The following is a 72,089-nucleotide window of genomic DNA, read 5'->3' on the forward strand; positions in this document are numbered from 1 at the left end:
TCATGATACCAGTACTTGACACGGTAAAAACATTAGGCGTCTACTTAGACTCTAATCTATCCATGACCAGACAAGTAAACATTAAAACCATTTTTAGCATATTTTTCACTTCATTGCCAGCACATATAAAAGCATTTTGGGCCTGTGTTTCAAACTTCTGTAGTCTAAGCTTGCTGGGGTGAACTGAATCACATTTGATTGCATTTCTGAGAACTGTGTGCCTTCCTTCCATTTCCTTGCATTGCATAAAAGGGGGGGGGGGGTGAATTGTCCAAGAAAGTGATTACATTGTCTTTTGCTGAAATCCTATCAAGTTATTTTCTGTATTGCATTTTCATTCAACATTACATCCATCTGACTTATATAAAGCATTCTCAACCACCTTATTCTTCTGTTCCTATTCACAAGTGTGCTAGTGCCAGATTCTCCGTTGTTAATCTTTATCATATCAGATTAAGTGTGATATCCAATTATTAATTTATTATAAAGCGTGATATATATATATATATATATTGTTTAAATTATCAAATAAACCTTTTAACTTGCAAAACAGAACTACTTCTTGGCTCAGTGGGGTCAGGGGGATTCCAAGGGAGGGGTGTTATATAGGGGTAGTCATCCAGAACGCATGAACTGGACATAAAGATATATCAATAAGGGTTTTCATTCAGTATCCCAGACTAGGCATTGACTTAGCTGTAGTGTTGAATTGAATCCTCTTATAAATTGGGGGCTCGTCCAGGATGTTTGGATTAGATCTATCACTTGTGCAGATTAATACAGCGTGCCAGCTGACCAGATACACATATCCGGTCGGATCACACGCTGTGTTACGCTGTAAAGCACTCCTCAAAGGAACGCTCTAAGAAAAAGGTCTGTTTTGCAAAAATAAAATACAAACTTCTGTAAGTCAGGAAGGAACTCAAATTCCAGAATGACGACCTTAGTAGACATGAAAATAGCCAGAGAGCACTTCTTACATAAGTTATTTGTGAGAGGTGAGTGGACTCGCCAGGACCAGAATGTCTGGTTGCAGGCCATCACGTAACAGGTCACGGAAACAGGGTCAGATATATGGAGAGATCAGGGTCCCTTATATGTGGCCCTGAGTGAACTATACATGGCTCCTAAGGCTAAGGATGAACAAGACAAGATGGTTAGGATAGCAGCATACCTGTACCTATATATGGGAGACATGCAGGATAAATGTACTGAAAGCCAAGATCTGGCGAATAAGCGACAGATGGCGTTAGAGAAGGTCCAATCTGACCTGGTCTCTTCTGAGCAGAGGCTGCCGGGGAGCCAGGAGTCAGAAAATGAGAGTAGACAGCACATCATTAAAATAAAGAGGGATATGGACATCCTGCAACAGGAAAAGGCTGACCAGGATACCAGATTTCTGCCCTTGCAGAAGGAGTACCAAGAAGGTTTGGACTCCCTACTGCAGAGCCAGAAAAAGCTGGAGCAACAGTTAGACTTCAATAGGGCATGTGCTGAGCAGGTAGTCACCCTGCAAAGCCACCTAGATAGGGAGAAGGCAGAGAGCAATAAACTGATTTTGAAAGACCTGGATACCCAGGCAGAATTTGACCAGGAGCGCCAGAAAGCTGGTGCCTTCCAAAGGCAAAGGGACGACCTGGCGGCACAGATGCAGGCTCTTAGTCAGGAAAGGGATACCTTAGGCCAGGAAGTCTGCCACTTAAAAAGGAAATTGGAAGAAAATCACCTGGCCCACCAGGGACTGGGTGACCTTCAAAAAGAACACCAGGACTTGCTAGAGCACACCAGGAGGGTGGAGGATGCTCTGGCAAGACAGGAGCAGGCCAATAGGGACACAGCTCAGGAGGTAACCCTCCTGCAGCAAAGACTGGCCCAGTGCTCCAGGACCAATCAGGAAACGCAGAGAGAGAATGAGGCTCTCTGCCAGCACAATGATAGGCTCCAACAACAGGTAGCGATGCAGGAGAGACTGATAGAGTCTAGTAAGGCCTTAACTGAGGAACTGAAGGCGCAGGCTCTTGCATTGCAACAGGGAGCAGGGGCGGATAGAGATGAGGTTCGCTGGGAAAGAGAAACTCCTGAGCATAACCCCAGGAGCCCTAGTACCAGAGGCCTTTATTTCTCTCAGTCCCTGCACTCTGCCACCCCCATGTCCCCTGGCGCACATGAGCACAGGGACACAGGGATGGCAGATTACTATCCAGCCAGAAGCATGGGGCTCATAGGCCAGTACCACCCAGGAATGGAGGGGCGGGCATCCGGGTATGGGCACCCAAGCACAGCGCAATTTGATGGGGAACCCCACGAGAATAGGCCCATTAAGGGCATCCTGAAAACCTCTGCCCAGTTAGGTCAGTGGGGGGGGTACCCATCAAATCCTGGCAGCAAGGAGGGATCTGAAGACTCCTCTGAGCGGTACAGGACACAGGAATGCAGGAAGGGGAGAGAATTACCAAATTCCTCTCACCTCTCTTCCTGGACAACTCCAGAACTTTGACGGGAAGGAAATTCCCGTCGAGGGGACAGCAGACTTGGACATTAAGATCGGGCGACACAAGGTGAAACACCCGGTCATAGTTGTGACTCCAGAGGGCACCCCTTGTTTACTAGGGAATGACCTCTTGAGAAGGTTGTCACCCCTAATAGATTGTGTAAACAAGGTCCTCTGGACCCAGACTAGCCGACCAATAAAATTAAAACAGAGTGTCAACCATGTTAGTTTAAACGGCACCTGCCACATGGTTGAACAAAAATCTGACCAAGTAGAATTTCACTTCCAGAATAGCCAAATTCCAGACGTGACAGTAATAGCAGTAGGACAACAGACTGGTGATGGAGGGTCCTCTCTATTTCTGAAAATCAACCTTCCTTCCAGTCTAAAGTGGTACTCCACGCTGGAAGGAAACACTCTGAGATTCTATACTAATCCACAATCAGAAACTCCCACTCCTATAGTCCAGAAAGATGTGAAATCAGCTCAGAGCCTGGCTGATATTCAGCAAATAGGAGAGCAGTTGTTCATCCCTGTTCAGTTAAATGATGGGAAGGACTCTGTTCTCGCTCGAGTGTGCGTGAACAATGGTAAGAGCTTCATCAGCGAACCCATGTTTCGCCAACTCCCAAAAGATCCAACCATTCCCACATTCAAACTGATAGACAAATGGGAAATGGACCTGGAAGCGCCTAATTCCAAACATCTCCTGCCAAGCAGGTGTATGCTCAAAATCTCCATTGGCAACAAGAGCATAGTCCACAATTGTTGGGTCGTGCGAGACGTCCCTGCCGCCTTTTACTTAGGCAGTGGCATTCTCAATCGCTTTGCCATTAGTTTGGACCTAATAAACTTCAAAGCGTGGTCCCGATTAGCGGATAATCCCATGGGCTTTGATGATCCAGAAAAAGCATTTAGGTCAGCTCAATTGCTACCTTATGCAGTTGAAATTCAGATCAAAGAGGAAGTTACCATCCCAGAAAGGACCCGACAATTCTCACTGGAAGTGAAGGTTAAAAGAGGACAATATTTGCAAAACCCTGATGCTTACATACTTATAAACGCTTCTCTCCAACAGCAAGGGTTGGGGGTAAACCCAACACCATTAGTCAACATAGAACATGACACCATTCCAATAGAGGTGGATAACAGCGACTTAAAGAGTATTACTCTAGCCGCAGGCACCATTATTGGAATGGCGGTTGATGACCAACATTTTTCCATAGATTTAGGTAATGAACTGTTAGGGCCAATCCCCAAGGACTGCTTTGACAGTGACAGTGATGACAATACAACACCAGACAGGATTTCTACCCGGCATGGGGGGAACTTCCTGGTGTACACTTCTTGCCCTTATGGTAAGGAAGATGTGACTTGTGACTTCAGGAGGGATGCGGTGATTTTCCAAGTCCATGAGGGCTGCCTTTCCCACCTGAAGCCCCCAGTCCAAATCAGCACTCTGACCAGGGACTTCTCCACCCAGCTGGAGGAGGCCGCAGAGATAGCCAAACCAGAAGTCTTTCCAGGCTTCAGGCAGATGGTGGAAGAGAGAGTCAACCTAGCTGATGCCTGTGTGACTCTGGAACAAAAGCAAAAGTTGAAATAAGTTTTCTTGGATTTCCAAGATCTCTTTGCGGTAGACTCATATGACTGTGGTCGCACCGACATCCACACAACAACAATCCCCACGGACCCTGGCATGACTGCAGTGTTTGTGAAGCAATATCGTTTGCCTCTCGCATCCATGGAGTCCCTTACTGAAATAATTAAGAACCTTGAGTCCCGGGGAATAATCCGTCCAGTCCACAGCACCTTCAATAATCCGGTGCTGGGAATATTGAAGCCAAACGGCCAGTGGAGACTCTGTGCCGACCTCAGGGAGCTCAACAAACGGGTCCATACTTCCCGATGGCCTCTTCCCTACATTGACCAAGGGCTGGCCCAGATTCAGGGGTCACAGGTATTCACTGCAATAGACCTGACCAATGGATACTGGACCGTGCCGGTCAGTAGGGAGAACCAATACAAGCTGGCTTTTACCTTTGGGGGCCAGCAGTATACATGGACCCGGACTCCCTTCGGATACCTCAACTCCGGCAATGAATTTAACATTTTCCTACATAAGGCCATGCCCGACCTAGGTGCGAGGGGTAACCTGGCTTATGTAGATGATGTCCTCATCAAAAGTTCATCTGTGGAGGAACACATAGCGGAGATCCATTATGTTCTGACCCAGTTGAGGGCCGCCGGAGCAAAACTTTCCTTTCAGAAAGCACAGTGGTGTAGAACCCGTGTTAATTTCTTGGGGCATGAGATTACTCCTCAGGGTCTCTGTCCCCAGGAAAAGAAAGTGGAAGCACTTCAGAAACTGAAAGACCCCACAACTCTGCGGGAACCAAGGAGCCTCCTTGGACTGACTAATTACAGCAGAAAATTCATTGAGGGCTACGCAGAGATCACCAGACCCCTGATTCATCTCCTGAAGGGGGGGTCAAGTGGGAATGAGGTCCAGAACAAGCCGAGGCAGTAAGACAACTCAAAAGAAGCCTCTCACAAGCGCCTTGCCTAGCTTACCCTGTCAGAAACAAGGAGTTCGTCCTGGAGACGGGGTTCTCTAATACGTGCTTGACGGCAGTATTATACCAAAAGCATGACAAGGTCAATAAAGTAATCTCCTATGCGAGCAAAACTTTATCCTCTGTGGAGGAAAAATTCAATGATTTTGAGAAGGCACTCCTGGCAACGGTGTGGGCATTGAAGAATTACTGCCCGTTTATCCAGGGGGAACACATCATAGTGGATACTCCACACCAGCCTCTGCAATATCTCCAAAGTGACAGAATCCGGGCCGGAAATGTGAGTAATTCCCGAATTACTTCCTGGATTCTGTCAATGCAAGGCTTTCCTGTGGAGGTCAGATATGACCAAAACAAGAAGAGTCCCCTCGCGCAAGGTCTGGCTGACTTGCATGATTGTGCCAGAGAAAACTGTCTCGAGGACGAAAGTCTAAAAATCAAGGACAACACGGAGGCATACCTTAATTCCCCACACAAAGTCTTTGAAGAGGTCAAGTGTGAGGGAATGCCCACTGTCTATGTGGATGGATGCTCTTACCATGTTGACAACGACGGGGAGAAAGAACTGGTGGCTGGCGTAGGGAATGCATGGGTGAATGAGTCCCCAGAACCCTCCGCTGGATACAAAATTGGTCCCCGAAGTAGTCAGGTGGCAGAATTGATGGCTGTGCATCAGGCCATCCTCACTGCTGTCCAGCATCAACTCCACGAACTGGTCATAATCACAGATTCGGATTATGTACGGAACGGGTTCGTGGAGCACCTGGTTAATTGGAAAACCAGAGGCATGTTATGTGCTAACAACAAACCCTTGAAACATGGGAAGTTGATCCAAAACATTGATGATCTGGTCACCTCGAATGAGATGACCATCTATTGGAAGAAGATCAAGGGTCATTCCAAAGTAGAGGGACCAGACAAAACTGGAAATGACTTAGCTGATCAGCTGGCCAAAACTGGGGCCATCCAAGGGGATCTAATTGAGATTCAGTCCCTGTTGGGGGAAATCCAGGTCACTGCTATCACTAGGTCCCAGACAAATGCTCACAACGACCTTTCAATTGCCCAATGGAGTAAGGAGACCCCTGATGCTGATTTGATTACCGCTCAGAAGGGGGATCCAATAATTGGTAAATTTTACCAGCACATTGAGGACCCTGAGAACTTTCCCCTGACGGATACCGATTACACTGGGAAAGAGGACCTAAGAGTGTTGATGAAATGTCCAAAAATGTTCCGGATCCAAGACGGTTTGTTGGTAAGGAAATCCAAAGCTGGCCACGATCAGTGGGTGGTTCCTACCTCATTCCGAAGCCTGATGTTAAGTCACGCCCATGATGCGGCCACCGCCGGTCATAGGGGGCTTCACACAACATTGGAAATCTTAAGAGAGGTTGCATACTGGCCACACATGGGGCAGGACCTCGACCAATACTTGAAGGGGTGTCTTGCACAATTTCAGCCATCATCCCTCACGCACCGCGCGCCTCTCCAAAAGCGGGGGATGACACTGCCATGGTCAGATTTGCAAATCGACTTTGTAGGCCCTGTGATTCGCTCTGCTAGAGGAAACAAGTACATGTTGACTGTGACATGCTTGTTTACCAAGTGGGTGGAATGTCTCCCAGCCCCAAACTGCAAGGCAGAAACGGCAGTTGCCTTGATGATTAACCACATCTTTTCCCGTTTTGGTCTACCTCAAAGGATTGAGTCAGACAGAGGTAGCCACTTCACCAGTGAAGTAATGACAAAGATGTGGGAGATACTGGGGGTCAAAAGGAAGTTGCATATTGCTTACAGGCCAGCTTCTTCTGGGGCAGTAGAGAGATATAACCGAACCATTGTGAGCATATTAAAGAAGTTTGTGGCAGATTCTGGGCCAAGTTGGGATATCCGATTACCTCTGGTCCTAATGGCCATCAGATCTACCCCTTCATCTGCAACCAAAATGTCACCATTTGAGTTGATGACTGGGCGCAAGATGGTGCTTCCTCAGCATTTGCTCTATAGGACCCAAGAGCAGACACTGATAAATGCCTCCACTACTCATGAGTATGTGGAGAATTTAAGGAAACACCTCCAACATGCTTTTGCTTACGCACAGCGGAATCTAGAAAGATCGGCTGATAGCATGAAGACCCACTATGACCTGAAGACTTCCAGGAAGGAATATCAGGTGGGGGACCGGGTCTATCTATACAACTTCCAAAGAAACCAGGCAAAACAACGGAAATTCTTGCCTACATGGAAGGGACCCTTTGAGATTATAGACAAAATCTCCCCTGTGGCCTACAAAATCCACATCCCCAAAGGTCCTTTGGCAGCGGGGGAAGACAAGTGGGTCCACATAAACCAGTTGAAATGTTGCCATCCCAGGCACACTCTGCAACAACTGGAGGAATCCTCTGGAATCCTAGCGGGTACTGTCTCAGACTAATTCAGTTCCAACGATAAAACATACCACATCTAGTCTCTAAAATATTGTGATTTGCATGAAACTGTCTCTTAGTTATACTGTTTGTTTTTTCAAAATAAGAATGTAATGTTTCGTTATGATGAAATACATATGCTGCCCCACTATCTCAACAGTGGTGGAAAAACGTCTATGAGTAGGTATTGCCGCTCTTCCTTTGTCGTCCTAGGAGAAAGAAAAGCTGGAGACGGGCCAAGGAGGACGATCCGGAGACCGGGAGCAGAGACGCAAGGGGCCCAGTGTACCGCCCAATATTCCCATCAGGACCGGCGAGGAGAACCGATCGATCCGACCGGATGGAGAAAAAGATGCTGAACTGTGCCATCTATTGGAAGAAGATGAGGAAACATCCCAGGTCTTGCGAGTCCCATTAGTGAAATAGAATGGCCATCGCAAGAGGGGGGCTTGTGGGATGTTTTTATCCACGCATCCAAGCCCTACCTCAAAACTGTGCAGTACTGACATGGAAAACATCATGATGGCCAGAGCTTCCCAGAAAATGCACAGGGAAATGCATGAAGAATAGGCTGCCACTCATTTTTGCCGATGTTATGGGCACAGAAGGACACTGCCTAAAACCACCAGTGGACTACCCACACAGTAGTCTGAAACCATTGGGAATGGCAATGCTGATTGCCAAAAGCAAACCCATAACTGTTGGGAATTCATTTTCTTAAATCCCAAAAAGGGGTGCAGTACCAGTACTCACCACTATCAAAAAGCCGGCGTTTTAAAACAACACCAGATTTTACTTTTTTGTAGAAAACTGAATAAATGAACCCAAAGCAAGCCAAAGAAAGACTTACTGAGAGGTGGATCCAATGTAAAGTTATATTCTGAAGTGACTGGCTGAGCTGTGGATTTCAGCAGTTTAAGTAAATTTGGACTGAAAGACACTAAAAATCTAAATGTTTAAATTGACTGAGTGACCTACTTTTGAGTGTCACATAGGTTTCAATTGTTTAAATGTCATAGTTTTAAACTTAGAATCAGCATTCTAGCTGCATATGTAAAAATGTTTAGTTTTATTTGAATGCAGAAAACTGGGGAACAGAAATGACATGTAGCTAAAAACTGGCTTAAAGAGATTCCAATGTTGCCTGGCAACTACCCCCATCAGGAGTGAAACTTGAGTTACAGCTGTGTTCCCAGGCCTATCTGCCTTTTGCTGGCCACACTAAGGATATGCCATCTCTCTGATAATTGAATTAAGGGGAGCCCCCACAGAATACAGGAGCTCTGAACAAAGCCCTGTCCTGACTCAGGCAAATGTTTTATTGGCGGGAGTCGTAAATGGAGCTTCCTCCTGGAAGGACAGGGGAGGAGCACTGCCTGTGAGAGCAAGCTGGCTTGGCAGAACTGGAAAAACCAGAAATTCAACCTTGTGCTGGGGGGAAACCACACCCCTTTGGGGCCAGAACATAACTCTAAAAAGATGAATAACTCATAGTACGGACTTGTGAAAATTATTTAAATGACACCATAATTCTTGTGATTTTTCTGCCCACATTTTAAGACGTGTTAGGACCCGGTGGTATGTTCAGGGGGGTTTTAGCGGAAAAGAGGATATTACTCAAAATGTGTGCATGTGAAAAATCTGACACTTCATCAACTAATGTCCATACTCCTTGCGCACATGTGTGTAAATTTGGGTTAATGTCCGATATTGCAAAATCAGTTAAAAAGTGAAATATGTGCCATTTCTGAATGCAAGCCCCCAGGAAGAGCAGAGTTTGAACAGGGGATACCTCCTGTGATATGTGAGGGGTGCATGTAATTTTAAACAAATGTGTACCTGTGCAAATATGTCTTTTTTTATCAAATATAGATTATGTGCAATTTGACAGGGGAGTGTCCTCTCTGCAAGCCATAAAATGACATCGCTCTGACTCACAGTTCCTTCCCCAATCATGGGAGAGGGGAGAATTGGGCCAATGGCAAGTGGAGAGGGGTAGGGTCTAGTGATGCTGCACACACACCCATTTTAAAAACAGATAAAAGCAGACAGACAGGACAGATAGGGACCTTCAAATCCATTTGCTGTGGGACGCTCTGCGGGAAAATCCATACTTTACCTCCATCAATCTCTAGAGAAAGCTGTGCAGAAAGATCCAGACTTCAAATCCATCAATCTCCAGAATCCAGAGAGAGAGAGAGAGCTGACCCAGATCACTGTGAAGTGCAGAGACCAGAGTCCAGTCTAAAACCTGACCAGATCCGTGGCGAGGCCCATTTAATTCAAGAATATAGTGTGAGTACCTAGCAAACTGTGCAGAACCAATCTCTTAGTTAAAATAATATAATTCAAGCTATTTTAATCTAAGTAGAACTGCCTCCTAACTGTCACCTGTCATTTTCTAGTTGCTAGCTGTCACTTGTCTTTTTGAACTTTAAAATTTCAAATCTGAAAAACGACCTTTATTTAATCGCTCATATCTCTGTGACCGTTTGTCCTAGAGACTTGCAGTAACTTTCCTCTGAAAGCTGGGAATCATGGCTTTCCTACGAACTTAGAACCGCATCCCTATAGTTTTGCCGCAATCGCGAAAAACGCACTCGCGAATTTGCCATGATTTGCAAATTTCTCCATGTGTGAAAACAGCAGTTTTCTTGCTTTCATTTGCCAAAAATTCGTTTAACCTGCTAGTTACTCCTAGATCCTTGCTAAAGTGAGCCTGAACTCATCCCAAGTATATTTCACTCACCCTGAACCACCTAAAGGGAATTAAAACCATTTTTAGCATATTTTTCACTTCATTGCCAGCACATATAAAAGCATTTTGGGCCTGTGTTTCAAACTTCTGTAGTCTAAGCTTGCTGGGGTGAACTGAATCACATTTGATTGCATTTCTGAGAACTGTGTGCCTTCCTTCCATTTCCTTGCATTGCATAAAAGGGGGGGGGGGTGAATTGTCCAAGAAAGTGATTACATTGTCTTTTGCTGAAATCCTATCAAGTTATTTTCAGTATTGCATTTTCATTCAAGATTACATCCATCTGACTTATATAAAGCATTCTCTACCACCTTATTCTTCTGTTCCTATTCACAAGTGTGCTAGTGCCAGATTCTCCGTTGTTAATCTTTATCATATCAGATTAAGTGTGATATCCAATTATTAATTTATTATAAAGCGTGATATATATATATATATTGTTTAAATTATCAAATAAACCTTTTAACTTGCAAAACAGAACTACTTCTTGGCTCAGTGGGGTCAGGGGGATTCCAAGGGAGGGGTGTTATATAGGGGTAGTCATCCAGAACGCATGAACTGGACATAAAGATATGTCAATAAGGGTTTTCATTCAGTATCCCAGACTAGGCATTGACTTAGCTGTAGTGTTGAATTGAATCCTCTTACAAACCGGTTCGCGACTTGATTACTGCAATATTCTTTTCCTTGGGACCTCCAACAAAAATCTTGAGAAGCTCCAGGTAATACAGAATAATGCCCTACGCGCTGCACAAGGCATTGCCAAGAGAGAGCACATCACCGCTGCCAGAAAAGCATCCCACTGGCTCCCCATAAAGGAGAGGATCCTATTCAAGGCTCTAAGCATCACCCACAAATGTGTCCATCTTGCCGCCCCAATGTACCTTTCCCAGAGGATCCACCTGGTCTCCTCCACAAGACCCACTAGATCACCCTATGCCAGCATGCTCTCAGTACCTAGGGTAAAAAGGACCAGAGCAGGGGGCTCCAGTTTCCCGTACCTCGCTGCCGTACACTGGAACACCCTCCCTAGCTCCCTGTGCTCTGAACCCTCACTGACCGCCTTTCGGAAAACCCTGAAAACGACCCTGTTCATCTAACAATTACATGGGCCTAGCCCTCATAACTGTATTGTATGATGTATTATGTGGTATATCTGATCACAGGTCACTACCTCACTGTAACCCAAGGCACAACCTGCACACATTGTAACTAAGTCTTCCTTGCAAGTAACAGCGCCACAATGCCCCTGGGCTGCCTGCGCGCTATATAAATTTAATAAATAAATAAATAAATAAAACAGGCTTTTTGCTGAATCCCTCAGCGACTCCTTAGCAGCCATCCTGGTTACTCACCCTTCCCTCACCATGTCAGGGATCTCAGTATATGGTTTGATGTTCTGCATAACCCCATGACATCACCAATCCTGGACAACCTGGAAGTCCTCCACCTGACTCATCTGGTATCAGGCCCCACACACTCCACATGCCACACCCTAGACGCAATCTTCAGTTCTGTTGAACTAATCTCCACACTCTATCTGCTCTTGACAGCAGGCCCTCCTTCCCCCTCGAATAACCCAGGACCATCCACTCACTTCCCACTTTGAAACAAGGTCAAAGTAACCACAGACTTGACCGACTCCCACTCCGGCTGGCTCAGCTCTCCATCAGCCATTTTGAGCAATAGCTCTCCAAAGCTCTTAGCCATCTCACCCCTTTCAGATCCTCCTCCAACAGACACGCCCCCTCCCCCAGATGGTTCACCCCCTACCCTTAAATCCCTCAAAACCTTCAAAACCCCAAACCACATCCTGGAATGCAGATGGGGGGGCTAATCATTCACCTCAGAATAGAAGTTTGTACTCCCATAAAATCAAAGCCTACAGGGCAGAAAGTAATAGGGCTATAAAATCCACAAGATAAACTTAGAGTTCAAGGCCTTTCTTTGCACTTCCTCCGCCCTTCCCCACACCCAAGCACTCTGTGATGTGACGCTTCATCTGACCACTTCTACAGCATAGCTGAGGAAAGGAACCACACTATCCGCTCTGAATTAGAATCACTACTGCCCTCTCCCTTGCCCCCATGTCTGAGCTCACAGACCCACCCACCACCTACCCACTCTTCTCTACCTTCACTCCCATCTCCCATTCTGAATTCCTTATGCTACTAGCCAGCAGCTGTCCCTCAGGATCTGCTGGAGATCCCTGCCCTCCACCTCTCCTAAAAGATATCCTTTTGTCAACCTGTGCCAGCAGCATTTCAAGATGTATCATGAACACAGTTCTCACAATTAATAGCTGCTTGGAAAAAATGTGTGTGCAACTCTTCTGCTAGAAATGAATTGCTTCTATTTATTTGTTCTACCACACACTTTTATTTCGGATCCAACTGCCCTGTGGTCAGTGGGGCACTGTTGCTCCCACCGCAGTTCTATATTTTGGCAGTGTGGCAAGCTGAGCCCTCTCCTGCCACATGCTGTGTCCTTCATGAGCACTGCATATTCATTAGTCTATCATCTGGGAAAGCACCTGCAGTCTGAAGAACAACTTCATGCCCATGAGAACATACTCTCTTGCAACAATTAATTGGACTCTGTTTGGCATCCCTTTCCATCCTCAACTTTGCTCCATGAACGTTTCTGTCCAGCAATAGCAATAAAATTCAGTTAAATGACGACCACAGCCTTTAAGCTAAACCATGATACTCTGCAGCTTTCATCACTGGCTGGCTCCCATATGGCTGCCTGCTTGCTCCGTGCAGAAACTAAGAACTCTACTTAATACAGTTTGACCTAAATAATAAAACACAGCCCCACCTACCAGCCCTTTTCCCTAACAATATAAGTGTGCTAATCCAAGTTCCCTCTGAAATGACCCCTCTGCTCATGAGTTATATATATATATATATATATATATATATATATACATATATATATATATATATATATATATATATATATATATATATATATATATATATATATATAAAACCAACAGAAAACATTGTTAAAGGGACGTTATGGTTAAGTTGCACTACTAAAAAACCTATGAAATTCAATGGAAAAACATTGCTACAGGTACGTTATGGTTACAGGTAAAACTAAAAAAAACAGAAATGTGCCAGTTATGGCAAGGTACGCAACCATAACTTGTGCTACCACTGTGCATTATAAGGACTAACACCCATGACCTCAAAGATGACATCACAAATGTCATTGATGGCATCACTGATGTCATCACATGTTTGGCTTGCTCTTTTTTTGTTCCCTAACATATGTAGGGCAGGTGGTTTTATTCACTGACAGGCAGGAAGTAAACATTAAAAAGGTACTATATTTGTAGACCTTACCCTTCTCATATGTCCTTACACTCGTTTCTTAAGGGTTAAGTCACATCATGTGATACATGTACATATGGGAAGAAGCAGGTCTGAAACACAGCAATAATTTCTGTGCATGAAGATAATCAGTTAGGTCATGAACACTTTCTGGTAACACAGCTGCTTTTTTGCTTCCTTTACTTTCCCGATATGTGGGCATATTTGTGTGCGTTGTGCTCTCTTCATGGTTTGTGTGTAGTAGTACAAATATGTAGTAAGTGAAGGGGTATTAGGTACGTATTACATGTTTCACAGTAGGCGAAACTCTGACAATAATGCATTCAGCATTGTACTATGTAACATGGCAAACATTTGAATATTGGACCTCTATGGTGCATGCTGCAGACAATGCCTACGTTTCTGAATGAGGTAGTTGCTATACTGGAAAGAAGTCTGTAGTAAAATGGTGTTTATAGCAATGGATTGTATATTGAATTATGTACCTCATGATAGTTCTCCCAATGACCTCTGATAGTTTTGTGGCAACATTATATTAACAATCCCTTGTGGAAGCTTGTTATTCAAACTAAAGGCGCATGTGATGGCATCAGTGATGTCAGTAATTACATTTGTGATGTCATCTTTGAGGTCATGTGTGTTAGTTGTTAGTCCTTGCAGTGCAGAGTGGTAGTGCAAGTTATGCTTGCGTACCTTACCATAACTGCCGAATTTCTGTTTTTTTTTTGGTTTTACCTGTAACCATAACATCCCTGTAGCAACGTTTTTCCATTGAATTTCATTGGTTTTTTTAGTAGTACAACTTAACCATAACATCCCTTTAAAAATGTTTTTTATTGGTTTATATGACAGTTTTTTAGTAGGGCAGTGGACCCAGAAAGTTGCTTCAGTATAGATTTTTCAGTCAATGTGATAGCTTTTTAGTAGCGCAACTTAACCATAACGTCCCTTTAACAAAGTTTTTTGTTGGTTTATTTCATAGGTTTTTAGTAGGGCTGTGGATCCAGAAAGTTCCTTCAGTATACATTTTTCAGTGAAGGTGATAGGTTTGTAGTAGTGCAACTTAACCATGACGTCCCTTTAACAAAGTTTTTCAGTGAATTAGCTAGGTTTTTATTAGCGCAACTTAACCATAACGTCCCTTTAACAAGGTTTTATCAATTAATTTCATAGGTTTGTACCAGGAAGCCATTAGTTTGTGTAAATGTACCATAAAGCATACGAAATTGATGTCTCCATACCGATGAGCACAATAACCACAAACTGTACGCCTGTGCGCATATAGCGGCTAGCATTCAAAATGCTGGAAACAGCATGAGTTCTCTTACATACTGCTACCATTCACCAAAGTGAATAAACATGTACAAATAGCACCATGTATGTATATTGCAAGGAGAATGAAGTAAGTTAAGTTTGCAAACTCAGTACTTGTGAAACAAACAGACCAACGGCATACAGTGTGCATCATAATGGATGCACCAGTACACAAAGTGACGTGTGCATTCAACAATATTTCCACACTGCCCCTGTACATGGAAACGAAGAAGCGAATAGCAGAGTAAGGAATGCATAGTATTGAAAGCAGAATGTAACTGCAATGTGGTAACTGCACTGAAGTCTCTCCTATGATTGCAGAATTTCTGCAGTGTACCACAATAGGAAAACATGGTGTTCGTTTATTTTATGCAACAATGCCAAGCACCCTAGAATGGCTGGAAGAGAACGTCCCTCTTCACTAAATGAGCAATGACAGTAACTGCATTGGCAAGCAGCACAGTCTAAAAAGTAATCTACTTAATATGTATTGCTTAAAGTACACTTCACACATATGTTTGTGTGTAACAGGACACACTTTACATTGAAGGAATGCATCAGAAGCAGCACCACTTCCGCTACGGCATAAAGCCACATGAATTCAATGAGACGCTGTAAGGAGCAAGTAACACAGCTGATTGATTAATTAATGCATCAGTCATTGGATATATACATTTGATGTTGTATTGTACTGTTCATAGCAGTCCCTGAAGAGTGGTCCTTTGTTCACAGGCAAGAAGAAAGGAGCACAGTGAGTATTGGGACTGAGTTGCAGTCGACGGCTTTCATTCGCAATGCGTGTCCAAGTCCCTGCCCACCCTTTGCAGTAGCTATTGCAATTACCTGCTAGCAAGATTATTATACAGTGCTATAATATTTAATTGGTGACTATTTTGTAAACGTTATGCTTCCAACACATTCTTGCTCACACCACACCCAGAAGAATTATTGCACAATCTCTTAGCTTCCACAGACCCATTTCCATGCAAGCCATTCTGCAAATGGAACGGATGTGGCATGTGGAATCCCGGAAGTAACACTGTGTCCACATACTTGTCACGCTCACCTGATTCCCACGGAGGCGCAGGTCTGGCTTCGAGTGCTGATGCTTCTTCTATGGTGAAGCGCAGGACTCTGAAGATGGACTCACTGGCTCGCAGGAATATTCCCCTGTGCGTGAAAAGGGAGTATTACCTACTGACGGAATAATGCTCAAGCCTCCCACTCCCTTCCAACCCTCCATGATACCCTTCCTCGATTCCCCGTGAAGTCTCACCTTAGGGTCTGGAAGGATGAGTTCTCGATCCTGCTTCTGATGCAGGGGCACGTTGAAACCCAGTTACTTCACTGGATTGAGGTTTGATGGGAGTTCAAATAAGCTTGACTATTCAGGTAAGGCGCTGTAAGAGTTCTGTAGCAAGTTCAAAAGTTCAAGCTTAATAATAATGTTCATTGTCTGATTGCAGCAAGCGCTAACGCTTATGTCTTTTTTCCCTTAGGGGCCGGGGTTCGGAATGCCGGAGATATGGGGCCGACCCGAAGTGAAACGTGCAGTTCCAGTAAATGACAGGTAAGTTCTGGATGAGCGTTCGGGTAATGTCTTTGCATTCGCTCATTCAATGTCTTTGTCTTCTTTCCCCATAGGGGCCGGGGTCCGGAATGCCAGGAAGCGGCAGGACCCGAAATTAAATGGGAATGACCCAACAGGTAAGTCTTAGAAGGAAACTGAGCTTTTCCTATTCCCTTCCTTCTCTCACCTTGTGTTCTTGTCTTTTCCTCTCTAGGCTCTGGGAAGTGGCTGTGGATCCGGATGATCGCTGCTGAAGATGGAGGTGACCAGGAAAGGTGAGTGAAATGCAGCGCTGCAGCGATCAAAGCGAAATGCTTTTAAAATGATGTCTTCCCTTTCAGGATCGTCGGTGTGAAGTCTCCGTGATGCAGCTTTAGCAGGTAAGGTCTTCTTTCTCTCCAATTCTCTCTTAGCAGGTGACCCAGGATGCTGACAGGTGTGGCTGAAGTCCAGATGCAGGAGCTGACACGGTGAGCGTCCAGCTGCGAGGAGCAGAACAACGCGAAGCGTGAGTTGCTGATCGGGCGTGGTTTAAATAGCTTTGGAAGAAGTTCCAGGTATGTATCCTTCCACCGATCAGGTATGTATCCTTCCCCGACCACACCCAGGGGAAAGTAGTTCCACAGGTAAAGTAGTTCCATTCAGGCCTCAAGAGGGCCTGGATGTAGCAGCATGGTCTGCATCAGGTAAGTGCACCTTAAAACACTTGAACACATATTCTAGCTTTATGAGCCTGGCGCCTAAGGCGCCAGGACAGGAGTCCAACATGAGCCTGGCGCCTAAGGCGCCAGGACTGTGTCCAAAGGGCCCCAGCTTGGGCCCGCTGGCACTTCCCTGGGGGAAATGATGCCTGCCTCTGGGGTTGCTGGGTCGGACCTGGCTCCTTGGAGGTAGGCATCATGACAGTACCCCCCCTCAAGGCCCCTCCCAAGGTTGTTCCCTCCGGGGATTTTGGCTTGTTCGGAAATCTCCGGTGGAACCTTTGTATTAATCGAGGTGCGTGAACATGGTTACTAGGCTCCCACGATCTCTCCTGAGGTCCATACCCCTTCCAGTCAACAAGATAGTAGAGTTTGGACTTTAACAGCTTGGAGTCTAAAATGTCTTTAACTTCGAATTCTAATTCCCCTTCAATTTGAACTGGGTCTGGAGGCTTGGACAGTCGGGTCCCTGGTTGTACTGGCTTCAAAGTGATGCATGAAAAACTGGATGAATACGCATGTTAGACGGTAAATCCAGTTTAAAGGCCACGGGATTGATTATAGCCTTGATGGAATAATGTCCTATGAATCTGGGATTGAAGGTTCGCGGGCCCTTGAGGGGTAAATGTTTTGTTGCTAGCCATACCTGATCTCCTATTTGGTAAGGAGGAGTTTTACTTCGGTGCAAATCAGCGTTTTCTTTATACTTTTTCTTGGCTTGCTGTAAATGAGTTGCAGCTTCTTTGAAGGCTCGGGTTATTGTGGAATGCAGATGATTTACTGCGGGCATTTCCGGGGTCAGAGGTTGATCTAGATCAGAGGTCTGAGGATGGTGACCATACAAAGTATAAAAAGGAGTTTGTCCGGTTCCAGAATGCACTGAATTGTTGTATGCATATTCTGCGATCCAAAGGATGTCTTTCCAATTTAACTCGGATTGGTGTAACATGCACCGAAGATATTGCTCGAGAGTCTGATTGGTTCTCTCGGTTTGTCCGTCGGTCTGGGGGTGGTGGCTGGTGGATAGCCGCACATCTATTTGTGCTAGTTGGCAACACTTCTTCCAAAAATGGGAGATAAATTGACTTCCACGATCCGAGACTAATATGGAAGGGAAACCATGTATGCGAACTATATTCTCCAGAAATTCTGTGGCCAAGGTGGAAGCTGAAGGCAAACCTTTTAAAGGGATAAAGTGGGCCATTTTGGAGAATAGATACACAATTACAAGGATAGTGTTGTAACCAGCACAAGGAGGCAAGTCAGTTATAAAGTCCATTGACAAGGTGTGCCATGGTGCCGGTGGAATATCCAAGGGTTGAAGTAGGCCGGCTGGCCTTTTCTTTTGACCCTTGTTTTGGGCGCAAATTCCGCAAGACAATACAAAAGACTTTATGTCTTTTCTCCAAGAAGGCGAACAGAAGTGGTGTTTGATCTTTTCCTCCTTTTTAGCGATACCAGGGTGTCCTTCCATTAATGTTTCATGATGATGGGCAATAACAAGTTCTTGCAATTCTTTACTAGGCAGAAACAACCACTTCTGGAAGTAGGGTAAGTCATCCTTAACGGTGTAATGAGGACCCTTTTGACTCCATTCCAGTAAGGCTGAAGAGTCTAGAAGTTGTTTTACTTGCGTTTGGATGTCCTCAATAGTTTGCAATGAAGTTAGGCCTAAGATTCTTTGTTCAGGTATGATTGGCACAGGTTCTAAACTCGAATTGGGTTCTTCCATGCCAATCCGGGATAAGGCGTCCGCTTTACCATTCTTGCAGCCAGGGCGATAGGTAATTACAAAATCAAATTCCGCAAAGAATAGAGCCCATCGGAGTTGTCGTGAAGATTGAGCCTTGGCCGTCTTTAAATACTGTAAATTTATGTGGTCCGTAATTATGGTGATGGTGTGTCTTGCCCCGAGAAGGTAGTGACGCCAAGCCTTGAAAGCAGATTTAATAGCCAGTAACTCTTTGTCGGTAATTGCGTAGTTGATTTCAGGAGGAGAACATTTCCTGGACCAAAAGGCCACAGGGTGTAGTTGGTTAGTTTCTGGGTCTCTTTGCGACAGGACAGCTCCCATGGCCGAACTGGATGCGTCGGTTTCCACAATGTAAGGGAGATCTGGGTGCGGGTGCTTCAATATAGGTGCAGAGGTGAATTTGGTTTTCAGGTCCTGAAAGGCTTGTTCGGCCTCAAGAGTCCATTCAAAGCATTAGTTTTTCTTTAGGAGAGCTGTGATGGGTTGGACTGTTCGGGAAAATTCCGGGATGAATCTTCGATAGAAATTGGCGAAGCCGAGCATGCTCTGAACTCCCTTCACCGAGCTAGGAGATGGCCATTTGAGGATGCGTCCACCTTTCGCGAGTCCATTCGGACTCCTTGAGGTGTCAGGATGAATCCGAGAAACTCCACTTCTGTGGTATGAAAAACGCATTTTTCGAGCTTTGCAAATAGTCTGTGCTGGCGCAATTTCTCAAGAACTGCCCTAACATGTTTTCTGTGATCGGATTCTGAAGAGGAGTACACCAGGATGTCGTCAATATAAACAATGACACAGACGTCGATAAGTTCCCGAAGAACATCATTCATAAAGTACTGAAAGGCAGCAGGTGCATTGCCCAAACCGAAGGGCATCACCTGATATTCGAAGAGCCCAAATTTGGTGCGGAATGCAGTCTTCCATTCGTCGCCTTCTTTTATACGCACCAGGTGATAAGCTCCTCGGAGATCTAACTTGGTGTACACACAAGCGTCTTTCACCTGGTCGATAAGCTCAGGGATCAGGGGCAGAGGATAACGATTCTTAATCGTTATTTGATTTAGGGCGCGATAGTCTATACATGTTCTAAGGTCGCCCTCTTTTTTCGGCACGAAGAACAGAGCTGAGGAGACAGGAGACTTGGACGGGCGAATAAAACCATTGGCTAGGTACTGATCTAAATACTGACGCAAATGTAGGTTCTCAGGTTCCGTAAGAGCATAAATCCTACTACAAGGTAGTTGAGCATTGGGTACCAGATCGATTTGGCAATCCTAAAACCGATGGGGAGGTAACGTGTTAGCCTGTTCCTTCTGAAAAACGTCTTGGAATTCTTGGTATTCTGACGGTAGCTGTACAGGGGTGGAAGTTGCCGAGGCTAGACCCATAACTGGATTTCTTGGGTAACAAGTTGGTTCACAATCAGGAAAACTTATCTTCTTTGCTCGCCAGTCAATTCTGGGATTATGTGTTTCTAGCCAAGGAATTCCAAGAATTACTTGAAATTGTGGGGCCTTGATCACATCAAACACGATTGCTTCCCGATGTCCATCCTGACCCACCAGTGTCATTTCAACAGTGGAATGCATTACAGGCCCTGAGGCTATTTCGGTTCCATCTACTGTAGTAATGACATCTTGGGTTACTTTCGGGCGGAGAGGGAGCTTAATCCTGGAAGCCAATTCACGGTCTATGTAATTTCCAATAGCTCCACTGTCAATGTATGTTTTTATAGCATGCAACAACTGAGGCTGTTTTGGGTCCACGAGCACCATTGGCATGACAAAATGCGAGGTCAAAGAGTTTGTTTTCAAGCTCGGCAAGCGGACCCCTACGCTTGTCGGGCTAGGTCGTTTCCCAAATCAGGTGTCAATAAATCGTTATCAGTGGCTCCAACCACCTTCTTAGGTGGTTTAACCGGACAATTTCGAAGAAAGTGACCGGAAGTCCCGCAATACAGGCAAAGTTGCATTTGCCGCCTTCTCTCTTGTTCCTTCTGTGTTAATGGTCCTTTAACACCGCCGATTTGCATAGGTTCGGATACGTCGGTACTCTTGGAGTTAGCGTGGGTTTTGATCGGTACTCGGGTTTCGTACTTGAACCGATCTGCTTTTCTATTTTGAAGTCTGTGATCAAGTTGAACCACCAAGTCTATGTAGTCTGCGCAGACCTGGGGTGGATCTACTATCTGAGCTAGAACATCCTTAAGCTCTCCGCGCAAGTCTCGATGAAACAATGTGATCCTTTTGTTTTCTGGCCATCCAGTTTCCACAACCAGTCTATTAAAGGTGGCAACGTAGGACAGAAGATCCTGATTACCTTGTCGTAAGGATAGCAGTTCGTTATCAAGGGCCTGTCCTTGAGAGTGTCGAGCAAACAATCTTTCCATGCTGGCCTGGAAACCCTGAAAATTCTGGAGAATGGGATCATCCCGATTTACCAATGGAATAGACCAATCGGCAGCACTGCCACTGAGGTAAGATAGTATAAAGGCTACCTTGGTCTGGTCGTTAGGGAAGGCCCCGGGTCTGCATAGAAAGTGTAAACGACATTGGTTCATAAAGACGGCATATTTCTTGGGATCCCCCGCAAAACGTTCAGGCGGGGCCAAAGGCATGTGTCCAGGTAGATTGATTTGTACCAGGTTATTCAAACCCATTGATGTGGAAGTATCTCCGGAATTAGGTAAAGGAGTGTGCCCTGCCTGGGCCTGCAATAACCTTTTGGCCAGGTCATCTGTTCTTTCCTTGGATAGGATCAGTTCTCTTTTGAGAGCGTTAGTCTCCTGGCGGGCTGAGTGCACTTCTGCCCGTAATTCCCCCAAAAGCTGGGCCAGCTGATCTGTCTCGGAAGTCTCCATAGCGCCCGGGTGCGAAATTGTGGGTAGGCTTCGCGTTCTGTCACACTCACCTGATTCCCACGGAGGCGCAGGTCTGGCTTCGAGTGCTGATGGTTCTTCTATGGTGAAGCGCAGGACTCTGAAGATGGATTCACTGGCTCGCAGGAATATTCCCCTGTGCGTGAAAGGGAGTATTACCTACTGACGGAATAATGCTCAAGCCTCCCACTCCCTTCCAAACCTCCACGATACCCTTCCTCGATTCCCCGTGAAGTCTCACCTTAGGGTCTGGAAGGATGAGTTCTCCATCCTGCTTCTGATGCAGGGGCGCGTTGAAACCCAGTTACTTCACTGGATTGAGGTTTGATGGGAGTTCAAATAAGCTTGACTATTCATGTAAGGCGCTGTAAGAGTTCTGTAGCAAGTTCAAAAGTTCAAGCTTAATAATAATGTTCATTGTCTTATTGCAGCAAGCGCTAACGCTTATGTCTTTTTTCCCTTAGGGGCCGGGGTTCGGAATGGCGGAGATATGGCGCCGACCCGAAGTGAAACATGCAGTTCTAGTAAATGACAGGTAAGTTCTGGATGAGCGTTCGGGTAATGTCTTTGCATTCGCTCATTCAATGTCTTTGTCTTTTTTCCCCATAGGGGCTGGGGTCCGGAATGCCAGGAAGCGGCAGGACCCGAAATTAAATGGGAATGACCCAACAGGTAAGTCTTAGAAGGAAACTGAGCTTTTCCTATTCCCTTCCTTCTCTCACCTTGTGTTCTTGTCTTTTTCTCTCTAGGCTCTGGGAAGTGGCTGCGGATCCGGATGATCGCTGCTGAAGATGGAGGTGACCAGGAAAGGTGAGTGAAATGCAGCGCTGCAGCGATCGAAGCGAAATGCTTTTAAAATGATGTCTTCCCTTTCAGGATCGTCAGTGTGAAGTCTCCGTGGTGCAGCTTTAGCAGGTAAGGTCTTCTTTCTCTCCAATTCTCTCTTAGCAGGTGACCCAGGATGCTGACAGGCGTGGCTGAAGTCCAGATGCAGGAGCTGACACGGTGAGCGTCCAGCTGCGAGGAGCAGAACAACGCGAAGCGTGAGTTGCTGATCGGGCGTGGTTTAAATAGCTTTGGAAGAAGTTCCAGGTATGTATCCTTCCACCGATCAGGTATGTATCCTTCCCCGACCACACCCAGGGGAAAGTAGTTCCACAGGTAAAGTAGTTCCATTCAGGCCTCAAGAGGGCCTGGATGTAGCAGCATGGTCTGCATCAGGTAAGTGCACCTTAAAACACTTGAACACATATTCTAGCTTTATGAGCCTGGCGCCTAAGGCGCCAGGACAGGGGTCCAACATGAGCCTGGCGCCTAAGGCGCCAGGACTGTGTCCAAAGGGCCCCAGCTTGGGCCCGCTGGCACTTCCCTGGGGTAAATGATGCCTGCCTCTGGGGTTGCTGGGTCGGACCTGGCTCCTTGGAGGTAGGCATCATGACAGTACTCTTCTTGCAGTGTGGGGGCGTGGCGGAATACATTTCAACCAGGACTCCGGATTTCATAATTTCATATGTAGTGGTGGCTCTAAAAAGAGCCTTTTGTGGTTTTGTTTTTTTAGATGCTTTCAAGGAAACACTCTTTTTGTGGTTTGTATAGAGACTTTTATTTTTCTGCACTCTGCCCATTTTTACAGTAAGCTCTTCACTGCATCCTGTAGATGGAACACAACACACCAGTGCCACTATTGGACAAAGAAATGCCATTGTCATGGAATAAGTCTGCATTTTTGGAATCAATTATGTCATTGTTGCTGAAGAACATTGCAGCATCATACAAAAAAGTACCATTGATGATACACCTTCTGCCCTCTCACTGTGAACAAACTGCATTAGAATCTGTGCATACTCTTCTTAGTGGTATAGATAAGAAAAGGATTTTTGGTTTTTATCCAGATTTTTCTTGCTCTGTGCTCCACGCATTCTTACAGTACGATCTTCAATGCATCTTGTAGATGGAGCAACAAAATACCATTGCCAATGTTGGACAAAGAAATGCCATTGTCATGGAATAAATCCGCATTTTGAGAAGCAATGGTGTCATTGTTGCAGAAGAATATTCCAGAATTGCACAAAACAGTAGCCATTTTTCCATTGATGATACAAATTCCGCCCTTTGGGTGTGAACAAACTGCATTAGAACAGTCCAACCCTCTTCTAGGCGGTATAGATGAGAATAGAATTTATGCAGTGGGAAAAAAAACACTTCACTACTTTCATCAATCTCTTCAGTTGATGCAACACAGATGAACAAGGCACGTAACCCAAATGCTGAGCTCCGTACTGTACCAGGACAACATGAAAAGGCATGAAAGTGACCACTTCAATGCAAAGGTCAATGACAATGCCGAAATTGCAGACATTGGCAGCGCACCACAATGCCTCTGCTCCTTCCAACCCGAAATTGACATACAAGTGTCTTTCCTGGCATACCTGTGCAAATGTACCAAAAAGGAATCACCCAGTAACAGCACTCTGTGTCTCTCCATTTCTACCAGTCTGAGTACAAAAAGTAAAGTGAGAATTTGTTACCGCCCCTTTCTGTAAGGCAGAAACTAAGCATCCAATTGGATAATCCCCACAGTCACATTCCCATTGGCCAGCATGCTTAGAAGAACAGAATGTCGCACATGCGCTTTTCGAACTAGAGCAAGGTCCGTGCCCCAGTGAAGCAGGAGGAGCCCTTCTTCCTATTGGTGCATTTTCCTGTGACGCACACCCTGAGATAGGACAATCCCTACAGTCCCATTTCCATAGGCCAGCATGGCGAGAAGCGCAGAATGTAGCATGTGTGGCAAGAGTCCTTCTTCCTATTGCCGCACACCCTAATCACCTGACTGGACAATCCCCACAGTCTCATGTCAATTGAGCAACATGGTGGGAAGGGGGAAGGGCAGATTGTAGCATGTTTACCTCCCAAAGTACCCCGAGGGCCGCAGCCCTGTCAAACTGGAGCAGTGCTTCTTCTCTTTCCACTATCTTCTCTGCAGCCTCATTGGGTTACGCGTAAATAGGGACACACGTATCCACCAATCACATCGAAGCCACCATCATCCAACACTGTCACTCCTGTACAACACTTCAAATGTACCGTTACACAATTACAGTACAAGTGTCGTGCCATTCCAAAGCATGTCCACTGCAAACTTCAGTAAAAGTATGCATGATTTCTCCATACACCCAGGATGTGGCACGTGTAATCCTGAAAGTACAGCAGAATCCTCTACCTTTTTGTGATAGTGAAGGGTTGCGAGGGTGGCAGGGGAAGCAATATCAAGCCGGGTAGGGAATTGAGTCTTCCATCGTTCTTTTTTTTAATGTGTGTGCAAGCAACTTTTTTGTTTTTTCTCTTTATATGCATTTCTGTTTGCCTCTCCTCACATTTTTAGCACATTCTGGTCAAAACTTCTGACACAATGTAAAAGAAAACAACATTGCCAATGGCGCTCAAATAAATGGCATTTCTACGGAACCACTGCATAATTAGCCACATCATGATCTCATAATGGGTGTAGAACATGCCAGCAGTCTGCATAAATTCACACATGCTTCTGTTTATAACACACCTTCCGACCTCTGGCTGGGGTCAAATTGCACCGGCGTGGGCCCATACTCCTTTTGGTGTTATGCATTTGAAAACGACCTTGGCAGCAGGAACAATCCTAATCACTGCATTCAGCAACCTCTTCAGGTGACGGATTAAACGTCAACACAACATGTAACCCAAATGTAGACTTCCATAGTGCACCACGACAAAGTCTACATTGATGGTGGAGGCCACATATCTGCAAAGCCGAACCATCCCACCAAAACTGCAGTCACCATGACAGTCACCATGACAGCCCCAGAAAGCTTTCACTCCTTCCAACCCGAAATTACCAGCAACGCCTTTTAGCACACAACACCTGTGCAGATGGTGCACAAAGGTCCACCAACCTCATGACACAGTATTGGGAAGAAATGGTTCCGCCCCTTCCTGGCAACCACACCCTAAACACCTAATTGCCTATTTCCCACAATTCCATTTCCATGGGCCGCATGCTCATAATGGCAGGATGTGCCATGTGCGCTTTCCCATCTACAGTGAGGGCCACGGCCCAGTAAAGCAGGCACAATACTTCTTCCTTTTGCAGTGGCTTTTTTCCAGTGTTACCTCATTGAATGCTGTCAAATTAGCAAACACGCATTTATCTATCACATGCAAAACATCTGCATTGCACACTATCATTTCTGAACACCACTCCATATTTACCGTTACACCCTGTCAGTGCATGTTCCGTTTCATTCCAAAACCCCTCCACCAGAAGCTTCTGCTAATGAATGCACGATTGCAGCATCACCAAAGATCCTGTGGCACACGCTGCACACCTTTGGTCATGCACACAACAGTGCAGCCCTTGCCCACACCCACTAAAACACCATGCATACATGCATGCGACCATGTGTGCAGCTAACAATATGCACAAATGTAATATACGTACTGGCACCTTTACCCAACTCCCCCACACCATAGAACATCCATTCATGAAACCGTGTCACAATTAGCAGAATCCACAACATGCCACACCCTGCACCACCCCTAACCACTGCCATTCACAAAGTCTTCTGTCACTGGCAACCTAAGCACAACAGCTTCACAACATTGGGGCTACTTCAATAAATCTGCACACAGCACACTAACCAAGCACATATAAGCTGCACTTCAACAATACCCTCTTTCATACTCACATTATATACACACTGCACCCTGTGGCCACTCTGCACACCTTTTCACTGCACCATCTCCTGTCGCGCACCAAATACTGTAGCATGTTGCAGCTATCACCACAATCATGGAACGCACAATAAAAGCTTTTCAACTCTCTTGTGCTGCTGTAGCACGTCTACAATGTGCTCCACACCATTCTCCAAAGATCACCACCCTGTGACTCATGCACTGTCAAGCCTGCATTGCTGCAGTGGGTGTGCTCCTTGCAAACATTCCCCGCACCATAATGCATCCATGCATGTCAGCATGTCACCAGATACCACTGTTTACATATGCACCACTGGCACCAGCACTGCTACCCAACATCTGCACCTCAATGGAGCTATACAGTGTTACATGCAACAGTCACTATATTCTACAAACATAACACTGTCTCTGGCACCCCTACACCCTTTCATTCACATACTATGGTATTACCCACTTCCACTCAGAAAGTACTGTGCCACTGCCAACCTAACCACAAACTGTTCACAACATTGTCCCTACTCCAAGCAATCAGCACACAGCACACTATCCAAGCACATATAAGATACACTTCAACCATACCCTATTCCATACTGACAATATGCAAACACTGCACCCAGTTCCCACACTGCGTGACATTTCACTGCACCATCTCCAACCACACATGAAAAACTTTATCATTTTCTAACAGTGACCTTACCTGAAAAACCAAACGTACACACATGGCAGCTCACTTCTGATGCTCTATTGCGTCTGAAATGTGCTCCACAACCATTCCGTACAAGTCACCACCCTCTAATTGTTGCAGATTCACAAATGCATCACTGCTCTTGGTGTGCTCAAGCCCTAGGCTTTTGAGTGCATGGCCTACTGCCTTTGGCCTTCAGCCATGTACCCTATAGTGTAGGCCTTAAACACACCCACTGTAACGTAATGCCACCATTCATGTCACCACCTCATCGAATGTGTTACAATTAGCAGAATCCACAAACATACCACAGCCTACACCACCCATACCCTCTGCTATCCACAAAGTATTGTGTCACTGGAAAACTAACCACAACAGCTTCACAACATTGCCACTACTCCAAGCAATCTGCCCACAGCACACTATCCAAGCACATATAAGATACACTTCAACCATTCCCTCTTCCATACTGACAGTATGCAAACACTGCACCGAGTGCCTACACTGCATGACCTTTCACTGAAACATCTCCAACCACACATGAAAAACTTTACCATGCTCTAACAGTGACCTCACCTGCGAAGCCAAAGGTACACGCATGGCAGCTCACTTCTGCTGCTCTATTGCGTCTGAAATGTGCTCCTCACCCATTCCCTGCAAGTCACAACCCTCTAACTGATGCAGAATCACAAATGCATTACTGCCATGAGTGTGCTCAAGCCTTAGGCTCTTGAGTACATGGCCTACACCCTATAGCTTTCTAATGCAGAGTCACACATTCATTATTACAGTGAGTGTGCTCAAGCCCTAGGCTCTTCAGTGCATGGCCTACGGCCTTCGGCCATGGACCCAATAGTCTAGCCCTTGAACACACCCACTGCAACGTAATGCCACCTTGCATGCCACCATGTTACCAAGTACGACAATCCACATATGCACCACTACCACCAGCACTCCTACACAACCTGTGCACCGCCATGGAGCTATGCAGCAAAAAAGTGGAACCGTTACCTCCTGCACCCCTGTGCACTTTCATTTACATACTATGGCCGTACCCACTTCCATTCACAAAGTATTCTCTCAGTGCCACCCTACCTACATACTGTTCGCAACATTGGCCCTACTCTATCTTATCTGCAGACAGCACACTATGGAAGCACCACCCTCTACCGAATGCAGAGTAAGACATGCATTGCTGCGGTGGGTGTGCTGAAGCCCTAGGCTCTTGACTGCATGCCCTACGGCCTTGGAACATACACCCAATAGTCTAACCCTTCAACAGACCCACTGCAACTTCATGCACCCATGCATGCCATTCCACCATGTGCCCAACCACCGCAATCCATCCGCACAGCACAGCCACCCGTGCTCCCACCCAATCTATGTCATGTGCAAATCACTCCCCTTCTGAAAATCACCTACCACCACTCACCACAAAAAGAGGTCGGCACAAACAGGTTGCGCCACAAGCTATCAGGCTGTTATGACAGCTGCCTCCAATCACCACACAAAGTAGTTGCCTGTCTAGGTACCCGGGATTTGGTGCAATACGCACAAATACTGCAGCCACTCTTCCGTCTTCTTCCACCTATTCACATATCTCACATGAATCACTTCTCACTCCCCCCACCTTTTCCCTCCCTTCTTGCCACCAACATATGGCATACGGTATATTTTCCAGACCCTTCCGCGGGCGCACTCTCCTCTGATACACCATGGCAGCATTTTCCAAAATCTTTCACGCACAGCACGCTTCCCTCCAGGGAACCACCGGCGGTGTCCAATGTATGCCGACATCACGGCGTACTGCAGCTCAATGAGACTTCGGTCCACGGAGCGAACAGGGAAATGGGTCCATGGAGCAGACCCAGATATCACACATTTTTTTAGATGTACATTTCAGTCGTTTGCAACAAAAGTACTGATTGGATTACTACCAAACACGTTTTCTGACCCAAGCCCCTGCTCCTGCCACAAATGTGGTGCAAATCCATCTAGCCATTCGAGCTGTTGCCGTGCACAAAGATTTTGCCCACTCAGTCTATGGAAAGAAAAAAGAATTTGGGACCCCCCTATAACCTTGTCCCCTGCACAAAAGCTCACCCAACTTGGCGAAAAAATTCAGAGCTGGCCACATACCAAAGTTTGGTGAGGATTCCTCCAGCTGGAGCAAAGTTTTAAGCCGACACAAAAGTGCTCTTCCTAAGAGGTTAGAAACTTAACCATAACTATACGACCGCTACCGAGGGCAGTGTAATATATATATATATATATATATATATATATATATATATATATATATATATATATATATATATATATATTTATATATATATATAAATATATATATTCAGTAAAACAAACTTTGTTAAAGGGACGTTATGGTTCAAAGTAAAACCGAAAAACCCCTGAAATTCGGCAGTTATGGTAAGATAAGCAACCATAACTCGCGCCACCGTGCACTGCTAACACTAGCACCCAGGACAACAAAGATGAAATCACAAATGTCATTGATGACATCACTGATGACATCACATGGCTGGCTCTCCCTTTTTTCGGTTTTACTTTGAAAGTTTTTTTACTGAATTTGATAGGTTTTTAGTAGCGCAACTTAACCATAACGTCCCTTTTAACAAAGTTTTTTCACTGAATTTCATAGGTTTTTAGTAGCGCAACTTAACCATAACGTCCCTTTTAACAAAGTTATTTCACTGAATTTCATATATTTTTGGTAGCACAACTTAACCATAATATCCCTGACTTTATAAACATGTAACATAGAACATACTGACCCCCTAGCTAGTGATTTCGATGTCCGTGGACTACCACCATGTCCGCGGACAAATCGAAAATCTGAGCGTGGTGAATGTAAATTTAAATAGTGTGCCCCATTTCCCCTTTGAGGTTGGCTCTGAAAAGAGCATTTTTTTGGGGGGTTTTTTGCAGATGCTTTACAGACACCTGTTATTTTGTATTTTTTGTTCTTACTTTACTCCTAAAATCTTCACATAACCTTCTCCAAAGCAACACTTACATTCCAAAACAGAATGGCATTTCCCATAAAAGATAAGGAAATGCCATCTTCTTTAAAATAAACAGCATTACTGGAATCAATATTCTCATTATTACAGAAGAACATACCAGCTCTAAGCCTGAAGGCACACATGCCTCGGTTGATTACACACCTAGCATTGTTTTGCTGAGGACAAAAATCTGAACTATTGTCCCATATTGCCCTAGGTACTAATCCAGAAAAAATGACTTTGGCATTTGGAAGGATGTTCATTACTGCTTGAACCAAGTGTTCCAAATCTGCCAACAAAGTAGGGGTACTGACATAGCCCAAACGCAAAGCACCATAGTGCAAAACTACCACATGGGGACTGTTGATCCTGCCCATATCTTCACAACCTTGTACAATTCCCTGTACATTGCAATCAGGCACAGTGCTCCACACGACCTCCACTCCTTTAACATCCAAATTCTTTGCAACATGCCTGCATTGAACACCCTGACTTTCTCCACTTCTGCCATATTCACTACACACAGTCTTGTTGAACACAAATCCACAACCTCAACATCTGATTGGCTGATCCCTACAGTCTTCTTTCAATGCTGGATTTGCTGGAAAACCCCGTATGTAGCACGCCCTGTCCGCAGACTGCATAACTCTTAGACAGCCCTTCTACCATTTCCACTTCATTCTCTGTGCCATTCCCTTATTGGATACAGCTAAGCAGGCACGCAATACAGAGAACGTCCTCAGAACAGCGCCATTTTGTTTATTTTCGAACATTTCAGGACACCGCAAGTGTTCTCAGAACACATTAAACTTGCCAGCAAACAATACGGACAACGTCCTCAGAACAGCCCCATTTTCTTTATGTACGAACATTTCAGGACACCGCGAGTGTTCTTAGAACACTTTCAGCTTGACAACGAACAATACAGACAACGTCTTCAGGACACCCCCTGCGAACATTCCAGGACCCCACGAGCCTTCTTATAACACTTTCAAGTTGACACCGAATCCATTCTGTTTATTTACGAACATTTCAGAACAGCTGTGTTGTCCGCAGAAAAATCGAACACAACAAAAGTGTCTAACACATAAATAAAACAGAACATTGAACCTATCTCATACTCCCCCACCCTCCCCAAAGCAAACACTCTTACACACCAACACACTCCACTAAATACAATTTTGGATCCAAGTTTCACCGCGCTGTCTGCGGTCGTCCGCGAATGCAAGATGGCGGGCGCCACAGAAAATCTGACACGCTTCACGCAACACGCCGTCCAATCAGCGAACACGTCGGATGTCCGTGGACATCGCGCAAGCCGCTTGGCCAAACAGGGCACTGTCCGCGGAGCAAACCGGGAAGTCCATCTGCGAAGCGAACCGAGATATCACACATTTTTTTGCCTTACATTTTGGTAATTTTAAAAAAAAATACTGGACGGATTTACACCAAATTTGCAAAAGCATGCTTTCGGTCCAAGCCCCCGCTCCTGCTGCAAAATTGGTGTAAATCCATCCAGCGGTTTGGGCTGTAGGCGTGCGCAAAGCTTTTTCCCATTATGTCTATGGGAAAAAAAAAAAAAGTTTTGGGACCCCCCTATAACTTTGCCCCCCCTGGACCAAACCTCTCCAAACTTTGCATAAAAATTCAGAGTGGGCCATATACTTTTTTTTGCAAAGTTTGGTGAGGATTCGTCCAGAGGGAGCGAAGTTATAAGCCACCCAAGAAATGTTCTTCCTATGGAAACACCAACTTAACCATAACTACATGGACGCTACCGCGTACATGTAATATATATATATATATATATATATATATATATATATATATATATATATATAAATTAAAAATAAACAGTAGCCTGATTCGTGATGGGACAAGGAAAAAGTTAACGGGATGCACTCCCAAGAACAGCAGAGAAAGCCAGAATGATCATGTTGGAAGTGCAAACATAGTGAAGGTGACTTTAAAAAAGGCTCATTAGTCTCTATCCCCTTGACTCCAGATAGAGTGTCTTCGTTAGAAGCTCAGTGCTTCTTTAGTTCCACAATGGCAGACATCTTAACACATGCAAAGAACAGCCTTATTACTGAAAGCTATTGAAAAAGTATTCTAATCAAACTGCTTTACATTTAAACACTTTGCATTTTTACAAGCGATATGGAAAATTCGTATTGCAGATTCATTATGAAAATATTAATGCTTAGTGCAAAACATTTCCCAAGATCAGTAGCCACTTTATATTTAACATGCTGTAGCTGTCCGTGCATGACATAGATATCATATTTCCCTAATTTTAGCCAATTGTATATGCACAAGGGAGCGATGTATTGTGCTATCCCTAGTTACTACTGTCACAAGTGGAAAAATACCCACTGTGCAGAAGGGAGCGCTGTGCTGCCCATAGTTACTGCTGGCACAAGTGTGTAATACTCGTTGGGATGACCTATGATTATGTACCTATGGCAAAATTGCTGGCCGTGTTTCTGCGAAGGTGTCCAAGTACTGAGGCAAGCATCAATGTATAATGTGCATAGTGCCGGTACAGAACTGTACTGTAAACAATCTGACTGGTGCAAATATGCAAAGCAGCATCTAACTCGGATATATCACTCCCAGTGAATTATTTACAAATCAATAAAGCGCTTAGTGCAAGTAAACGTCTGTTGTAAACATTATGACTTGTGCAAAACAGCAAAACATTGGTAACTGTATTCATTAGATGCTAATACAGGAGCCAGCGCTTCAGAGACTAAGATGTCAATAATGTGATCTTACTTTTGTCTCTAGTCTACTAGGATCTCATATGCATATATAATCCCTGAAGTACGGCGCCTCGTGCCCAGTCCTTGAAAATGTATACATGTGGCAGCTGGTTAAAATGGACAGCACTAATACACAGCGTTGATATCTGATTGGTACAGAAAGGGTCTGCCAATGGGGTGGAATCTAAAAGAGTAATAATACAAAGGGACAGTAACTAATATAAGTATCCCAATGTGTTAATGGCCTTAATGCACTTCCAAAGGAACAAAATTAGAAAATAAAATCAGACAAAAAGTAATATGTCAACATTCTAAAAAGCTATACATGATAGTATCCTATAATATGACAGGGGTGTGACGTACATGTCAATGTAAAAAATTCACTATAAATCAACCTAAAGTGTAAATCATAAAGGTATCCCCTGTTCATAAAAAAATGCAAGCTCAAGCAAACCCGCAGACCAAAGAAAAGCTATTTAAACCAGGGCAGTAAGAGACTTAGCCATAGAAGGGGAAAACGGAGAGAAGAAATTGATAAAGAAACCTGACAATGCAACAGTAAAAATAACAAAACACAAGCTTCAAGCAGAGTTAATATATACAACCCAACATTAGGCAATACTCTAAACTAAGTAAGCTAGTTATAACCATAACATGGTTGTGAAAAGGCATGGCAAAAAGGCATCAGAAGAATTTTCATCTCATTGAGGTGAAGTAAGTCTATACTAATGAAATGATCATGTTGATAAATGAGTTCATCATAATTAAGTCCCTAAAAAGGTATACAATTCTTCATCTAAATTATGACCTCTTGGTTTCTTCGTGTCTAAGTCCAGGATGCATTTAGTTTCCAATTGTCTAAGTGCCAATTCTCTATTCCCACCCCTAGGGTGTTTGGCTATTGTGTGAATGCCAAAAAATGTAAAGCCATCCAGCTTTACATGATGTACTTCTTTAAAATGCATTCAGTGAATAAACATTGTTAAATGGATGTTATGGTTAAGTTGCACTTATTTCTGTGAAAAAATGTTGTTTAAAGGACGTTATGATTACAAGTAAAACTGAAAAACTCCAGAAATTCACCAGTTATGGTAAGCTAAGCAACCATAACTAACGCCACCACCATGCACTGCTAAGACTAACATGCAGGACATCAAAGATGACATCATAAATATAATTGATGATCCTTAGCCCCCTTAATCTGCTACAAGTCCCTTACATTATACTCACCCCAATGTATCAGCTATAGAGTATGCGAACAGTGCGAATGGCCGCAGACAGAAGGCAGCATTCATAAAGCCCAGAAGCAGAGGGGAGATGGAAAATGATCTACCCATCAACCAACAAACACATATGGATAAAGCAACATTACTTATATTTACTGCACCCAAATATACTTTTTGTACAAATGATTACTTGAAAATGTACACATTATTTTTTCCTTATAACACTCAATATAATGGAATGCACCAAGCATAAACCATAAGTGTACACCTTATATTATCACTTCAATACAACTGTTCATAGAGACTGACATACACCAAGCGCTTATTCCAAATCAATGTCTCACCAAACAGTAAGTGCAATGTATTTTTCTTTATTATTAGCATTTATTATGTAAACATGCATTGTAAAGAAAAAGCACTATTTTTTTCATTTGGACAGAAATGGCAAACACACTTGAGTGGTTAGAGGAGAAATTCCCTAAAGAAGAAATGAGTGACAATAACATCTCTAATAGTATAAAATACATCTTTTAATATAAACAAATATTACAATTTGTAAAGACCTCACTAAAATAATAATTTCCTTTTTTCTTGCAGTACATAGTTTTCATGAAGAAACCACGGCCCAGTATAATCATAAACACAACCCCAGGAATCACATCAGAGAAGCCCTATCCCCAACTGTAGACAATCAAATCCTGAACTTGTCAGCAAAATTGTATCAACTAACTAATGATTTTAATGAAAATTTACAATATGTTAAAAATCATGTAAGTAAACATTTTCCCTATCCTTGTCCTTCTTGCACCTGTTCCCCTTGTCCCAAGCAATCATCCCAATTCTGAAAAGACGCTTTGATATTTGTATTTGTATTTGTATTTATTTATTTATACCATGCACCACCAGGCCCAGGGGCATCAGGGCGCGAAGACTTGAAATTATTTACATACATAGTTGCAAACATATATTTACATCAGCAGTTAGAATGATGTCATATATTGGCAGAAACATGTATATACAAGCTAAGATCAGTGGGATCAAAGTATAGCAGAGTGAGAATGAAACGGTAATCATGGTATTAACAAAAGTTAGGCAGGTATAATATTCCATAAATTAGAAAGTGTCAGGGGCAAAACAGGTGACTGAAAAACGATGGCGCATAAAGCAATCAAGGACTGCTTCAGTTCTGATCAAAGAGCCATGTTTTCTTTTTCATCTTAAAGGTGTTAAATGAGTCTTCAGATATGATGGTGGCAGGGAGAGAGTTCCACAACTTAGAAGCTAGGACAGGAAAGCTTGTGCCCCCAGCTTTTTGAAGTTTGAACCTGGGTATGATAGGCTGTGGGTCTGGGCAATTCTTTGAGGTCAGGTAGAGGTGGGTAGGGATAGATGGTCAGAGAGGTAAGGGGGCCTTGTTTGCCAGGCATTTGTGAGTGAGGGTAAGTGTTTACAATGAGATTTTCTGCTTGACAGGTAGCCAGTGTAGGTTAGTTCTGAATTCAGAAATGTGTTGGTTTCTGGGAATGTTTAGTGCTGCCCAGATGGCATTGTTCTGGGTGATTTGTAGTTTATTCAAGTTCCCTTGGCTTGTCCCGAAGTAGAGGGACCAGCTAAGGGAACTTGATGAAACCTCATTCCCTTCCTCACCTGATCATTATTGCACAGACATTCCTAACTCGCCCATTTATGTTTCCCATTCCGATACACTATCCCTTTCATAAATGAATACATTTTTGTATGCTATAAATGTGTTGTATATTGTTGTGTGATATTTGTATTTATTTTTTTAAAAGCCCAATTATGAGACGGTGAACAGTATGACTGTCTGGGGTGTCTGCACTCCAAATGGGCAGACGCAATGTCCAGAAATGTCTAGTTTTGCATGATGCACTTTTAATTAATCTGTGGATATCGCACCTGTTCTACGGACCCCACCACGTATGCACCATGTGTCTCCCACCCGATGGGTGTCTGCAGACGGCTGTTGTAACCACGGACATCCCCGGACGTCATCATGTGCCTGCACCCGATTGACATGAAAAACTGAATTTTCTGCCAATCTAGGGTTTTTCAAGCTAAAACCTTAGCCTTCTACAGCTCCCAGACTCATTCTTGATTTCTCTGTCAACTTTTTACTACTTTTAAAGGGAGATTTTCGACTCAGTATTCCGCGGACAGCATGACAGTCCATGGACGGTTTCTCTGGAGGGACCCACCCAATTGTTTTCCTCATTCTCATTCTGGCTGTCCAGGAGAGAGCATTTGGGAAAATTCCAGCTCTGCAGATTTTTGAAAACCTGCTGTGTTGGCATCTACTATGGCCATCTCTGCATCCCAACCAGCCCCACCACCACCATCACCACCTCAACAACCTAGAGGTCCTAGACAGGGGAATAGTCGCAGAGATACAGAAGATGAGGATCAAGATAAAGAAGAGGATGAGGTGGAGGAAGACTCTATCTCCAGTACTTGGAGTGATTCCTGGGTGTGTCAATTTTTTACAACCATTGTAAATGTCCCAAAGGCTTGTGCAAGCAAGGTGAAACACACTGAGTGCAAAGTTGTACTCAGTCCTGGGAAACTTGGCTTGTATTCCTACAGGACAACTTCCATGAGGTGCCACCCTGAATCTGACCACCCGAATGCTCTGAGGAAGACGATACCTTTCTCAGGTAAGAATAGGTTGACATCCTCCACCCCATCATATTCAACTGCTCCTGTTACTATAAAGGATACTCCTTTGGGGCAAAGGGTCCCTGCAGCGGCTTCACAGACCATACAGAATGCTGTTGACCCACCTTTCGAGGGTCACAGTCCTATGTTTGTACTGTGAAGAACCTATCTGTAGGAGGGAGCAATTTCTGAGTGCTTTCAAGGCTGAGGTCAAGGAGAATGAGAAACACTGCCACCTAACTTGATTAAGACCCACCCAAAATCTTCCTCTGTCCACCTGCCCATTCATCTCTGTGGTTGGTGCCCCTTCCCTCCCCACCTTACCTCTCCTGTAAAAAAAACACACAAAAAACAAAAAGAATTCAAAAGCAAAAAAACACAAAAAAAGTTCATTTAGGAGCCACCTTTCCCAATTAAAAAATAGAAGTGAGAAAAAGTTACAGGCCCCTTTGCAACCTGCATAGTCTCCTGCCAGCACGGGAGTCAGTGGACACCTACAAAATTCCAGGCGTGAGGTGGGGGCATGGAAATCTTTTTATTGTCTTTCACATGCAAATGGTGGCTCTTAAAATAACCTTTTTGACTGATCTTAAATATATTTGAGATTATTTTATTTTTTAGATTCTAAAATAACAACGATTCTACACAACTTAATTATTATGTCATCACAAAAACTGATTCAATGCATTTTGAATGTTTTGTAGAAAAAGCTGGTTGCCCACATCAGTTAGAGGCACTCCATCTCCCAAAAAATGTTCACAATATCAAACTTAATGTTCTTATTATGAAAAGATGTCATGCCAACATCTCGCAAAAAGCACACACAGCTTTATTCACGTTGTGCCTTGCTTTTTCCATTTGCGGACAAAATACATTTGAGCGCATCCACGTTTGTCACTGAGCAATATGAGAAAACCCAATTATAAAGTTTGGAACCATTTCCATCAACTTTCCAAATGTGTCCTTCATTGCAAACTGCAATGAAATTCCAGTGATGTGCCCCAAACTGTTCCCTCCACAATGAAGAACAATAATGTCTGGATGTTTCAAGTGAACCATAATCTCACAAAACGGAAGCAGGTCCACCCACTTCATTTCTCGCACTCCATACCATGACATTTAAAATTCACAGAATCCAAGATTTTCACCCAATCCAGAGTACTCAACATACACCTTCATTCAATGGATCCAAGAGTCCCCCAAAATCCATACAATCTTCCTCCTCAAAGACATAGCCATTTTCATTACTCTCAAAACTCCTGCAAACAAAACTCCTGCTGCCCTCTCTTCCTGCACACTACACAGAGTAAACCTGAATGGTTAATCCCCACAGTCCCCATTCCATATCAGGCATCCTAAAAGACCCAGATGTGCAGGTGCCGGCTGCAGACTATCGCATTGTATGTGGACACAGCAACCACTTACAGGGGTTGGGGGAAATTTAAACTCATTTGCTGTTTTTATTCATTAGAAGTGGCTCTGAAAAGAACCTTTTTCTTTTTTTGGGGTTAATGAACTAACACCTTTTGTTTCTTTTTTAAAAAAAACGTGTATGTACAGTACAACTATACACTGTGCATCTTCCTCTGCAATGTTCTTATGAGAACTAGTTCAATGCATTACTAACATTGTAAAGAACAATTGCATTTCCAACATCAGTAAAATGAACACCATCTTCACAAAAAAATGACACTATCATATCTTATATTGTCATTCTGAAAAGATGACATTTCTGCAGAATATATAAAAAGCAGATAAAGCTTTATTGACAAGCTGCCTCAATTCTTCCATGTATGGACTGAAACAGTTTGGACATCTCCATGTTTGCCTCTGATTCATTTCAGAAACAATTATATTTGCAGCTGGAAGCAGTTCGATTAGGTTTTTCAAGAAGTCCTTCAGGCCAACCTGCAAATACATTGGAGTAGTATACCCCAAACCGTCCCTTCCACAATGCACAATTACAATGTCTGGACATTTAAAGTAAGCCATACTCTAACAAAATGAGAACAAGCTTGCCCAGTTCAAGCCACAAACTGTGTACAACAAAAAGTCAAATTCTGTCAATCTAATACTTCCAAAGATTCCATGATTTTCAGCATAACCCTTCAATGACTGAATCAGAGAATCTCCCAAAATCCACAAACTATGCTTCCTCAAATCCTCATCTATAGCTGTTTTCACTACACACAATCAAAATACCTACTAACCACTATTCCAGTAAACCACACCCAGAACACCTCTTGGCTAATACCCAGAGTGCCCTTTGCATGCGAGGCATCCTTAAAAGACACAGATAAGGCATGTGCCATCTGTGGCCTACCATAGAGTCTGCAGATCCTGTAGCACAGGGGCAGCTCTTCTACACTTTAACTTACATGTTCTCAACACTCCCTCATTGGCTGCTTTCGAGCCACACATCCATCCGCCAATCACATCCAACAACTCTACACCTAATCCTGTCATCTCAGTTCAACACTTCAGATATATACTTGAACTCTGAGAGTACATATCTACTGTTAATCGCAGCCATCTGCATTAGAAACAACTGTGAAACTCTACATTTCTATTTCCAGATTCAACATCTCTATTTAACAATGCATATTACAGGTATGCTTATATTTTTTAAAGTATTTTCAGCAAATATTTTACATATATATAGAGAGAGGGTTCATGCTACTTACCCTGTAATAAGATTTTCAATAAGCATATTTCCTTTTTTAACCACTCCAGAAAAATCCATGCATTGCAGCATTGAGCATCTGCTGAAATGAAGGAGCAAATGCTTACAATGCTGTGCATTTAAAAATATTTCTTTTTAGGAGCAAATTCATGAAATTAAAAAAACGTGTATGTTATTTATAGCAGTACTGTGTGTAACATTTTTCTAACAGAATGAAAAATCAGATGCAAAACATGTGCAGAGAATTTATAAGTGGCAATAGGTCCCTGAAAGTTTAATATCTTCGCTGTACATGCATATCTGCCAACATAAGCCATTTCAATCTGCAGGTGCTTATCAAGTCTTCAATTTTCCTTTGCATTCTGTGACTTGTAATTCCACTTCTCCAATTAGAAAACGTAGATTACAACACCCACAATGCAAACCAAAAACAGGATTTCGATGGAATCTTCGAAAGTGTGATTTATATTGAATAAAAAATATAAAATGCTGTGCGTTTAAATACATCTTTTTAGAAGCATTTTCATGAAATTAAAAAAATGCATATGTTGATTTATAGCAGCACTGTGTGTAACTGTTTCCTAAAATAAAGAAAAAGCAGATGCAAAACATTTTTACAACATTTTTAACTGCCACTTGGTGTTTGGAAGCATAATATGTTGGTAGTTCATGCATACGTGCTAACATAACCCATTCCAATCTGCAGGTTCTTATCCAGTCCTGTTTTTTTCTGTACAATCTGGAACTTCTAGTTCAAGTTTTATAATACCAAAAGTGGAACTGCATGTCCCACAAGGCAAACAAAATAACTAGGACTACATAATCACCTACAGAATGAAATGGGTTGGTTTGGCAAGTATGCATGTACTGCCAACATATTAAATTGGCACACACCAAGCGCTACACATCTTTTCAATCTGCTTTTCTTTTGTTTTACAAAACAGTTGCACACAGTGCTTCTATGCATGAAAATGCTCCTAAAAAGAAACTTGTGTAAACGCTCAGCATTTTCATTCAATATAATTATCCCACTTTCCAACCTCACTCATTAAATCCCTTACACTACCACCATTCTCCATCTGCTCACACATATGTGTATAGTGCCAAAGTATCTATATACAACACTTCACCTTACATATAATGTACTCTTCTTTTCCAACCTCTACTGCAATGCACCAAACAATGCTGCAACAACAAATCACCACTGCATTACCACTGGGCTACACTTTTCCTATTCTTAGAAAAACACTGCACCACATTAAAAATACATTCCCCACAAACACAGCAATTCTTTCATTGTAATCAGCAGCACTAAAGTAACTTACGCATACACCTTGTTCTTATACGCCTTTCTGTCCTATTCTTTCTAATCCTCCAAACACCACTACTCATATTCCAATTGCTCTAAGAGCATACCTAACATACTTTAGTACACCATCCATAACACAACTGTATTAAATCATTTTTACAACGACTCCTCCTACGTTCATAAACAACAGCCTCCCTTACTAAAAGTACTTCACCATTATCATATATACCTACTAACTTTGTTTTGCAATTACAGGAAAGAAGATCATTTCCAAACACACCTACTGAAAACCTAACACTCTTCACATCTTACAGAATAAGTACTTTAATACAGTATGCATCTCTGTTCAATTGTAACAATGTAGTGTCACTATATATTAGTCTAGAATATTCTTTTCAAATCAACATTTATTTTATTACTACTCATGATACTGTAACATACACACTCTTTCTATTCCCATCTCAACACCACGGTTATAGCATGCACTGTTTTTCTCAAAACATTACAATGTCCCTACTTATTCATTCACACCACCACTCTCTTGCTCACAGACCCAAACCCATCACACTGTACATACTCTTCCAACCTTCCCAAGCACAATTATCATCCCACAACACAATCACACAACACGTTTTCATCTCTACAATCACACCCACACACCCATGCACAATACTTCCATATGCATTACACAACTTTCAAACCCAAACTTTCTTTTTTCTAACAGACACACCACAATGCCTACTAAAAAGCAACTCCATAGAAAAGAAAGAACTAATTGAGCAGATAAAAATGAAAGTAATCCATATACTCATACACCGCTAAAACAATGTATAGACAAAATAGGCATACTCCCTTTATTAACCACTCCAGAAAAATCCATGCATGGCAGCATAGAGCATCTGCTCACATGAAGCAGAAAATGCTTAAAAAATGATGTGCATGTACAAATGATACTTTTTAGGAGCAAATTCATGAACATTAACAAACTCATATGTTCATTTAAAGCAGCACTGTGAGTAACTTTTTTTTAACAGAATGAAAAAGCAGATGCCAAACATGTGCAGAAAATGTATGGGGTAATTCATAGATTTCAGCGCAGTAGCAGCGCATGCGAGCAGCGCAGAGAGGGAGAGTGCGTCAGCGTGCGCCAGCCGTGTGCGCTAAATAGCATTCTGGCGCACCGCGTATTCATGGATTTCCCAAGCCATAATGAGCGCTGGTGCAGAGAACATCCCGCAGCGCCAGTAACACCCCCAAGAATGCCCCATGCACAAGGAAAAGCCATTGAAATCCCCAATGCAGCGTAAAGGGCCGCGCTAACCCTGGACCAGCTTACAGGGCAGCTACACCGCAATCGCTGAGCGGGGAACGTGTATTCCTGGGGTGTGCTGGAATTATCACACGCGATAGGGCTTCAGCGAGCGGGGCACGTGTATTTTGGGGGTGCGCGGGAAGTCTCACACGCGATAGGGCTTGGGCGAGCAGGGTATGTGTATTCCTTGGGTGCGCGGGAAGTTTCACACGCGATAGGCCTTGGGCGAGCGGGGTACGTGTATTCCTGGGGTGCGCAGGAAGATTGACACGCGATAGGCCTTGGGCGAGCGGGGTACGTGTATTTCGGCGGTGCGCGGGAATTCTCACACGCGATAGGCCTTGGGCGAATGGGGTAAGTGTATTCCTGGGGTGTCCCCAATGCAAATTGGCAGTGTGTGTCCACCCAGGTGAGCCTGCACCACCCTCCCCAGGCCTGCAGGCAGCCCACATGACAGGGGACCACCCTGCACCCCTGCCCAGGCCCCCCAGGAAGCCCATCCACCCTGGCCATGCCCCCCAGCCAGCCCACATGTCACCATGCACAAATGAGCACTGACACATGTCCCCCTGCACCCCCCACCCAGCACAGTTATGGGCACCTGCCAGCAGGCCCCGACTCATGTCCCCCTACCCACTCACCCACCCAACAGTGATGGGCACCTGCCAGCAGGCCCTGACTCATGTCCCCCCACCCACTGACCCACCCAGCAGTGATGGGCACCTGCCAGCAGGCCCCGACACATGTCCCCCCACCCACTGACCCACCCAGCAGTGATTGGCATCTGCCAGCAGGCCCCAACACATGTCCCCCCACCCAGCAGTGATGGGCACCTGCCAGCAGGCCCCGACACATGTCCCCCCACCCACTCACTCACCCAGCAGTGATGGGCACCTGCCAGCAGGCCCCGACTCATGTCCCCCCACCCACTCACCCACCCAGCAGTGATGGGCGCCTGCCAGCAGGCCCCGACTCATGTCCCCCCAACACATCATCATGATTGACAATCATGGCCCTTATGGCCACCCAAATACCACGGCATGCCCCCCTGCCCAAAGAACCAACCGAGTATTACATCCACCCCACATTGAAATGCCCATTACATGATGCAATCCAAATTGCAAGTATGTACATCAACACATGTCCGTCTCACACACACACAATGGGTGCAAGTGAATGTGAAAACCCACATCGTGACATGCATGAAACCAATGAGAGAATACCACACATTGAAGTATGAAACAAACATGTATTCCACACAAAATTAAGGTAATGAAATGAAAACACACAATAATGCAAATAAGAAATCAAATCCAGCATGTCCCAAAAAGAAAAAAATATGAAATCAGAATCCAAATGAAAATGTGTCCAAAGTCTCCGTCCAACAATGCAAATCCAAAGTGAAAGAAATTATGAAAATCCATTGCTCCATGGTGATAAAAAAAATAATAATGATGACAAATCCACTGTTCAACTATGTACAAATAAAAAATCCAGGGTCCATGAGCCCAACGAAATAAATGAAACCTATCAAAAAGCCTACCTAATAAATAACTATACACAAAAATGTGAGGCATAGTCCATGCGTCCCAAATGAAAGAAAAAAGAAAGGAAACTTAACACTAATGAACTACATACAATGGCCGCGGGCAAGTCCAACGGCTCACTTCTTGATGTCCCGGGCAAGGGCATCATTGAACTCCTTTTCAATGTCCTGGAGGCGGGCCTGTTCACTGGCCTGAGGTCTTGCAGGAATGATGCCATATTCTCCCCCAAATCCCTGCGAATACCCTCGAGGCACTCAGCTCGCCTCAGTGTCCTCCACGTGGAGTTCTCCACCCTGACCATAGTGAGCCATGCCTCTTCCACCCCCAGCCACACCGCATCTATGGCCTGGCCCAACCGCTGCCACATGGAAGACACTCCAAATCCAGGGTCCTCCTGCCCTTGGGCCGATGCCTGCCCCTCTGATGTTGACGGCCCCGAGCCATCATCGCCCCCACCTTCAGCCTGCTGCTGCTGTGCATGTGCCCTGCCTTGTGGTGCCTGCGCGCCCTCCACCTGCTGCTGTCCAGTTGTTGGGGTTGCCACCCCTGCTGGACCTCCGACTCCCGACTGTGGCAGGGATGTGTCGTCCACCAGCCTGGCCATTGATTTAGGGGCAGCTCAACAGGGTTGTCCGGTGACATTTGGGCCGTAGATGGCACTGAGGATAACTGGCGCATAGAGGGTTCAGTTGAGGAGGGGGTCGGCTGGAAACCCAACATACAGCGGAATCCAGTGGTGGTGACCTGTCCCAGTAGGTTGACGTGGTCAATGAGGCATGCAAAATAACTTGCAGTCTCCTCACGAGAAGCCTGCAAGTCAAACTGCATGCCACGTTGACGCAACGCCATCCCAGATAGGACAGGCTCAACCCATTCACGGATTGCCACATCCGCAGGGAGAGGAAGGCCAGTTGTTGTCTGCGGATCCCCTCCCTGAGAACGGATCTGGACGTAGGCATCCCTGGTGGAGCAGGATGATGCAGTCACAGGATCGGGGGCAGGATTACACACAGGTACCTCCGCGGTGGCCTGTGCTGCCTCCTGTCCGTGCCCCTGGACTGCACCACTGGAATCTCCACCTGCAGGCCCTGTGCATGGGCCTTCCACGGCCTCCTGCTCAACCAATGCCTCCACCAACCTGGATGATTCTGTGCTACCTACCTCCATAGCCTCCTGTGGGGGCTCAGCTGCCCCTTCTGCTGCTGAGGAGTCCACCTCCGACGTCCCCCTCTTGGACCTCCCCTCGGCAGCTGCGGCTCTGGATGTGGCACCAGACTCCTCACTCCCCGATGAGATGGAAACCTGGGAGGGGAGCCGGGCCTTGCGTTTCTGGCTGGCGGTGGGATCCCTGCCGCTTTTCTCCACAGCACAGTCTCCGCCCTTTTCATCAGTTGATGCTGCAGACAGGGAGAGACAGAACACTGGCATCAGGGCACTGTACAATGGTCTGATACACACATGACTGTTGCACATGAGGGCAGTTTCAAACTTCACACATGAGATCACAATACCCAACACACCTATCATCTGAACCCACACACATGCGCAAGTTAGCAGGACTGTTGTATCTGGCAGCAGCATCCATACACATACAACAGCATGAGCATCCGAAGGTTAATCTGACGTCACATGCAACACGGGGAGTGTCACACACATGCACACTCGCTACCAGACATACATGCATCTGTACATCGCCACCACCTGTCGCAGTGAAATCATCCCCATCCATGTCACATCTGCCAATCAGCCTCCTACGTGGCGGTGGCACATGCATCCATGGTGTATTACAGTGGCACACATGTCAAACACACACACACACATGTACATTGCGCACATACATGACGGTGTAACCACCATCCATGTGTCCCACCACAACCATGCCACAGTACATACACAATTCCAAACATGTGTGTGCCCACACATGTATTTGGCCACCATGCATTTTAACACATATACCATTCATGTGCCTCATACATGACTGGACTCACATGCGGCAGGCACATGTCCCTGTACATACACATCCATACATGGGCCTTCCAAGTCATATGTCCAACCTGCGCAATCCTGCCACACCTCTACAAGCACAGCGTACAATCAGTACGCATGTACACTTACCGCTCAACTCCGGACGGGTCTGTCTCTCAAGGATCTCGAGGTGGAGCGCTGGGCGTATGTGTTCCAGGACCCTCTTCTGCATGTTGGTGAGGCCGACCCGGCACCTCTTTGCATCCTCTGCCTTCAAGAGGCGCCGGGCCTTGGTGAGGGTCCTGGACCTGAAGTCCTCCCACCGCTTCCGGACGTGTTTCATGTCACGGGCTGCCACCCCCTCCTCATTGATGGCAGCCACAATGTCCTTCCAGATACCCTTCCGTCCTTCATTGTCAGAGCGTGAACTTCCATAGAGGGCATCATAATGCACCAGACTTGCTCCACCAGGATGCCAAATTCTTTGGCACTGAAGCTGGCAGCCGTCTGCCTCTCTGGGTGGGGGTTGTGCCACTGGTGCCAGATGGTGTTGTGTCAGACATGGCAACCCCCGAGGCAGGTGTGGGTGGGCAACTGGGTCCTGGTGCTGGGCTGTGGAGCGATGGAATACCAGTCGGGAGTCTTCTGTTCCAGCAGAGGTGGTCACTGCAACTGTACCCCTGCAGATGGCTGACGTGCAGGCAACAAAAAGCAGGGCAGGTGTTATGCAGGCAGGCAGGCAGCAGCAGATGGCAGGTGGGAGCGTGCTCAGGCCTCTGGGGGGGACGGAAAATGGCCTTCAGGGCAGGAGCGTGGTCTTCCGTGTTTTGTCGCGTGGCCAGCTTGATATGGAGTCACATGGCACGTGAAAAAAGTGCACGTCGGCGTGTAATTCGAGGAAAGGCCCTTAGCGCGTAAGCGTGTCTGTGACGTGTATGCGCGCGGGCGTTTCACTCGTGACGGGTGCATAGTGATTCAGCATGTGAAAAACAGCACGTCCTGGTGTCACTGCGTGTAATTGGAGGAAAGGCCCTTAGCGCGTAGGCACCTAAGTGACGTCGCACGTGTGGGCTGGCTTAAAAGGTATGTTTAGGATGCCATTTTCTTGGATGCTTTTTGTGGAGAGCGAGCGGGTGATTCTTGTACTTCTTGTCGGTTCACACGCGATTACTTCACAACGGTTCCAGTTCATACTCCCTGTTTCCTCAGACAGCGTTTGATTCTTCTTTTGGCGGGGGTGTTGCCAATGCACACACGCGCATCTTTTTCACGTTCTTTTTCAAGGCAGACGGTGAGTCGCGCACGTATTTTCCAACTGTGTCGCGTACCCCTTCAGAGGTCATTGTAGGCTGCGTGTATCACGCGTACGCTTATTTTTGTGTTTCTGTGTGCCACAGCGTAGTGCCGGTTCATTTTTACATGCACGTGGTCTACCAGGGGTTGCGTTCACGTTTAATATTGTTTTTGGGGTGCCTGTGCGTTGCATGACTCGTCATCTTCCCCCAGGGGTCACAGATAGCCTTGCTAGAGCACTAGGGTACGAATACCATCTAGTACCCTACCCCTTTCACCCCAATTGCCCAGGACAATTGTTTACTGCAACTCCCATATGCACAACGACATCAGTGCCATGGTTGGGAGGGGACCAAGCAGTAAGGGAGGCAAAGGTGGCCGAGCTCAAAGAGGTGGGTGAGGTGGGTGCGGTAGGGGACGTGACCAGGATGTTCAGGGTGGCCCAAGAGGCCAGTGTGTGGAGGACCAATCAGGGACACCTATGCCCCCCAATGGGTCGGGGAGATGCAGCAGACACCATCCAACATCAGGCATTGTTAATTCCCCCCAAATTGTCAACTGGACTGGCACAGGATGACTCCCAGGCTGACTTCCAAGTCACCAAGTCTAAGCCACGTGTGGCGGTGAAAGTTGCTGTCACCAGGCCACGTGGATCTGGCCAGCTATGTCATCTGCTGCCCCAAGTAGCCAGGGTGAGGAGTCTGCAGGGGCAGCTGCAGCTCAATCCACCCCAGCTCCAAGTCTCCCAGCCTGGACAGTGTCGGTCCAAGTCCATCACACCGATGTTGGTCCTGCCAATATCACCCTGCAGCCAATGCCTGCAGCCAGACCTTTGGTCATTGTACCTTTGCAAACTCCCAGTACCCAGTCCACCAGCGCTTCGGCCCCTACCAACCAGAGCAGCGTAAGCCACTCAGGATCCGCACCACCTTCCAAGAAGAAGAAGGGTGCTCTTGAACTACAGGCTGGGACCCCAGACCCGGCTACACACTCTGGCACGTCAAGGAAGCCTAGCATCAATGACACCGAACTAGATGCACTTGTGGCCTATGTGTTGGAACATAGCCTCGAAATGGTGGTGCAAAACTACGCCTGATCACCGTAGGGCCCACTGGCAGACCATCGCCACCCGCATTAGTTCCCTTGGATTTGTGAAGCGCACAGCTGATGGTTGCTATAAGCGGTGGAATGACCTGAAACGCAGAGCAAAGAACAAGCTGGCTTCCAATCATGCCTCTACTCTGGTGACTGGCGGTGTGTCTCCAGCAGAGAACAACCAACTCACTGACCATGAGTCTGTCGCTGGAGCCTTTGTCACAGAGGATCAGATCCGAGGCGTGGGAGACCTACCAGATCTTGAAGCATTGTCCGGTGAGTGACCATGCATGTGTGTGCAATCCATGTGTATGTTGCTTGGGTGATGTGTTCTGATTGAGTGCCAGGTGAGGCTGTGTAGTCATGACTGGCATGGGTCACCCATGTGGTCCCTCCAAACCATTCCTCGGCCTTGGGTTTGGGTATGACAGTATACCTTCAGACCACAGTTGCCAATTTACTCCAGATTACTACAGTTGCCCTTCAACTGTCATCGTGCATCAACATTGGTGAAAATGTTTTCCTGTTCATTCAACCTGATTGTTTCAATCCTTGCCATTTTTACCACATATTTATTTCCCGTACTGCCACTAATGTTACATACTTCTGTCATAGATTACACCCCATAATGGTCCACATTTATTACCTTGTAATGGGAATGATTTAACCAATCAGGCTGATTGCGAAATTACCTGCACACAATCATTTTGGTCCCTGTTTGAATGTAGAACATGTCTGTTGTCTTCTGTCAAGGTTAAGTGACCAACCATTGATGTATCCATCCTCCTGCCATCACTGTATCTGTAGCAGCGTGTGGCACATGCATGTTTTGTCACACTATTTTGCATGTTTTATCTCATGATGTCCATCTCACATGGATGGGTGACAGTACTTATTTCCTACCATATGGCTGTACTTGTGAAATGTACCATGACTATGCTACGTGCCATCTGTGTGCTGGCATGTGTCATGTATGTGTATTGGACATGCCACTCAGGCTAATGTGTGATGCAAGTGCTATCCAGCATGCAGCAAATGTGTTGCTTTTCCATCTTGGAGTCCTCAGTGTCTGCTTTTTGCCTCCCCTTCCAACTCATTGACAGTGCATGCCTGCCAGGGTTATAGTCATGTGGGACATGTGTAATTTATGTACTGCATCTCTGCCTCCTCAGGTCTATATGTGTGCTATGGTGCTCATGCCTGTTTCCATTTGTTATCTTTCATGTTTTTGCAGGTGATGAGGCCCTTGATGCTGTTGAGGTGGAGGAGATGGTACAGACCCAGGAGGAATCACAGCCACAACCAGGCACCAGCGGAGGATGTGGGGTGGTGGAGGGTGAAAACCCAAACCTCCTGCAGACCATACTGTCCACGGGTGTCTCTGGGTACACCTCCCCAGACCTCTATGATTCAGGTGCTGAATCGGACAGTGAGACATATGTGCCGTCGCAGGTGAGTGTTTTGGGCAGGGATGCTGTTCTGTCCAACCCACCTGCACCGGGGGTAGACCCCTCTATGGGGATTTCAGTGTTGGTAAGTCCACCTTTGGCGGTTACAGATGCAGGGTCACACTCCACATCATTTGCTGCTGTTCCTGGGCCAGCAGATGTAAGGGGGAATGCAGTCCTGCAGCCTCAGGCAGTGCCAGCACAGCAAGGTGCAGATTGCCTTGCCCCAAACAGGTGTGGTGCCCGCCAATGCAGTGGCTATGCGCCACCAGGCAATACTTTGTGGGAGAACTCCGTGTACAGTATAGCAGCACAACAGGGAGCATTGTGTGAAAAGATGGCTCAGGCAATGGATAGGGTGGCCACTTCCATTCTCCCCCCTGAAAGGCAGATGGAGCTCCAGCAGCAGGCAACAGACTCCATTTGCCACTCACACAGGGAGGACATGTTGGCGTCCAAAAGGGACCGGCAGGCTGCACTGGAGACTCTGCGGGAAGCCATATCTGTAGAGTCACAGGCCCACAGGGAAGCCCTGAGGTTAGAACACCAGTTCCTCAGGGATACCTGGGTGAACTTGAGGCTTCACGCAATTTTAGGTCAGAACAGCAGCTGGAGCAGCTCACATGTTCACTCTCAGCAGAGCTCCAGGAAACCCGCGTGGACATCCGGGCATCACGCGAGGCCATGCAGGTAGATATGCGGGCTACCCGTGAAGTGCTGCATGGGGATCTCCGTACCATCATCCTGCAGAACGAAACCTTCCACACCCGCATGCTTGCTGCCATGGAGGACCAACCAGGGCTTTGCGTGGGCTGCCTCCCATATCACGGCCGCCTCCTGATGTAGCAGCAGAGGGTGAAGAGAGCGACAGCAGTTCTCCCACTGTAGCGTAGCCGTGTAGGCCATGAGCCATTGGAGGTATTTTTTTTCTCAACATCCACGCATATGGATGTTGGGGTGCACCCTGTCCTCGAACCTCCTGGGTTGCCTCCCTCCCCTGGTCCACACATGGCCATTTTTGATTTTTTTTTTAATATTCTTTTTTTTACAGTGTCTTGCTTTGTGTGGCTCCCCTGGGCATCCACTGTGTATTCCAGCTGGGTACATGCAGGGTTGTCCTGTCTTTGGGTTAGATGTTTGGGTTCCTGACACAGCACCATGGTCTTCCGCCAGGGTCGTAATGAGGCCTAGTGGCTAAAAATGCATGTAGAAACTAGATTGATGAATGGAGGCGTTCACGTCAGATGGCTGAGTGGCAGCGTGTGACAAAAGTACTAGCAGAGAGGGACTCTAGGAGTATTTGGCAGATTCTGGGTGAAGCAAAAGGTAGAAAAACTAAAGGAATGCTTAATCGCATAAAAGAAGAAGTTTGGGTTAACTATCTAGGATTACGTAATAATCAAAAGTTGAACCAGGGATGCCTTGGAACATATGATAAAACAATAGGTTTAAGCCAGCAATCTAATGAATTGGACATTAAACTTGGTTTTCAAAGGTTAAAACCATCACGGGCCCCTGGCCCTGATGGGCTTTCAAATATAGTTATAAAGCAGGATCCAGATTTCTGGGTGGCCTTATTGAAAATCATGTTTAAGAAAATACTAAGTGAAGCCCGTATTCCTAGGTCTTGGCAAACCTCAATTTTCATCCTGGTTCTAAAAAAGGGCTAACCCCGGATCTGTCTAATTATAGACTCCTATCTATGCTAGATTCCGCTGGTAAGATCTTTTCATCTCTTATTCTGAAGGAGCTGCAACTCTGGGCTGATACCCAGGGTTTTCAGGGGGGCTTTTGCCCGGATTACTCAAATATCTAATTTCAAGAGCAAATAAGCAGGGTGCACATGGACTCTATGCCTTGTTTGTTGATTCTACTACTGCTTTCGATTTGGTGAATAGGAACTTACTGTCGGCTAAAATGGAAAACAAGAGTTGTCCTCCCAGGTTACTTCATTTTTTAAAACTATTCCATCTGCAAACCACAACGGTCCTCTGGCAGAATGCTGATGTCATGGTCTCAAACCTATTAAAATAGGTAGAGGAGTTAAACAGGGCTGTGTGTTTGCCACTTTTCTTTTTAGTTGCTACCTATCTGACGTTCCTGATAAATTGTCACCTGCTAACTGCACCCCTCCTTGTCTGGGTAAAGTTCATTGCCAAGTTCTAGAATATGCAGACAGTCTCATTGTGCTGGGCCATTCATTTGCTGGTCTAAAGTGGGCTGCTGACAAACTGTCGCAATAGGTTGATGAAAATGGTTTGTGTATAAATAGTATTAAGACCAAGTTGATTCTATTTACTAGCAAGAATGTCTGCTACCCGGATTTTAAACCTCGTTGCGAGGCGATAGAATATATACCAGCATTCAAATATCTTGGAGTTGAGATCGACAATAAGAAAGGCTATGTACTGTCTAAGAGGCATGCATTAGGAGAACAGTTCAACTTACCCCTTTGATACATCGGTTTGTGGTGAGTACAGGGTTCTTTTTATGGTGGAGGGAGCTAGACATCCCTATACCCAGAGCATGGCTCCATCTATAATATACGGGCTGGAAAGCTTTTCCCTGTGTGACCTTGGCTGGTTACAAATAATCGAGGGTAGATATTGGAGGAAGATTCTAGGGCTCCCTCAGTGCATTCCGATGGAGGTCATTAGGCTTGAGATGGATCTCCTCTCTCTTGAAGGAATGGTACTCAAGAAACGGGTGGCGCTGTACCTCTTTACTGAAAGCTGGAGCAGATCGCATTTCCTATACAACCTGCAATGCCCTCTCTCTGATCTGAAGACCAACCAAGCTTTTGAGCCAAATATTCTGGAATAATTTGAGTTGCTTGGTTGGACACCCGACTGGGGAATGGTCATGCACAAGCTAGTCAAAGAGGTTTAGAAGAAGATTGAGCTTTGGGATTGGGGAGAAATTTTACCCATTTATCTAAGCTGAGGTTCTATGATTATATCGCTGAAAAGTTGTTCTCCAATGGGTGACCCCAAATGTATCTTACTATTTGTCTTTCAAAGCATCTCTGTAGGTTCTTACTTTTACTGCGCCTGAATGGGTTACCAGTTTTAGAGATATAGGGTAGATCTATGAATATACCAAGGGACCTACGTACCTGCCGACTCTGTTAATATCATCTAGCCATAGAAACACAAAATACGTGCTAACTGAATGTTCGGTAATGGGTCCTCACTATGAAAAGCACTTGGGGAGTATGTGTTAGAGCTTCGTACCATTACCACTGACGATTTTTGGAGAAGGTGCTGCAATACACAAAATAAAAAGCTGCAGACTGACCTACACAGACTGTGGTTGATTGTCTCAAAGCTATTAGACAAAGAATTGCTGGTGGAGTCAGCAGATACTAGGTAATCCATTTGAATTAGTACATTGTACTAGGTGTGAAAGACGAGTACTAGTGTTGCTAAATACATTGAACCATGAGGTTGAATTGAACTGGTGTGATGATATAGATGTGAAAGAAGCAAATTAGTGAAGTTGGAATTTAAGATCTGTGTGATCTAGATGTACAATGAATGGTAAAGTAATAACTAACTAAATAAGTAATGTTCAATGCCTGTTAGGATATTTTCTGGTGATCCGCTGTAATTTTATGTATGATTTGTAGATAATGTTATGATATTTTATGTAATTTTATATGATAGTTGATATATTTTGATATGTATTGAATTTTGTGTGTAACGCTTTATCTGAAACACAAATAAATAAATAAATAAAACAATTCAACATTTAAAAATGTCAACATTATTTTTTAATTTAGCACACAATATTATGGAATGCACCAAGCACAAACCATAAATGTACACCTCATATTATCAGTTTGGCACAACTCTTCATACAGACTGAAATACACCAGGAGCTCATTGCAAAACAACCTCTTACCAAATAGTAAGTACACTCTATTTATTTGTCTATTATTACCATTCATTATATAAACATTTTTCATCAACAAATATCCACATTTTTTATTTTGCCAGAAATAGCAAACACCCTTGAGTGTTTAGAAGAGCACTTTACCGAAGAAGAAATTAGTGATAATGAAATCTCCAATGGTAAACAATACATCTTTCAATATAAACAAGTAATGTAATTCATACAGACCTCATTGAAATAATAATGTCTTCTTTTCTTGTAGTACATACATTACATTAATGAACTACACCACAAAATAATTATGGAGAATCTCAACAATCAGAAAGACAATCCCAATCCCCAACTGTACACAATGAGATCATGATCTTGTCTTAAAAATTGGAGGAACTTAGCAATGATTTTTAAGAACTTCTAAATTATGCTAAAAGTCATGCTAATAGAAATGTTGTTTATCACTGTCCTGCTTGTACCTGTCCCCCTACCACCAGCAAACCCCAATTAAATTCACAAAATATAAATCAAAGCCAGTTTGATGAAACTTCTCTACCTCCCTCCTCGATGATGACTTTATACAAATTCCAAATTCGCCCATTTATGTTTCCCATTCCGATACCCCATCCCTTTCATAAATACATTTATTTTTATACTAATAATATCTTGCATATTTGTCTGTGATAAATTCCCTTTTTTTTAAAACCCATATTAATAATCCACAGACTATATGACCGTTCAGGGGTCTGTCTCTAAAAAGGGGCGTCCACGGACATTGTGCCGTGTCCGGGCATGTCTGGTCTCACATGACACATTTGGACCACGGACAATGTGCCCATTTGGAGACATCCCTGGACATGCGCCCAGCGTCTCCCACTTGTCTGTGAACACCTTTCAGCATTACGGTCGTCTCCAGACGTCATCATGTGAACACACCGGTGTGGTGTAATGACGTGACCGTGGTCGGTGTCCATGCACCACAGATAGGTTGAAACTGCATTTTTGGTCAATCTATGATGTTTCAAGTTGAAAGTTCACCCTTCCATATCTCATAGACCCATCTTAGTTGATTTGATCTTTCAACTTTTTTCAACTTTCCAAGTCCTATTATGGACTTGATAGTCCATGGACAGTCGTGAGGTTCATGGTCAGCTCCTCTGAATGCACCCACCTGTTACTTTTAGTCAGTCTTAATCTGGCTATGCAGGAGAGAGCAACAGGAGAAAGCAGCTGCTTTGCAGATCACTAACCTGTAACTATGGCTTCACTCATGGCCATTCCTCCTCCCCAGGGGACACCACCATCACCACCTTGATGACCTGGACAGGGGAAACAGCGTGATGATATGGAGGAGGATCAAGTGGACCAGGAAGAAGAGGTAGAAGAAGTTCCTACCTCCAGCACCCAGAGAGAGTCATGGGTGTGGTGTTTTTTACCACCGTCGGGTGGTACCAAAGGCTCGGCCTGCTCAGGTGAAATGCATTGAGTGTAGGGTCATACTCAGTCATGGACAACCTGGGCAGTACTCTTTTGGTACCACCTCAATGTGACATCACACTCGCTCCAACCACCCGGGTGTATGGAGAAAGGCTGTTCCTTTCTCAGGGAGAAGTAGTTTATCTTCCTCTACCCCATCTTTCTGAACTGCTCCTGCCACCACACAGGCTACTCCTGTGGGGCAGAGGAGCCCATTGGATGCATTGCAGGCCATAGAGGGGGCTGTTGGTCCTTACCTTTCAAGGGTCACAGTCATCTATTTGTATGTACTGCGACACACGGCTCTGTAGGGGGGAGCAGTTTCGGAGTGCTTTTGATGCTTCGGTCAAGGAACACTCTTCTACCTTAGAATTAAGGCATGCCCAAAATCTACCCCTGTCCACCTGCCCCTCCATATCTGTGGTTGGTGTCCCTTCCCTCTGTTCCCTCCCACATATTACCTCCCCGTCTCTTCTAGCCTAAAACAAAAATCAGAGGACTTTTGCAGCGCACATAGTCCGTGGACACTATAATAGTCCATGGACCCCCGGAAAACTCTGGGCACGTTGTCGGGAAATTAAAATCTATTAACTTGTTTTTCATTCAAAAATGGTGGCTCGGAAAAGAACCTTTTAAAAAAATATGTTTTTTTTTTTTTTCTACTGAAATAACAAATGTTTTAATGAACTTGTAAATGTATTTATTTTTCTGGTTTTCTTTTATTCACTACAAATACTATAATTTTTTTATTTTTTATTTATTTGTATATGTTCCGTAAGCGAACTTTACAAAAACAAGTTGCTGCAAAAAAAGGAAAGAATCTGAGTCACTGCTACTCCTCATGGTGGGCCCCTCCGGCTGTTATCATTTTCATGGTGTGCTCCAAGATTTTTGTGGTTGCTAGGAGCCACGATGTGCGGTCTCCTCCCATCAGTCTTGGCCACCAGGTATCTTCGTCCCACCCTCTGTCGTCCCCGGTTAGGTGTTTGAAGTAGGATGCTCTCAGAGTTACAGTTTTTGAGCAGACCAGCAGCAGGTGTCTGATTGATTCCGTCTCCACTCCGCACAGGCGGCATTTGCTTGAGTCCACTAGTCCTCTGATGTACCGGATTTCGTTCGTCTCTAACAGATTCAGTCTTATTCTCAAGAGCGCATTTCGAGCCCCCCTGTTGGGGAATTTCTGCAGGTATTTCATCGGCTCGTTGAGTTTGTTAACACATGGGGGGAGGTGATGAAGAAGTTTGTTCTTAAATGCTGTATCTTGAGTTTGAATCCAGTCTAGATCTTTTAGTATCTGGTAGACTCTCGTGGGATTGGTGCTGAGATCGAAATCCGAACACTCCACCGATTCCAGTTGGGCCTTGTTGAAATCTTTCCAGTCTGTCAGCATCTTCACCTTACCAGAGTGGATTTCTTTGTTGAGGAGACCGTAGATGTGATCACTGTCATCCGTTATACATTTTCTGTATAGCCTGAGTGTGTTGATATTTACAGTTGTCTTTAGAGACAGGAGGCTCAGCTCGCGGCGAATTGCGGCGGTGGATGTAGATTTTGGCAAGCCCAACACCGACTTCCAAAACAGGCCTTCTATAATACTATAATATACTTCAATGCATCAGTCAAATATACTTTTTCTCATTGTGAAAAGATGTCATTCTAACATCCTGACAAAAAGCACAAACAGCTTTGTTTACATTGCGCTTCACTTTCTAGATTTGTGGACAAAATAAATGAGAAAGCTTCCACATTTGTCTTTGAGATATCTGAGAAAAAAATATCTTCGAATGTGGAAACAGTTCCATTAACTTTGCAAAAGTATCCTTCATGGCAAACTGTAAGGAAATTCCGTTGGCATAGCACAAACTGTTGGCTCCACAGTGAACTACAATGATGCCTGGATGCATCAAAGTAACCCTATTCTTGCAAAACTGAAGCAATTCCGCCCACATCATTCCTCGAACTCTATATCAGGAAACTTCAAATTCTTGAAATCCAAGATTCACAGGTAGTCCACACTGCTCACAGTACACCTTTAGCCAATGAACGCAAGAATCGCCCACCAACCTGACATTATGCTTCATCAAAGCCAGAGCCATCTTCACTGCACACAACAAAGATAACTCTTGCTACCCATTCTTCGTGTACACCACACCGACCAAACCTGATTGGATGATCCCCCGATGTCTGCTGATGTCTACGACTGTCTAAGAATGCTGCAGTCCCCTTTCCATGCCTAGCATTATTATAAGACCAAGATGGTAGGTGCGTTGCCAACAGATTACTGCAATGTCAGCGGACATGGAAAGCCCTTTTACCTTTTTTACTTTTGTTTGTTACACTTGTTTATTGGCTGCTTTCAGTCACACATCCAACCACCAATCACATCCAAAAACTCTACATGTAACCCTATCATCTCAGTTCAGGATTTTAGATGTACTCTAGGATGGTACTCTTGAACTGTCAGACTACATGTCTCCTATTACTCACAGCCACCTGCATCAAAAACTACTGTGAAACCTTCCAAGATTTCTACTTCTACATTGAACATCTGCATCTAACAAGCCATAGTGCAGGTATACTTATATTTTGCAAAAAAAACATTTCTTTCAACACTTTTACAAATATATATATATTTGGGAGGATAGCTCAGCGACAATGTGCGTGCCTTGGAAAGCAAGACGACACAAAGCAACACAGGTTCGATCCCCTGGTCTGCGCTTAGAAACCTCTGGGTATTTAAACACGTTATAAATATGCAACTAAGACACACATAAAAAAAAAAAACAATTTCTGTAACAGCTCCTGGATGCCCACGGGCTGTGTGAGCGTTTTCAAAAAATAAAAAAATAAAGGAAAAATAAATATATGTATGGGGTTGCTGCCACTTATCTTGTAATAAGCTTCTCAATAAGCATGTTCTCTTGTTTAACGACTCTATCAAATGCCATGTATTGCAGCATTCTGCGCCTGGCACATCAAATGGCACTTTCTTACGTGTACTGCCAGCATATTAAACTGCCACACACCAAGTGCCACTTAAAATGTTCTAGAAATCTTTTGCATCTACTTTCCCTTTCTTTTAGAAAAATGTTACACACAGTGCTGCTGTAACTGCTCCTAAAAAGAAACATTTTTAAATGCACAGCATTTTCCATTTTTCATTCCATATAAATGTCATACTTTCCAACCTTTCTCATTACATCCTTTATAGTACCAACCTTCTCCACCTGCTTTCACATGTGTATATACTGCCAAACTATATATATACAACACTTCACCCTACATATAAACTACTATTCTTTTCCAACTACTATAAGACACCAAACACTGCTCCAACTGCAATGTGCCATTGCTTACCACTAGGCCGCAGTTTGCCTATTCTTTAAAAACACTGCAACACATTACTAATACATTGCACCACACACATAGCACTTCTATTATCAGTATCACCAGTACAAAAATAACCCAGATACACATCTTTTTTACACATCAATTTTTGCCATGTTCATTATAATGTCCCAAACAGCAATAGTCCAATTGTTCTAACAACTTATCTAGCATACTTTCCTACACCACCCATAACACAACTTTATAGATTCTATTTCCCAACAAATCCTCATACCTTAATAAATAACCTCTCTTACTAAAAGTACTTCACCATTACCACATATACCCATTAACTTTATTTTTCAATTACAAGAAAAATGATGATTGAAGAAGACAGCAGCCGAAGAAAGCACACTCTTCATATCCTACAAAGTAAGTACACTGATATAGCATGCACATCTCTCTAATTGTAACAATGCACTTTCACTATATATTAGCCTAGAGTATTATGTTCTACTCATCAACATTATATTGCACTCTTTCTCATTATATTGTAACATCCACACTCTTTCAATTCCCATCTAAACACTGCTCTTTATTCAATACACCACCCATTCCTTACTGCATAGCAACACATCCATCTCTCAACAACGTCTATACCACAATTTCACTTCCTTACTATTTCATACCCCTATGCACGAGGTCCTAATTCAAACCCAACAACATCCAAACTCATTGCATTCCAAATCACTAACACACATTAGAACACATGCACTCACTTCTTCACCCCTTTCCATTACACCCACAAAATCTTCATACCTATGCACTAAATCACACCATTATATCAACCACTGTTTTCCTCAAAACATCATAATGCCCCTACATATTAAATCACTCCAACACTTCCATACTCACTAACCCAGTGAGATGACGCCTGTACAGCCTCTTACTCTTACAACCTTCCCATACCCATCATCCCACTGCACAATCACACGACATTCTATTCATCTGTACAATTTATTTATTTGCATTTATATAAGCGCTTACACAGCCCAGGGGCATCGAGGCACTGTTACATGAATATGTCTTAGTTGCAGCAGCGAGGAGGGCGATTGGTTACATTAGCCTGCATACATGTGATAATACATTTTTGGTGAACGGCAAGGTTACAGTAGCCTTTATCTTTTAAGATTGGTTAATTCCTTACAGTTTGGGTTTGGATGCATCTTTAGGCAGCAGGTGACAGAGGGCAGCAGGTTACATTGGTTATGTGAACATCATACAGAATATACATCATTATCATACAGAATATGCTATTAGTTAAATAGACTGGTTTTGATGGCCTTGCTGAAGGGAAGATGAGAGGGTTCATTTCTCATTTACTGAGGCAGCGAGTTCCATTGCCTGGATGCAATGAAAGGGAAGCTTACGCCACCTCCTCTCGCCCTTTTAATTCTAGGGAATGGAAGTAGGTTGGTGTATGGGGTTCTAATGGGTCTAGCTACCGGAGGCAGGAGGATTCTCTCGGAGAGGTAGTGTAACGCTCACCTGACTCCCACAGAGGCGCTGGTCTAGTCTGGGTTGCTGTGGCCTCTTCGAGCGTGATGCGCAGAACTCGGAACACCGACTGAACAGGACCCTCAAATCTTGCTTGTCTGGCACGTAGGAATATCCTCCTGCAGATGAGAAAGGGGATTAACAGTCTGCATAATAGTGTGCTTGCTCCCCCCTTCCACACTTTGTTCTTCTCTAACTTCCTCCGAAATCCCTGGTTGAAGCTCACCTTATGGTTTGAAAGGATGAACTCTCCATCCTGCTTCTGGTGCAGGGGCGCGTGTTAGTCCAGTTACTTCACTGGTTTTCAGAATGGCGCTGGCAAAATCCACTTGACTTTTCCGAGCGGAACGCCATGAGTATGAAGATTACAAAAGTTCAAGTGTTGAGCCTCCTTTTCTGTTGCCTTCCTAACCTGTGATCTGTCCTTTATTTCAGGTGCAGAATGAAGGCGATGCGTTGAGGGATTGAATTGCTGATGGTAAACTCAGGTGAGTTAGCGATGGGGGCGATCCCTCTTAATGTCTTTATATTCCTCCAGTAATGTCTTTGTCCAATCCCCATAGAGGCCGGGGTGCGGTACCTGCCAACGAAGCGGCGCCGACCCGAAATGAGGAATGGTCCACCAACAGAAGACCGGTAAGTGTTATGGCGGAAAATTAGGCTTTCCTCATATGTTCCTTCTGCTCACCTTTTGTCTCTTCTTCTCTCCCCTAGGCGCAGAGATGTGGCGACCGGTGCAGACAGTCGCGGTGGAGCCAGAAGAACTCCGGAGGACAGGTGAGTGAAGCGCGGCGCTGCAGCGAGCAACGCGGTGCTTTTAAATGAAAGTCTTTTCTCAGGAACGCTGGCGTGAAGGTTCCGGATGCAGGTAAGAAGTTTGATCAAATTCTTGGTTTTCACCTTTCTCTTCTCTTCTTTCCTTACAGGTGTTCCAGGATCGAGGCGGGCGTGGCTGGAGACCAGATGCAGAAGCAGACACGGTGAGCGTTCAGCTGCTTGGATGCAGAACAACGCAAAGCGTGAGCTACTGTCTGGGCGTGGCTTAAATAGCCCCCAAAGTAGTTCCAGGTAAGTATCCTTCCCTGGCCACGCCCGAGTGGCAAAATAGTCCCAATGAAAAAATAGTCCCTTTCAGGTCTCAGGGAGGCCTGAATCTTGCAGCATGGTCTGCATCAGGTAAGTGCACAAAACACCTTCCTTTATGAGCCTGGCGCCTATGGCGCCAGGACTGATGTCCAACATGAGCCTGGCGCCAACGGCGCCAGGACAGAATTCAAAGAGCCCCTATAAGGGGCCGCTGGGCTTTTACCCGGGGGCATGATGCCTGCTCCCGGGGTTGCTGGGACTGGCCTGGTGCTCCGGGGGTAGGCATCATGACAGGTAGGCTGGTGCGGTGTGGTGGATGCATCAATTACACACACACACACACATTCATGCATAATACATGCACAAACAGAACAGAATGCCTACTAAAAACCAATTCCATAGAAAACAAAGAGAAAATAGAGCAGATAAGAACAAAAACAATCCATATAGTCTTCCTCCTCTACAACAATTTGCAGAAACATTAAAAAAACAGCTAGTAACCTCACTCAACAAAACTAAAGCAGCCACCACTAAAAAAGTAAGGCTGACCTTGCAAAATCTAAAAGTAAAAAAAGATGTACAAACAAAAGCACACCTACAAATGAACCTAACACTATATCTATCAATGTTAACGTAGCCTCAAAAAAGCAATTCAAAAAATAATTTTACAAAAATTTTTTAACCATAGAGTTCTTGACACTCTTACAAAGACAATTAAAAAGTCACAATCTACCCTTAAAAACTACTGCAGAAAACTAATCCTCAAAACTCTAATTGACAGAACATTTCTACCAAAGCGAACATTGTTTATATTAATATTAAAAAGAATTAAACCACTAAGTAGAAAGTCAATAGATACCTTTTCAAACTTCTGTGAAGGTGGATGGATTCACACAAGCAGCACAGAACCATATGTCAATGAAGAGGCTTATAATAAACAAGAACACAAAAAATCTATTGCCATAAACAATAATGGCCAAGGGTATGAAATGGTAGGAGACACCATTATGGCAAAAGAATCCCTTATTGAAAAAATGTCCTCAACAAACTTTCAAGCAAATGTTACATTTGCCCAAACAAACCATCCAGTGTACAAATGGACGTGTAGATCAATATGTAACATACACCAACAATCCTTCAAATCTTTACGACAATTCCTCAATCACTATGTGAAAGTAAAAGAAAAAAGTAGAATAACAATTTACAAACCATGGACTCCTACCCAGTGCGTATCACACTGGACTGTGAGGACATTCATTAGCCCGCATTTCAGGAACTCCCACCACTCCACTGTACATAATCTTGTGCATAGACTGTACTATGCAAAAAGTACTGCTCTAGCACTATAAATGTAAATAGCATTCTCCTACATAGAATATTTTGGAGCTGAAGTTGAATTAGAACATTCTGTAACTTTAGAAAACATTAGCAAAAACCTCACAAACCCTACCCACCTTACAAACATATACAAAAAAGAAATAGCTACGTTTAAAAACACATCTGCTGAAATACTAGCCAAAATATGTGTCTGTTGTTGCAGAACATTTTATGAAAGAGCACAGAAATAGTAGACATGGCCTACAAAATAGAAGACAATGAGGAATCCCAATGGTTCCAAATGACTTTATATCTAACAACAGAAAATAAATACAAGATAACTGACCCCTCAACAGTTTGTACATACTGCAAAACAATTCTTGACAATCACCAAATGCCATCACATGCTATCACTGATAATTGAGAAATCTTCCAACTTCCAAAAGCTCTCCAACAATTTAACTTGAATGAGAGCATTATAATCCAAAGAGTAGACCCAGTAGAACCAGTAGACCCAAAGAGTAGACCCATACTCCTTCAACCAAAAATAACCAAATTGCCTCCATCTGAGTTACTAAAAGGCATTTGTGGAAAAGTAGTACATTTGGCATTAGACCTTAAAGAAAATGAAGAACCTCTGGTAGTACAACGACCAATAGATTAATCATTTATTGTACTAGTTAATGGTGTACCAACAAAAGAATTCACTAACAACTAGTCGACGTAAGCAAAGTTAAAAAGCCCTACAATATCTTAAATAAAACAATGAATATACAAAGATATAAATAAAGAGGAAAACTTAAAATAAACCACCCAAATAATTCAAGATTCACCAGAAAATGGCCAATTTGAACATGTGCATCCTGTTACTGCAGCCAACATTTTAGACCAGTACACAATTCACCCACTACACTTCAAAGACACCATACAAGATGCATTATAAAAGAAAACATGGCAAATATGTCAAGTCAAAGGCTCCCCAATGAGCATATGGGAGAAAAGTGTAGAAGCATGTTATTTTCCTCTACTCGGTCCTTACAGAAAAGGAGAAGGATTTGATGAAAGATCCACACAAATTGGTGCATCAGAATATCGCTCTATATAAATGTATTCTGAAGAACCCAGATTGAGACAAGATTCAGACAAAATTTTTGAAAGTGATCTGGCTACTCTATGTGATGGAGTTACACACACATTAAGCAGAAGCTCTAATCGTACATATCCATGACCCAACTGCTTCAAAAGATAAAAGACAAAGATGAAGTTTTGCAATCAAGTATCACAAATCCCTTGGCAAACATGTGTGGTACAAAAGAATACTGGTTCCGACATCACACTGATTACGTTGTATGCTAAGGAACGTAGGCCCACCCATATGGTTTGTTACTTTAAGTTGTACAGAATACATATAAGATGACTTGTACGACTTCTTACGCACTGCAAACAAAAATAAAGAGTGAATCGATATAAAAACACCAGGAGAACTCTGTTCTCTTGACTCTGTCAATGTATAAAAATACTTTCACCATCGCTTCGTTACCATGCTGCACTTCATCTGAAATAAAAATACCCCTACACTCGGAGAAGTGGACACTTCTTTTGGAGAAAAGAATATCTATCTAGAGGAGCACCCCAAATTCACATGCTTTTTTGGATAAAAGATGCTCGCAAATTTGGCCATGACAGTTATTCCACTGGTTTACAATTTGTTCAAAAAAACATTACCTGTGACATCCCTTCAGAAACCACACATAGTGACCTATGTACACAAATCTTACACTTCCTAAAACCGTCTGGCAAATACTGTCGATGTCGATATAAAAATAAAGGTAAATACTATACCAAATTTCGCTTTGGAAAAAAGTTTGCAAAAAAGGACAAATAAATAGCATGTTATCTTCTGTCAGACACAGTGTAAAAGGGGATCCGCTAAAAACACATACAACATTAAAAGAGATGAAGCATCATTGCCCTCTTGTGGAGTGCAAATAAAGACATACAATCAATACATTGCAGACAATTTCACTGCAGTTGCGGGATATCTCACAGCCTGTCTCATCAAAGCTGAGAAAAAAGAGCTAAAAGACCTCTGGGATGACATATCATCTGTGAATTGTTTTGTACAACTTCGGTATAAAAATGCACTCCCATAGAGAATGCAGGTGTTTCGAAGCTACAGACCGAACACCCTTGAATGGAAAATATGAAAACATTGTCTGGATAAACCATGGTTCAGATTCATCATAAAATGAGTACTAAAACCCTAGGACATTTTAAAAAACAATTAAATTGACGCATACTACCCACTACTGCTTTGGAAAACATGTGCCTCTATGGCATAGTCCAAAACTTCTCCTACAAAATATATGTCACGCTAGGTGAGACAACTGGCAAATATTGAGTTTCAACTTGTGAAGGAAGTCTAGCAAAACTTATCAAGCCCAGTATAATTAGTCATGTAAAGTTATTGTTTAAATCTCCACAACATTCATTTATATATTTTTACATTTATTAAGTGTGCAAAATCCTAGAGCATCTTGCCGTTGTTACAACTGGGTACTTTTACATGATAGAAAGAGGACAGGTTCCCCATGAGCAGTGAAAAAGATAGTCATTAGGTGAAAAGCCTTGTTTCAATGCCTTTCTGAAGATCCAGTAGGATTGTTCCGCTCTCAAATCTAATGGGAGAGTGTTCTAGTGAAAGGCAGCAACTGAGGGAAAGCCTGAACATCCACTTTTTACTCAGTTGGATTTATGCAGAACTAGCCTGTGAATGTAGGCCTTCCTGACTGGTCTGGATGACTGGGCTTTGACAAAATGTCGAGATATGAAGGGCACAATGTGTTGAAGAGGCATTTGTGGGTGATAGCAAGTGTTTCAAAGATGACCCTTTCTTTGATTGGCAGCCAATGTGTGTCTCTTCTTGCTTCCGAAATGTGCTTTCTTTTTGGGATGTTCAGGGCCCCCCTAATGGCGTTATTTCGGATCACTTGAAATTTGTGAATATTGCAAGCTGAGGTGCCTGCAAAAAAGGCATTGCAATAGTCAAGTCTTGGACCAATGATGACTCTGGGAATGGTAAGGCAGATAGATGGTGCTAGGAATGGTCTAGTAGCGTTGATACATTTTGTAGTGTAGGCCGCTGAGGTTGCAATGGCATTGACCTGGTGTGTCATGGAGAGTGAAGAGTCCAGACAGACACCTAAGGTCTTTGCTGAGGCGGAGATGCTGATGCAAAGTTTGTCAATGCTGAAGTTTGCGTAGAGTGTACTGAGATTTCCGAGGACTGGAGGGGGACCAACCAACAGGATCTGCATTTTTTCATCATTAGATTCCATCCAGGCTTGGATGGTTGAGTAGATTGCGTTCAAGGTGCGGAAGTCTTCCGCATAGTTGCCTGAGAGGTGTAGCAGGATTTGCGTGTCATCAGCGTAGTTTACATAGGAGATGTCAATTGAGTCCAGGAGGTCAAAAAGGGGTTTGGTGAATATGTTAGAGTGTCAGGCAGATGCAAGAGCCTTGGGGGACTCCACATGGGATCGGTTATGGAGGTGCCGAGGTAACTTCTGAGAAGAATCTTATGGATCTCTTGTCCCGGAAGGAGGCAATCCAGGTTGTGGTTTGCTCAGAGAAATTGGCCGCAGAAGTGAGATGACTGCAGAGAATCTTATGGTCCACCAGGTCAAAGGCAGCAGAGAGGTCCAGAAGGAGAAGAAGAGCAGGCTTTCCTTCATCTCTGAAGGCATGAAGTTGTTTTTTTTTAGGTCTAACCCAACTGATTTTGTTCCGTGACCCGGTCTAAAACAGGATTGGCACAGACCTAGGATTTGATTTGATTCTAGATAGTGCTGCATTTGTACATATGCAGCTCTATCTAAAACTATCAGCAGGAATGGGACTGTTGTGATGGGTCAGTAGTTGCTCAGTGAGGCTGGGTCAAGTACATATTTTAGGAGGGGCAGGACCCAGGCTTCTTTCAGGGAGGTAGGAACCTTACTGGAGTCAAAGGAAGCATTGATGAAGCTGGTGATGAAAGGGATGAGGGGTTGATCTCAGTCTTTGATGACTGACGGGGGACAAATGTCACTTTTGCATCTGGTGGGTTTTAAGTTTTTTAGTATTTGGCTTACTTCCATTTCTGAGACATGGCAGAAATGGAAGGGTGCTTGGTTTTGGAAGCTGGGTGGTGGCAGACAAGGTGAGGAGGCTTTGATGAAGGTTTTAGTACTTCCAGATGTTTGCACACCAGGTATGATCCTTAATAATAGATAGTGGGACCAGTGTTGGGGCTTCAAACTCCTTAAGGATAGTGAAGAGCTCCTTTGTGTTGGATTTCGCATTTACAATTCTGTCGTTGTAGGAGGTGGCCTTGTCTTGGGTAATGTCAAGTTTGTACATTCTACCAGTGGATTTGAATATCACTTTATGGGCTTTAGTTGGATGTATTAGCCAGATTACTTCAGTTTGGTGCTTCTTTCCTCTTAAGTTCTGGAGTTACTCAGCGAACCAGGAGTTGGAATGGGAGATGGATTTGGCCTTGCAAGGTCCCAGTGGGGCGAGCACGTTCACAGCTGTTTCCATTGTTGCTTTATAAAGGTCTGCCCGTGCATCTGGGTTATTGGCCCAGTGTACCAGGTGTTCAGGGTGGAGAGCAGAGAGAAGGGGTGAGATGCTATTTTTGGTGATTTTTGCAGGAGCTTCTCGCCCATGTGGGTGGCAAGGGGACACCAGCATTCCGGTCATCCACCACTAGAGGGATGTTGAAGTTAATGATGAAGTAGTCAGACCAAGGGCATGGGGAGATATCTGTGATGGGAATTTCACAGTTTATTTCACTCAGCCAGTCCAAGGTGTGGCCTTTGTTTTGAGTTGGACAGTTTATCTGGAGTGTGCGACCTAGTGCCTTAAGGGCATTTGCTAGGGAGGAGGTGTTGCTGTCTTTTGGGTCATTCAGACCCAAATTCCTGTATCCTAGCAATATCAATCTAGTTGAAGGTGTGAGATTTGTATTAAGGAGGTGTAGTAGATTGTCCTCAAACATGCCAATGGGGCCTGCTGGTCAGTATATTAGGTTGAGTAGAATGGAGCTGGTATGGGATGTGATGATTTTGAGTGAAAGTAGATCGCAATTCCCCTCTAGATTGTGTGGATACTCTCTGATATTAAGGTTTTCTCTGTAGATCAATGCAACCCCATCTCCCCTAGCATGCTTCCTGTCAGCTTGTAGGATGTTGTACCCTGGAGTGAAAGCTAAGGCGAGTGCTGGGCCTGAGGCAGGAGGAAGCCAAGATTCAGTAAGGGCTAGGAGATCTAGATTGCGTGATACAATGAGATCCTGGACGTCCAGGGCATGGGCATGCACTGATCTTACATTGATAAGGGCAGCTGTTAGTGGTGGCTGCTGGGTATCTGGGCATTTGATGGGGGTTAGGCATGAAGCAAGTGTGGAAGATGACACCTTCTGTTGTGGCTTCAGTTGGGGGTGCTGGCATGAGATGTGGGCAGCTGGTTTTCCACAAGTCGACAGGTAAATTCCTCATGAGGCTGTTTGTGAATGCGGCTGAGGTGCGACTCACCAGCCTACAGTTCCTAGTGAGGAGGGGTTGTATGGTGGTGGGCAGAGTGTGGGTGAGTTTGCTATGGAGCCTTTTGTTCCTTAATATTTTAGGAGGTGGAAGCGTGGAGTAGGGGAAATCGGATGTGGAGTTGCCATGATGGAATATGTTTGAGCTGTGGGCAATTTGCAGTTTGACTTGTGGGATGGTCTTAAGGGAGATGCTGAGGAAATGCTCACAAGGTCTCACATAAGACTGATTTACTATTGGCATCTTAGGCTGTGAGGTACATGCCAAGTGGCCCTTTGGCGTATGTGAATCGAGTGAAGGTTTGAGTAGGGAAGGTATTGTGAGGTCAGGGTCACTGACAAGGGTCTGGGCGGTATGTGCTCTGTAGGGCAGGGAGTGGATACAGTTAGCAGAGTATACTCCAGCCTGAGGCAGATTAGTGCCATTAAATTATAGACCGCATCCTTGGGTGACTGTCTAATCAGGCTGTCGGGTATATAAGTATGCGTAGCAGCATTATTGGGTAAACATAAGCACGCTTACCTTGTGGTTTGAGAGGAGACATAGGCTTGTCCGTAATTATGTCTTTGTTGTTCATGACATGGCAGTGCGCTTGGTAGAAGGCAGTGAGGGACTTTGCTTCACCTTGTTCTGATGTATTTGCACTGGGGAATCCAGCAGGACTTGTCCTACATCCCACACTGTGAGCAGCGGAGAGCTGCAGAGAGTCCTGATGGCCTTAGGGCACGGCTTGCCATCCGGCTTCGGTCAGGCCATGTCATTGGTGATTTCCTCACCCAATCAGCATCCTGCATGCTAGTCGGTGTAATAGAGGGGGTGGCCATCTTATCGCGGGTTGCTCTGCATACACTGTGGTGGGGGTAAGCACTCTGCTGAGTGTATTCTGCTCCCAATGAGGATGATGAACGCAGCAGAGCTGCAGAGAGTCCTGATGGCCTTAAGTCGGCTTTGCCATCCAGCTTCCTTCGGGCCATGTGATTGGTGATTTCCTTGCCCAATCAGCATCCTGCATGCTAGTGGGTGTAGTAGAGGGGGTGTACAAAGTGCAAGCGGTGGTCATCTTATCACAGGTTGCTTCGCATACACTGCAGTGGGGGTGAGCACTCTCTTGAATGTCTCCTGCTCCCGATGAGGATGATGAACGCAGTGGAGCTGAAGAGAGTGCTGATGGCCTTAGATCATGGCCTTTGGGAGCCAGCTTTGCCATCCGGCTTTGGTGGGGCCATGTCATTGGTGATTTTCTCACCCAATCAGCATCCTGAATGCTAATGGGTGTAGTAGAGGGGGTGTACAAAGTGCAGGTGGCAGCTATTTTATTGCGGGTTGCTCTGCATACACTGCGGAGAGGGTGAGCACTCTAATGAGTGTCTTCTGCTCCCGAAGAGGATGATGAATGCAGCAGAGCTGCAGAGAGTCCTGGCTTTTAGGAGTTGAGTTCACATAGAGACCCTTACTGCATGGCCCTGCTGCAACTTTTTAAACCTTGAGGAAAAGAAGAAGAATTATTAAGTGACCATGATTTATTTGAGGCGGCATTCAAGGCAAATGAAAGCAGTATAGGAAATGTCAATTTTAAACAATACAAACTGTTGGGACAAGCTCCCAGGTAGACCAGAGGGTCACTAGGAGTTCACAGACTCTTGGAAAGCCCAACACCTTACCCCAAAACGAACATAGACTCAGTCAGATGGCAAGTTCAAACTGTGGTTTATTACAGCAAAACCCACAGGTATCAGTGCAAGGATAGAGGAAATCCATGGACCACTCAACATCTCCTGGCTCTCAGGTCAGCTTTGTCCTTAAGTTGCGTCAGAGTAACATCACAACCTGGACCCTCTTCTCAAGCTCAAGGTAATAAGAATGAATATGTGTCTGCATTGTAACTTGTGTGTGCCACCTTAGACTATGAAAGTGCTTGTTCATCTCATGTAACAATTGTCTCATATTGTAACATCTTTGTTGCAAGCTTCTGTCTGCGCCATGAGATTGGCTCCCTTTCCCAGCACTGGTTTCTGTCCGTTGCCTGAGTCTGCCAGGTCAAGTGTTCAGAGACCAGAATTCGGAGCTCTGCAGCTCTGAATTATGAAGAAGTATTCACATTTATTGCAGCTGATGTTACTGTTGTTCAGGGAATGGAATGTCAATCATATCTGGTGGCCTTGGCAGCGGGTCCTGTCTCACACGTTTGCTCTTATCCAGCCTCAATTCAACTCAGCTCAGCTCTTGCTGAGAGGCTTGTGGCTTGTTGTAATTTTCTTAAACCATTATTCGGTTCTTACAGTGTCCATGTTATTCTGTATGCTCCATATGTTAGTCACACTTGGCTCTGTCAAGTCCCATAGGTGCTCCTGCAGTTCCATAAGGTTATTTGCATATAAACATCTGCAAGCTTTACTCAGGATCTCTTGCTTCTTGCAGTTTCTACGTTGCTGCATTCAGGTAATGATAAAATAATAAAAGCAATGACAGTATGTATATGTTTCTGTCCTCTATCTACAGAACTGTATGCTCATGTTCTTCATGTATTCAAGTGTGTGTTTTGTGTCCTGATGTGCAGATGGCATGTGTGCTTCATGTCTGATGCTGCTAATTTGCAGTGTCTCTAACAACGTCAGTAATGTGGGGTCTAGGAGCTTTAATCAATACTGTCAATTGAGGTCTCTTTAGTTGCAGCCTGGGGCTCCTCACCCACTCTGGGGTAGACTTGTACCATACCTGGTCTGTAGGGCTAGCTGAGGGGGTACTTCTCGACATACTTATCAATTAATAAGAGCGCTAGGAATAGTATGGGCGTTCACAGAATTTCATGGCCTTCTTCCGTGTCATATATCTTATAGGAGGATGTGGGAGGGGCGAATTTCCCCATCCCTCTTCTGTCCCCACTCTGGTCGACTTGTCAACCACATCCTTATATGATCGTCCTTTTGCTCTGCACTGCCATATATTCGTTATTCCTCCAAGGTGTCCGTAATAGTTTGTGTGGTCATCGAATGACTAGTGAATATAACAGCATACTCCTTCGAGGTTGCCCCAAACCGACTTCCCTTCATTGAGCTTTGGTCATGCGGATCGTCCAGTTGTATGGTCCCTGCTGGAAATAGTTCACACTGTGTAATCTTCAATCTCAGCTTGTCTCATTCTGCAACAATCTCATCATTTGTACCACCAATGTTCACATCAATCAGGATATGCATTCCGGTAGTCTCTTCCGCTGTTTTCTTGTACCTTGCTATGCAGATCTTGATTCCACATACTGATGCTGCTCCCAGCACTAGTGCTCATGCTATCACCTTCAGTCCATCCGACAGCCATGATGGCATCCATGTCCATAGATACGCTAGCCAGCTCTTGTCCTTCCCTGTTCCTCATTCTTCATCTTCCATTGTAGCATGCATCTGTTCCAATTGTGCTACCACATCTGAGAAATGTATGTTATCTTAATCGTTAGCTGGTGATTATGTGCAACAGGAACTCACTATCTTTGCGCAAACTCTTCCTTCCATGGCCATGAGGAGATCCAGAATGTATCTATTCTGGAGTGCCACCAACCTTATTGCTCTGAGCTCTTCTTTTCTAGCATTGAACCCATTCACCGCAGAGTTAATTTTTAACATCATCTCCCAACGAGTGATCTGTAACCACTTGGCATTTGTGTGCGTTTGTGTATGTCTGTATTCCTGGTATGAGCAATGCAAAGAACATTTGTGTTCTGCTAAATAGTCTGTCTTCTGCTGCAATCTCGTCCAGTGCCATTTCCATTCCCCCCTCTTTTCACTCTGCTCAACCCGCCCTGCTTCTCCGCCTTCTCTATCTGGAATGTTAGTGCCACCTTGACCGATCTCTACCTTCTCTTGTTGTTGTTCACTTTTGGGAAGTCATCGAGTGTCACGTCCTTCTTGGGCACCACCAACAAAGGCATGTTGATATGCACCAACAAGCATACTCCTCCTCAATCAGGTGGCAGCTTCTCATATGCCTTTGATCCACACACCCAGTTGTGATCCATCAGCACTTCCATTCCTCCTCTCATTGCTGTGATTTGTTCGATCGTCTTGCATCCTACATTCTCGCCAACTTCAACATCACCATTGTTCTGATTGTACAGTGCTGGCATCTTCAGGGGAATTATTGGCATTGGTCCAGCTTCTTTCTCTAACCATGTCAGCAACTTTGCGCTTGCACACCATTCCTTCAGGCACTTGTGATTCTCTTCTTGCACCTTGTTCACTGACAACTGGGCTAGTGTCAGTGCCTTGCTTCCCACCACTGTGTGTTGCCATCCATCGCTAG

This window comes from Ambystoma mexicanum, chromosome 12 (genome assembly GCF_040938575.1).
Source record: "Ambystoma mexicanum isolate Mex_15411 chromosome 12, UKY_AmexF1_1, whole genome shotgun sequence".
NCBI lineage: Eukaryota > Metazoa > Chordata > Amphibia > Caudata > Ambystomatidae > Ambystoma > Ambystoma mexicanum.